The sequence below is a fragment of the Solanum dulcamara genome, chromosome 5 (genome assembly GCF_947179165.1).
Source record: "Solanum dulcamara chromosome 5, daSolDulc1.2, whole genome shotgun sequence".
Lineage (NCBI taxonomy): Eukaryota > Viridiplantae > Streptophyta > Magnoliopsida > Solanales > Solanaceae > Solanum > Solanum dulcamara.
In genome coordinates this window covers 25169103-25241191 of record NC_077241.1, presented here as the reverse complement: position 1 = coordinate 25241191, position 72089 = coordinate 25169103, and the positions used below count along the sequence as shown (strand labels likewise).

Here is a 72089-nt window from a genome sequence, read left to right as displayed (position 1 = left end):
CTTTTAAGGCATAACTTGTGGGTTATGAACCCTATATGAATTATGCGGCATAACGTTTTTCATATTATGATACGAAATATAAATTTTTGTCTTGCGATATTTCTTTTCCAATGTCAGGGATTTTTTTTACCTTTTCTTTTTTATTACTTACAACAACAACATACAAAGTAAAATTCCACAAATGGGGTTTGGGGAGGGTAAGATGTACGCAGACCTTGCCACTACCTCATTGAAATAGAGAGGTTGTTTCCAAAAGACCCTCGGCTCAAAAGTATCAACCCCCAAATAAGAGAGAAAAACAATATATATCATAATGGCTAAAGCAAAATGTGATGCAAATTTTGCAAGACAAGAATAATAACAATAGAAAAATAATTTGATAATTGAAAGGCAATAGCATCACAACTAAAAAGACACACCTAGACCTAAGACCAACCCTAAACCATCAATAGGCAAGACAACATTCTACCCCTACTAGCCTTCTACCCTAATCCGCGACCTCCACTCCTTTCTATATAAAGTCATGTCCTCGATGATATGGAGTTTCACCATATCCTGTCTAATTACCTCTCCCCACTACTTTTTCATACTACCCCTACTCCTCTGCAAAACCCCCCAAATCCAACCACTCATACATCCTAACTGGGGTGTCGACCCACCTCCTTTGCTGTCACAACCCAAACCTAGGGCCTAGACATGACATGGCGAATAAGGAACCCAAAAGTACCTCAAACAAGCCTCTTAGCATTTTTTTAGCCTTTCATAGGTAATGGTGATAAATAAACAAGCAGAAATCATAATAGTAAATCTTCAACTTACATATGTCCAACAATACCTCTAACTTTTAGATTTAACGGGCCTAAGACAAGTCCCTAGCTCACCCTCAATCATAATACAAGAAATGTCATAGTAAAATATCTTAACATATCATAAGCTAGAAAGATAAAGGAGTATTGTTCCCGGAACATGAGAACTCACCAAAAGTAGTCTTCAACGGAATCTCAACTAGCCACGTGAAGGAGAACGAGAAGGAGCACTGGTCCCTGCATGGTGATATCATATAGGTAAAAGAGTATGCGTTAGTACTTTGAATGTACTAAGTATGTAAGAATGCATGTAGATTGAGAAAACATTAAAAATTTTATGTAATATGGAACATAATGTAATGCATTCATAATAAATCGTATAGATATCCTTTAAAACATTCATTTTGTGGGAAAATAACCATAACCGACATTTAAGACCATGCGAGCTATTACATGGAATCCAACATAACCCCCTATGTTAGCCGGGGAGATTACTTGCCAGGTAGAACTCCGTCAACTTCATTCATTTCTTTAACTTTAACTTTAAGGGCTATTTATGGATCCATTAGCCTAAACCTATAAAGGCTCCTATGTTGGCACATAGTTAATGAGACAAGGAGCTGCTACTAGGATTTCCTTACTGAATCTCACCTTAATGCCCCATTCAGTGCTAAGTCAATCCCACGGAATAGTTTAATACTTCAAAATATTCATAGCATATAACTTGAGAATTCAAATATCATATTCGGTAGAATAGCTCATTAAAACATTTGGTAATTTAAATATGCGAGAATTATCCTTATTGCATAAAGAATCCATCATTCATATCATTTCATCATTCTTTCATTTCATAAGACTCTCTTTTGATCATAGATATTGCTTTTATAAACATTTATTTGGAGTCAAAGCTTTCAAGGCAAACTTTATTGAAAATATAGTAAAACTAGGTGGGTTCAAATCACTTCAACTTGCAAAAATGTATGTAAATAAATATACATAAATACTTTGAAATCCATTAATTAAAAATCATGTTTTAAACAATCCACCATGAATTTCAAGAACCTTTAAAGCGATAAATAGAGAAATTACTTGTAAACCATCAATTCATACATATGAAATTATGTTGCATCAAAATAGACCAATAATAATTAGTTTAACCATGATTCATGCTATTAAGTAAAATAAGAATTACCTATAAGAAAATATTACTTGAAATCAAGAGACTTAATTGAAAGAGTTTTTGGACTACATGGGTGGAAGAACCCATGGATAAACACCACATAACTTAGAGTAAAGTTAAAGAAAATAAACATAATTTATCATATAATCAAAATAATTTAGACATGAGAGTGGAAGGAATACTCTCATTGAAGCCTTACATACCTGGAATTCGAAGCTTTAGTCGGAACCGAAGGACTTAATGAACACTCTTGAGTCCTAGATTTTCTTCTCGCCGGAATGTTTTGTGTACTACCCGGAGTATATGAATCACCGGAATAGTATTTCTTCACTATTAAGAACTAAAACTATATTTGAGAATGAGTAAAGAAGTGTATAGAGAGAAGAGTTGCTTGAGAAAGTTTGATGAATAAAATAAGGAAATAAGATGGGTATTTATAGAAGTAGAAGAGGGACCTAACAATAAATAAAAATAATTACAAAGGATGATCTTGAAAATTTAATTAAGGATTTTGATGTCATGGATGATGTCAAAGGGTTCTAGATCTTTCCATGGTAGGTGAGATGAGTTCTTTTTAACAGAATACTTTTTTTTGGAGCTACGTTTGAATAAGATAAATTCCTTATTAGAATTTTGTTCTTCATAAGAATTGTAGATATGGAAGTCTAGTTTCATGTCGTTCAAGAATCAACTAATTTGGAGCATCTTACAGTGAGATATGATTTTTCTTCTATAAACACTCCATTCCGTCATAGCATCCTGTCTTACAACAATTAATTTATTTGACCTACTTAACCTCTGAAACTTAAAATATAATCTTTACAAAAGTTGTAGGTAATGATATTGTAGTTACTCAGAAATTTGAATCACTTAATTTAGACTAACTTTTGAAAAGTTATGCCCAAAATACAGAGGTTGTATCATTTTTTGACGAGATTTAAAACATCGTATACAACGTTTTTAGGGGATGTTATATTATCTGCCCCTTGGGAACATTCGTTCTAGAATGAGAAAAGATTTAGCTTGAGTAGAGTAGAGTTTAAACCAACAACCCATTATTAATACAATAGTGTAATTTAAAATATCGTTTAAAACATATTTCATAATTTTGCAAGCATATGACAAGAAAAGTTGAGATAGAAAGATTACAAGTAATTGAGCAAGGACAACTTAATACCTTAGGTTTGGGTAGAGGGAAAAAGATAAGGTTATCGCTTAATCATATCCGCTTCCGCTTCCCATATTGCATTTTCTATTTGTTGATTCCTCCAAAAGACTTTAACAAATACAACTTCTTTGTTCCTCAATCTCTTAACTTGACGGTCCAAAATTTTGACAGGAACTTCTTCATAGTTCAAGTTTTCTTCAATATTTACTACTCTCATAGGTACAATGGAACTAGGATCACCCACACTTTTTTTCAACATAGACACATGAAACACCGGATGAACCATGGTCATTTCCAATGGTAATTCCAACTCATATGCACCCTTGCCAACACATCTCACAATTCTATAAGGCCCTACATACCTAGGGCTTAATTTCCCCTTTTTACCAAATTGAACCACACCCTTCATGGGTGAAACCTTCAGATACACCCAATCATCCACATTAAACTCAAGATCCCTTCTTCTAGTGTCGAAATAGGACTTTTGATGACTTTGAGCCATCTTCAACCTTTCTCTAATGATCTTCACCTTCTCTAAAGCATCAAATATCAAATCAGGGCCCAACAAGGTCATCTCACCTACTTCAAACCAACCAACCGGTGATCTACATCATCTCCCATACAAAGCCTCAAACGGCGCCATCTCAATACTTGAGTGGTAACTATTATTATAGGCAAACTCGATGAACGGTAGATGATCATCCCAATTTTCTTTAAACTCCAACACACAAGCCCTTAACATAACCTCTAGTGTTTGAATCATCCTTTCGGCTTGACCATCCGTTTGAGGATGGAATGTTGTGCTCAACTTTACCTTAGTACCGAGGCCTTTCTGAAACAATCTCCAGAAGTGAGAAGTGAATTGGGTACCACGATCCAAAATAATGGATAACAGCACACCATGCAACCTCACCAACTCCCGAATATATAACTTGGCATAGTCTTTGGCACTATAGGAAGTCTTAACCGGTAGTAAGTGAGCTGACTTAGTCATTCTATCAATAATTACCCAAATTGAGTCATGATGCTTCCAGGTATGAGGTAAACCCACTACAAAATCCATATTCACATCTTTCCACTTCCAAGTAGGGATTTTAATGTCTTGGGCTAGGCCACCCGGCCTTTGATGTTCGTCCTTCACTTGTTGCCAATTCGTACATTTGGATACAAACCTTGCTATGTCCTTTTGCATGCCACCCCACCAATATAACTCCTTTAAGTCTCGGTACATTTTTGTTGAACCAAAATGAATGGAGTATGTAGAATTATGAGCCTCTATCAAGATCAAACTCCTTAGGCCATCAACATCTCGAACACATATCCGACCTTGGTAGTATAGCACCCCATCTCCCCCTTGGGAAAAGACCTCTATCTTCTTTTCCTTTACCAACTTCTTTAACTCGATAAACTTCGGGTCAAGATCTTGCTTTGATTTAACATCCACTACCAAAGAGGATTCAGACCTATTTTGAACAACCATACCACCATCATTAGTACCACACAACTTCACCCCTAATCTAGCCAACCGGTGAACATCTTTCACCAACTCCCTCTTCCTTTCATCCACATGGGCCACACTCCCCATAGACACTCTATTGAGTGCATCAGCAACCACATTGGCTTTACCTAGATGATAGTGCACACTCATGTCATAGTCCTTAAGGAGTTCTAGCCACCTCATTTGCCTTAGATTAAGGTCCTTTTGAGTGAACACATATTGAAGACTTTTATGATCAGTATACACATCCACATGTACCCCATAAAGATAATGCCTCCACATCTTCAGAGCAAAAACAACGGCCACCAATTTAAGGTCATGGGTAGGGTAGTTACGCTCATGCACCTTTAATTGCCTAGAAGCACAGGTTATGACCTTGCCGTTTTGTATTAAGACACAATCTAAACTAATCTTTGAAGCATCACAATAAACTACAAACCCTTTTAATCTTTTTGGGAGAGTCAAAATAGGAGCAGAGGTAAGTCGATCTTTCAAGGTCTGGAAACTCTTTTCACGCTCATCCGTCCATATGAATTTGACTTTCTTTTGGGTCAATTTTGTCATAGGAGATAAGATGGAAGAAAAACCTTTGACGAACCTTCTATAGTATCCGGCTAGACCCAACAAGCTCCTAATATCTGAAGGAGACAACGATCTAGGCCAATTCTTGACTGCCTCTGTTTTCTTAGGATCAACCTTGATTCAATCACCGGACACTACGTGACCAAGAAATGCCACCTCTTTTAACCAAAATTCACACTTACTAAATTTTGCAAATAATTGTCTATCCCTCAATGTTTGAAGCACAACTCTCAAGTGATTTTTATGTTCTTCCTCACCCTAAAAGTAAATCAAAATATCATCAATAAAGACCACCATAAAAGTATCAAGGTAAGGTTTGAATACCCTATTTATCAAGTCCATGAATATCGTCGGTGCATTCTTCAACCCAAAACTCATCACCACAAACTCAAAGTGACCATACCTTGTTTGGAAGGCCGTTTTGGAAATGTCATACTCCCTCACCCGTAGTTGGTGATAGCCGGACCGAAGGTCGATCTTGGAGAAGTGACTTTCCCCTTGCAATTGATCAAATAAGTCATTTATTCTAGGGAGTGGGTACTTGTTCTTAATGGTCATCTTATTTAATTACCGGTAGTCTATACACATTCGAAGTGACCCATCCTTCTTTCTTACAAATAGAACGGGAGCACCTCATGGCGAAATACTTGGTCTTATGAACCCCTTCTCTAACAAGTCCTTTAATTGTTCCTTCAATTCTTTCAATTCTGCTGGGGCCATACGGTAAGGAGAAATAGAGATAGGTTGGGTATCGAGGAGGAGATCGATACCAAAATCAACTTCTCTTTCAGGAAGGACACCAAGAAGGTCATCGGGAAAGACATTGGGGAATTCATTGACTATAGGAACTGACTCAAGAGAAGGACTTTTGGAGTCGACATCCCTAACCCTCACAATGTGGTAAATACAACCCTTAGAAATAATTTTTCGAGCCTTAAGATAAGAAATGAACTTACCCTTTACCATTGAATCACGACCCTACCATTCAATAACAAACTCATTTAGAAATTGGAACTTGACTCGACGAGTCCTACAATCTATGGAAGCATAAGATGCATGTAACCAATCCATCCCAAGAATGACATCGAAATCTATCATGTCAAGCTCAATGAGATCACAAGGACTAACTTTATGCAATATGGACACAAGGCAACCCCTATAGACCTTTCTAGCAATAATCGACTCACCAATGGGGGTAGACATAAAATAGGGCTCTAATAACATTCTAGGTAAAACATCAAATCTATTAGCAAGGAATGGAGTAACAAAAGATAAATTTGCATCCGGATCTAATAGTGCATACACATCAAAAGAAAAGACCTCTAATATACCGTTAATGACATTGGGTGCATCCTCAACCTCTCGTCTCCCATGTAAGGCGTAAAAGAAGTTGGTGCGTTGGACACCTCCTTAGACTTGACCATGAGCAATTTGGACTTGAGGGCTACCACCACCATCTCTACAATCCTTAGCATGGTGGCCCAGCTTTCCACACTTAAAGCATGCATTGGAGTCGGCTAAGCATTCCCCTTTGTGAGTCCTTCCACACTTCTTACAAGCGGGGAAAGTTTGAGTAGAAACATTCTTTCTTGGAACTATTGGTTTACCACTCTTGTCCTTGTTGAACCTTAGAGGAGGATTATAGGTGGAACCTTGTCCCACAAATCATTGGACACATTGTCCTTTGCCATTGTTACCATAATCGGACCTTTGAGGGTTAAACCCTTCACCATCCACTTGAGCCTTTTTGAACCCCCTTGATCTCTCTCTAAGCTTCTCTTCTTCAATTTGTTCTGCGTAAGTTATTAATCGAGAGATGTCTATATCCTTGACCAACATGTCCATTTGTACTCCTTGGACACCAAACTTGAGATACCGGAAATAAACTTGTTCATCCTAACTCTTGGGTCAGAGATCATGAAGGGAGCATACTTTGACAACTTAGTGAATTTGTGAGCATACTTCCTCACGCTCATACTCCCTTGACGGAGGTTGATGAACTCTTGGATTTTGGCCTCCCTTATCTCCAATGGGAAGAAGCGGTCTAGGAAGGCACCTTTGAACTCTTCCCATCCTATCGACCCTATTTCTTCATCCTTCTCAATAACCCATTGTTCGTACCACACTCGAGCCACACCTTTGAGTTGATAGGCCACTAGCTCGACCTTCTCTTTTGGTGGCACACCCATGATAGCCACAATCTGGTACACCTCATTAATGAACTTCATATGGTCCTTATCTAGTTTAGAACCATCAAACTCGGGCGGATTCATCCTTTGGAAATCTCGAATCCTAGAGGCTAGATTTTGCATTTGGGGAGGAGGAACACCTAGATGCCCTTGGTTGTCTATGAATTAAGCTAACAAAGTAATAACACTGCAAAACTCGGCATGGGTTACCCTGTCTTCATAATGTGAGGCATTAGGAACCGGAGGAGTTTAGTCCTCATCATCAACCCTTGATCTTCGAGGTTCTCTTCCATGAGTTATTATCTAGAGAATATGAAATGGGTCATTAGTTAAAGAAAACCTTAGGACACTCTAAGGAACGACATTAATTTGAAAGAAGTGAAAATTTTCCTAAACACCTCATAGTCTCCTATTCATAATTGTGGCGCGCTTCACAACTATGAACAAGACCCGATTCGATGCGGTATGTTGGACTCCAAGGACTATTCAAAACCTCAGGCTCTGATACCAAGCTTGTCATGACCCAAGCTTAGGGCCTAGACGTGACATGGCGAATGAGGAACCCAAAAGTACCTCAAACAAGCCTCTTAGCATTCTTTTTAGCCTTTCATAGGTAATGATGATAAATAAACAAGCGGAAATCATAATAGTAAACCATCAACTTACATATGTCCAACAATACCTCTAACTTTTAGATTTAATCGGCCTAAGATAAGTTTCTAGCTCACCCTCAATCATAATAGAAGAAATGCCATAGTAAAATATCTCAACATATCATAAGCTGGAAAGATAAAGGAGTATTGTTCCCGGAACATGAGAACTCACCAAAAGTAGTCTTCAACGGAATCTCAACTAGCCACGTGAAGGGGAACGAGAAGGAGCATTGGTCCCTACATGGTGATATCATGTAGGCAAAAGAGTATGTGTTAGTACTTTGAATATACTAAGTATGTAAGGATGCATGTACATTGAGGAAACATTAAAATATTTATGTAATATGGAACATAATGTAATGCATGCATAATAAATCATATAGATATCCTTTAAAACATTCATTTTGTGGGAAAATAACCATAACCGGCATTTAAGACCATGCGAGCTATTACATGGAATCTAACATAACCCCCTATGTTGGCCGGGGAGACTACTTGCCAGGTAGAACTCCGTCAACTTCATTCATTTCTTTAACTTTAACTTTAAGGGCTATTTATGGATCCATTAGCCTAAACCTATAAAGGCTCCTATGTTGGCACATAGTTAATGAGACAAGGGGCTGCTACTAGGATTTCCTTACTGAATCTCACCTCAATGCCCCATTCAATGCTAAGTCAATCCCACGGAATAGTTTAATACTTCAAAATATTCATAGCATATAACTTGAGAATTCAAATATCATATTCGGTAGAATAGCTCATTAAAATATTTGGTAATTCAAATATGCAAGAATTATTCTTATTGCATAAATAATCCATCATTTATATCATTTCATCATTCTTTCATTTCATAAGACTCCATTTTGATCATAGATATTACTTTTATAAATATTTATTTGGAGTCAAAGCTTTCAAGGCAAACTTTATTGAAAATATAATAAAACTAGGTGGGTTCAAATCACTTCAACTTGCAAAAATGTATGTAAATAAATATACATAAATACTTTGAAATCCATTAATTAAAAATCATGTTTTAAACAACCCACCATGAATTTCAAGAACCTTTAAAGCGATAAATAGAGAAATTACTTGTAAATCATCAATTCATACATATGAAATTATGTTGCATCAAAATAGACCAATAATAATTAGTTTAACCATGATTCATGCTATTAAGTAAAAATAAGAATTACCTATAAGAAAATATTACTTGAAATCAAGAGACTTAATTGAAAGAGTTTTTGGACTACATGGGTGGAAGAACCCATGGATAAACACCACATAACTTAGAGTAAAGTTTAAAGAAAATAAACATAATTTATCATATAATCAAAATAATTTAGACATGAGAGTGGAAGGAATACTCTCATTGAAGCCTTACATACCTGGAATTCGAAGCTTTAGTCGGAACCGAAGGACTTAATGAACACTCTTGAGTCCTAGATTTTCTCCTCGCCAGAATGTTTTGTGTACTACCCGTATTTCTTCACTATTAAGAACTTAAACTATATTTGAGAATGAGTAAAGAAGTGTATAGAGAGAAGAATTGCTTGAGAAAGTTTGATGAATAAAATAAAGAAACAAGGTGGGTATTTATAGGAGTAGAAGAGGGACCTAACAATAAATAAAAATAATTACAAAGAATGATCTTGAAAATTCAATTGAGGATTTTGATGTCATGGATGATGTCAAAGGGTTCTAGATCTTTCCATGGTAGGTGAGATGAGTTCTTTCTAACAGAATACTCTTTTTCGGAGTTGCGTTTGAACAAGATAAATTCCTTATTAGAATTTTGTGTCTTCATAAGAATTGTAGATATGGAAGTCTAGTTTCATGTAGTTTAAGAAATAAATTCCTTATTAGAATTTTGTGTCTTCATAAGAATTGTAGCTATGGAAGTCTAGTTTCATGTAGTTTAAGAAACAACTAATTTGGAGCATCCTACAGTGAGATATATTTTTTCTTCTATAAATACTCTATTCCATCACAACATCCTGTCTTACAATAATTAATTTATTTGACCTACTTAACCTCCGAAACTTAAAATATAATTTTCACAAAAGTTGTAGGTAATGATATTGTGGTTACTTAAAAATTTGAATCACCTGACTATCTTATGAAAAGTTATGCCCAAAATACAGAGGCTGTATTATTATTTTGGCGAGAATTGAAATATCGTATACAATGTTTTTAGGGGATGTTACATTTGCACATGCCCAAAACATCTCAGTCTCGCTTCTCTCATCGTGGCTGCCATAGAGGCCACTCCCACCTTCTCCCAAATAACCTCATTTCTAATCTTATCATTCCTAGTATGTCCACACATTCATATCAGCATCCTCATCTCCGCAACATGCATCTTCTGAACATGAGAGTTTTTCACTGGTCAACACTCCACTCCATACAATAATGATGGTCTAAGCACCATTCTGTAGAACTTACATTTAAGTTTATCTTGTATTGTTTTATCACATAGGACTAGAGGCAAGCCTCAATTTTATCGATGATACCCCAATGCGATGTATGACATTATCATCGATATCCCCACTACTCTAGATGACGAATCCAAGGTATTTAAAGCTTCCTTTCTTAGTAATAGATTGAGTGGAAAGCCTCTCTTACGTGCCCTCTTCATCCCTTGCAACACTGAATTCGCACTCCAAGCATTCTATTTTGGTCCTTCTCAATTTAAACCCTTTGGACTCCAGAGTTGTCTCCTAACCTCCAACCTATCATTAACTCTGTCCCGAATCTCATCAATCAAAACTATGTCATCTACAAATAGCATACACAATGGAACCTCCTCCTGCATAGACTGTGTCAGCTTATTCATCACTAAGGCAAAAAGAAAAGGACTCAGCACCGATCCCTGATGTAGTCCCATCTCAACATGAAAATGCTCTGAATCATCTCCCACCGTCCTAACCCGAGTCTTGGCTCCAGCATACATATTCTTTGTTGCCCTAATATACACCATCGGGACACCTTTAGCCTCCAGACACTTCCAGAGAACATCCCTCAAAATTTTGTCATAAGACTTTTCAAGATCAATGAACACCATATGAAGATCCCTCTTTCTTTCTCTAAATTTCTCTACTAGTCTCTGCATAAGATGAATTGCTCAGTAGTCGACTGCCCCAACATAAATCCGAACTAATTCTCTGAAATTGACACTCCTCTCCTCACCCCCATCTCCATCACTCTCTTCCATATCTTCATAATGTGGCTTAGCAATTTGATACCCCTGTAATTATTACAGTTTTGAATATTACCCTTGTTCTTGGACAATGGAACCATAGTACTCCACCTTCATTCATCGGGCATCTCAGTTGTCTTCAAAATAACATTAAACAACCTAGTCAACCACTCCAAACCTGCCTTGTCAGTGCTCTTCCAAAAGTCCATCGGAATCTCATCGGGCCCGATCGCTCTCCCCCTCTTCATCCTTCTAATAGCACATTTAACCTCCTCAATCCTAAAACACTTGCAGTACCCAAAGTCCAGAAGACTATGAGAGTGCGCCAAACCATCCAGTACAATATCTCTATCACCTTTTTCATTTAAGAGTCTGTGGAAGTAAAAGTTAAATATTGAAAACCACCAATGTCTCTGTCATCAGATCTTCTTTTTTATTACTTAAAGTGCTAAAAGTTAAATATTGAAAACCACCAATTTAAAAAACATAATTAAAAACCACCTAAAAGTAAAAATATTTGTGCGGATGATATTCCCGTTTTCTGATCTCAGTTGATGACTATACACTCTTAATTCCAAATAGAGGAAATTGGTATGTTTCTAATTGTTTGGCTGTAGCATGAAATTGACATTAAACCTTATAACTTTTTTGATGGTTGTTACACGTCGTTTCATGACATATCATACTGTATTAAATTATTTTAATGAATACAATATGTGAATAGATCGTATTATTTCATGTTGTTATATAATATCACACATGATCAATTTAAACAAATAAATTTACAAAATTATATAAAGAAAAAGTACATGGCATATAAGATAGGGATGTGCAAAAATCGATTTGATCGATAATCGAACTAAAAAAAAATACTATTGATTTATCGGCGTTGGGTTATCGGGTTAATAATTTTAAACTATTTTTTTTATTGAGTTATTTTTCCGGTTTCATTTTTATAATTTTGGCTAATGGTTAAACCAACAAACCAATAAGATTATAATTAAATTATTATTTTGCTCCTAATTATATAACGACGACTTTAATATTTACCAACCCTATTTTCTAAATTTCAATATTACTCTCGATCATAGGCAGCACAAATTAGCGTCTCTGCCTCCCTATTGCGATACATTCTCTCTTCTCGATTTTAGATTTGATTGTGACAAAGACAGACAATTAATATTGTTTCCACAATTTATTGCATGAATCTTTAGAAGAAATTCGAATAATTTTATCTAAAATAAAAATCATCAATGTAGAAATTTGTGATGCACTTCTATTCTTGCTACTACTTCTATTTTATGAACATCGTGTATATATGATAATATGAACATTTTTTTATCGGTTAAAACGAAAATCGAACTGTTAAAAATCAAAAATCGATAATAAAATATCTTATTGATTTAGTTATAGATTTAGCAAATTCATAAATCAAAAATCGACAACCGAACCAATCGATACGCGCCATTAATATAAGGTAGAATTATTATTTAAGAAAAGAAAGATAAAGAATAAACTATGATTATTAAGAAAGAAAGAAAAAAAAGTAGTGTAAAAGGAAGAATTATTATTAAAAAAATATATGATAAATAATAAAATATGATTATTAAATAAAAGCAAAAGTAAAATGTAAACTGAAAAATAAAAAACAACACCATGACCTCATCAAATTAGTCATCTCATTAAATGAGATTTTTATCGTTACATAACGATGAATTTAATGATAAGATACAATTAAATTTAACAATCAAAACAAACATGACAACACGTGAATTTACCTTGGGCCAATGGGTATCACATGACACTGCTTCCCCATACGTTTTTATTAAATATGTATACATAATTGATAAAAAGAAGCAAAATAAAGAATAAATAAAGTAAAGCGACATCACTTGACACTAAGAAGCAACACACTTCATTTTTAGTAAAAAATTTCTCGCCCTCATATACAAATACAAAAAATGAATATGGACAAGTTGTCAAGATTCGAACAGTGGACCTCTTAGAGAGTTACAAAATTGTGAACCACTTAGTCCAAAATACCTTGTTTATTGTTTTGCGATCAATCAGATAATATTAGACTGCTTAAAAAGGATGTTTTTGCTCTCCTAGTAGTCGCGTGCTATGTTTTCTTTCCTTTCACCTTCTCTTTCGTAAATAGAATTAATTAAGATTGATTTATGAAATCAAATAAATGAATAGTTTTTTAGTGATTGTTTGGTGCCTTACATATAAAAGAAAATAATTTACTATAATTTCTGATGAGAATATTTTGAATACAATTCAAAAATAAAAATTCATCATGGAGAATTATAGTAACATATTTGAATTATGCTTTATTTATACATATATGTTTTAATATGACATTGTAATATTTTATTTATTTATTTTCATTTTAAAATGTGATATCATTTACGAAAAATTATATGTTCGCTAGTGGACACAATATAATAAATAACCACCCTCCAAACAAGCAGTAATATTTTATTTATTTATTTTCATTTTAAAATGTGATATCATTTACGAAAAATTATGTGTTCCCTAGTGGACACAATATAATAAATAACCACCCTCCAAACAAGCAGTTAAAGTTGAAAAGGATAAAACGAATTGCGTAACCCAGCACTGAATTTTCTTGGGCGGGGACCAAAAGCAAATAATCCACTATTTTCTCCATCTCAATTTGTTGGTCTGATTAACTTAATACGGAATTTAGAAAAAACTTTATAATTTTAAATTAAAAATATATAAAACATATCAAAATATTGTTTAATCTTGTAATCTTAAATAAGTGAGATGAAAGTTGAAATTAAAAAAAATAATTATATATATATTACCTTCTTTTTAAATGGATTAAAAAAAAATTGAAACAAAAGAAGTCGTACATACGTCACAGTCACATGGGGCAAACCAGCACATTATACTTGTTTTCCTATAACTGATTGAAAATGAACTAATTTGGAAGGTACATTAAATGTTCCTTTGGGCACATGGTATGAAGTGTCTCACCCAATCACCTCTTTCTTTGATATGCTTACCAAAAACAACGCAGATAGAGGTGCACCCAATCGAGAGATGCAATTAAAACGTTTATGTTGTACAAGGAAATAGTAATGACAAACTAATGCACGCAACTTGCTACCAATGCTATGTTATGAGCCATATATTCAGCAACCCTTGTACGATGAGAGTCCGGGGGCAGACTACGAGGTGCCAAGGGTTCATCCGAACCCCCTCGATAAAAAATTACACGGTATATATAGGATATTTTGAACCATCTAAATCAAAAAGGAGATATAGCCTAATGGTACTAGACTCCCAAACTAAGGCTGCGAATATTATCCCCAATTTGCAGATTCGATTCTTGCTAGGTGCACAGACTGCCTAATTTTTTAAAATTGAATTATTTGCTGGTGTATAACTAATACTTTAAGAAAACGGTAGAATAACTTAAAACATTTTCCTTTTGACGTTTGTATATGCACTCTAGTTCACACATCCTGGTAGAGCCAAGCAGGCTAATACATGCACAGAGTTGGAACAACAGAGAGACTTCTAACTTTGTCATCCTGCGGGCTTGGATTCATACAGCTGCTAGGAAAAGCTTGTATTCACTATTCATCATCAATCCATCCTAAATGTTAACTATATTCCCTCTCACAACATGGCAATACATGGAAACATTGATGTCTTTTGTACTGCAAAGTTGGCTACTGCAAAAAACTCACTCCGTTGAAAGATATCTGTAACTGTTACTTCTCCAGATTCCTGGAGTATTGAGAAGTCCAGAATGCAGGAATGAAATGCTGTGAGTGATTGCAGAAAGACAATACCCTTGATTGAAAGTTGAACTACAGCTCAATTGATTAGTGCCACAATTTCCATTTAAAGTCACACATCTCCATCAAGTGAACAAGAGTCGTATAAAACATGTTGAAATCCAAAAGGCCCTGAGCTCTCCACGGCTCGTTTAATGCTAGGAAACCGATCAGCCCATAATGAATATGCTACACCAAATTTAAACACAAGTAGAATAAGCAACTGCTTCTCAACTTTTTCAAAGTTAGGAAAAAAGAGAATATAAAACATTGAAATATTATACCTTACTTTTTTTTTATACTAAAATTAAGACATTTGAACACTAAGATGTGCATTAAGATTTAGATATTTGAATCTTAATACTCCTCTGATTTTTAAGATATATTACGATTTGAATATTAATAATTAAGATGATTTTTTCAACATTAAAGCATATAAAACTTGTCTTTATTTTAAAATTAATAAATATAAAATTTAATAAAATACTAAATTAATCTAATATTAGCTATATTAACAAAATATTTTTTAAAACCTATATGGCGGTTGATGATGACGATGGCCCGTGGGTGTCAATTGAGGATGCTGGTGGTCGTGGCTCGTAGCTAGTGGTGATAGTGGCTAGCATTAGTGGTTAACAACGGTGGTTACCAGTTGGTGGCGATTGATAATTGTGGTGGATAATAGTAAAAGTTAATGGTGGTGGTGAATGGCGAAGGTGGTTGAAGATATATAGTGATAGTTAATAGTAGCGATAGGGGTGGATCTATGTGCAAGAGAGGGGGTGCCACGCCAACCAATGCCTCGATTGAAAAATTGTATATGAGTATATTTATAAGAAATACAATATATATTAACATTGCCACCCAAAGTAATAAAAGGCTTCAGTGTGCCATCGACAAATAACTGAACATTCCACCCAAGATACGCGGGTTTGAAAGTATGTGCAGCCAATATTTTACCCACTTTTTGCTTGTAGCGGCTTCAACTCCTCCTTTTTTCAAAATCTTTTTCTTTATTTAATTCTTTACTTATATTCTTTATTAATTCAAATTGACTTTTGATTCTCTCACAATATTATATGCAACAAAACATAAATGCAATGCAATATAAATATATTGAGGTAACAGTTTTAGATGATTTATACAAGTTCAGATTTTTAATGTGATTTTTTTTTCTTTATCAAATTTTTAGTGAATAAGACCTCTTATTCCTAAAAAAAAATGGACTTCTAATTAGATATCTTGAACCTTAGAATATATAAAAGAAAACATTACTTAATATGCATATTCGATTGATTTGTCTATAAAAAGCGGAAAAAAAAAATCTGAATCATAACACATAATTGAAGAAACCGATCCGTTTATTCTTTTTGAAAAATGTGGCATTCAAAACCTCCAAATCTTGAATCCGCCTCTGGCTAGTGATATATGCATGCGGTAATGGTGGTAGTGGCGATGATTGTAAATAATAGCTAGTTGTGGTGACGATTGACTATGGGTGATTGACTATGGGTGATTGCCTTGTGATGGTAAACAGAGGCGTATCCAAAATTTTTAGAGGATGACTGCACTTAACACTATCATTTGGTTCGATTCCATAAAATTTTGTCTCGACAACAACTTGATGAGCAAAAATAATTAGCACTATTATCACAAAAAAAGTATCATTCAATTTATAATTGGTCTTAACAAATTTTCATATTTTAACGCAATTATTAATAGCATTTTTTTATCCAAAAGCATTCACTTCACAACTTAAGAAAAAAATACCGAAGTAAAAGATAAAAAGAAAGAAATGATAAGAAACTAAGAAAAGTGTGATCATTATTCGTAAAATTGTTGTTTAAAACACAAGTGGAAAGAAAATCCGTCTTTCTTGGGATAAGGCATAAGTAGCCACTAAAGTATGACTTAAATCCTAGCGACACACCTTAACTTAACTAAAGTCTTATTACCCCCTAAATTATTTTAAAATAAAATAAATACACCTTAAATGCTGACGTGACATAAAGAGTATGCACTCTCTTGAAGGCAAGTTATGAGCGAAAAAATTGAAAACATGTCCTTTTTTAATTGGACATTTTACATTGATATTCAAACTTATATGTATTTATTTTTCTCATTTTTTTCTTTGTAAAATATCTATTTCCCTCCTCACTTTAAACTTTTTATTTTTTTCTCTTTCATTAATTTCTTGTCTTTTTAAAAAATTACGTGTTTTTTTAAAAAAAATAATAATTTAAGGTGTACTTTAATTTTAATGTTTTAATTATTTTTTATATTTTATTTGATTTTCTTCACTTATTTTGATATTCATCCGAAATTTATTGATTTTAAATACAAGACAATTGGATTAAATTTGAAATCAAATCAAATCAAAAGGAACGATAAAGAAAATAAAAAGAATAAATAAAAATCAATTGAAGATAAAAAAAATTGATTTTTTTAAATACAAGGCAAAAACAAATTAAAAAATTGTGTTTATTAACTTAACTTAAATAAAAGATAAGGAAAATAGAATATTTAAAAAAGAAATTATCTTTAAAAAAGTTTAATTTTTTTTAAAAAAAAAATTGTTTTTACACATGCGGTGGTGCGTGTAGTACAAACGCAATTAACTTAACTGGTTGAAAGTGTAATGTTAGCATAAAAAGTGCATGAAAATACAAAAAAAATGAGTTCGGAAGGGAGGGGAGTAATAGGACCATAATAAGGTGTGCTGCTGGAATTTCGGTCTCATGCCCCTCTGTGAAAATCCACCCCTGATTGTGGATGAGGATGGTGGTTGTGGGTGGTGATAATTGATAGTGGTGAGCGGCTGTAACAACGACATTAGCGATGAAAGTGGATGGAGTGGTGGTGAATTGACATCTTAGTAGAATCGTTGCATAGACAGGATTTTACCCAAAAAACAATCCGACTTGATGACCGAGATTTGATTTATCAACATTAAGACCTTCATGAAGTAAAGCAAATGAGACCTTATATTTTTAATATAAGAGAACTACGAACCTGAGGTAATTATCTGAAAAAGATCTACTTCAGCTTTAGCATCATTGGATATCAAGTCCTGGATTCAGCCAGAACAATAATTTGTCAACTGGAGTAACCAAAATCACAGCTAACAGATCATTTCTTTGGCATGTTTATTTTCTCATGTCCATTTTAAATGGGAAGGGGAGCATGGGGAAGATCGGATGCTGAGATTGCCTGTGAGTAATCCCAAACTATGAAAAAGCTATTGATGTACAGTCAATTAGGCAATAACAGAACAGTTGAAGCATAAGCAAGTGAATTACCTGACCACACATTACAAAGCTTCGTCTAATGAGCTTTGACAGATTACCAATATCACCGCTAGTGAAGTCTGGATTATTTAAAAGAGCTTCCTCTGATGTCAAATCAAGTATAAGTGAACAGATGCTTGCTGCCATCATGATAACAGATGCATCATCCATACCCTCTGGAATGCAAATATATAAATTTAAGAAACCTTTGGAAAGCAACCAAAAACCAACTAAGTGAGAGATGGTTGAGACAGTATGTCTCAAGAGACAGAAACCAAGCATCTACCACCTCTAGTGCAATTTGTTAGGATCAGTAATTTATAGATACATAAATGTACTATATTCTTGGTGGTCACAAATAACGGAAAATTTAGTGATGACATGGAGGAAGAACAATTTGTTACTCAAGCACGGGTCTTCATTTGTTTTAACATAAATATATTTCAGATTGACATCAACATGCTCTAGTTTTATTTGTAAATAAAGTCAGAAACCCACCCAGGGGATTATGAAGTCAGAATTTCGTTAAGGTTTCTCTGACATCCCAACAAAATAATTCATTATCACTGTTTATTTCTTAAAGTGTCAATTCTCTTTATCACACTAACAGGGGCTGGGGTAAATAACATCATTATTATTAGCTCTTTACTTTTTAAATTGAAGGATATGCTAATAGGTATTATTTTTGTTGAGTTGCTTATTTAGATATTTTATCTTGTTTGTGCATCATTTTGATGTTCTTTTAAAAATTTTGCCCTTCGCTTCTCGCTTTAAGCAAACTATGCCTTTATTTCTTTTTTCCGCTTCGTGTTCTCAAAAACACTTAGGCCAACTCTTACTCACTCAAGGGATCCTCCAAGCTCAAAGATATAGTCCCACTGAGCAACTCATACCCCTCGTCCTCTTTCCCCTACCAAACCCCACATTCTGGTCCCTTGACTCAATCCCCGTCATCGTCGTCCTGTTACTCTACATATCTAGAATCCCTCCCTCTACGCAGATTTAGAATCTACAAATCCTCCCAGTAACGTTGAACACATGCATCACACGGAAACAAGAAAAATGGAAGATAAATTTCAACAAGCTCTCCCTCCCTTGCCTTTGATATTTACTTAATTGTACTCACGTGCAATCGACAAAAAGGATCTTCACAATCTCATATATTGGAGGGACAGACGGATAGCTGAGATTTAAGACTTCTAGGTGGTGCACTTCGAAGCATCAGAAGTTCCTTTGATGGAGCAGCAATGAACCACCGCTAAACAGAAACCTTTTCCTAGTTTGAGGAAGTAGGATGTTAGGAGTAAGGAACGTTGATGTCCTACAGGCCTCCTTGATACTTTTATTTTCAGATACAACTGTCATTAGGTCCAGAGTCATCTATAGCTGTTAGATGGCAGAAGGAGCAGAAAAGGTCTGCTTCCGGAGAGATCATGGTTCAACTTTTCTGCTCTAGCTCTTAAGACGTTACATTCTCTTATAAAAGCTAATTTAAGAATTTCTGTTTCCTATTTAAGACCTCCCCGTGTCATCATTGTTTATTTTTGAATTGAATAATTACTGGTTGACACTTTCTTGGTCTGGTTATGAGGGATACTGTACTTTTGTTTTTGTTAAGATTTTGACAGCAAAAGAAATATAACTGACTTGAAAGATCACTCTTTTATTGATCATAATGAATTGATTATATACATCATAGCTTAACTAAATTACAGTAGAGTATTGCTAAAAATCTGCTAAACAGATTTTACTGCTTTGCTGAAAATAAGCAACTGAACTAAAAAATAGCTAACAGACTTCTAAACAAACTAGGAAAGAGACAAACAGCTAAAAACCAGCAACTTATTCTGTTGTGCACCTCCTCAGCTTTTTCAGTCCTACGTTATCTATTCTACCTTGAATTTAGGTCTTGTAGACACTTGTGCACTGCAGCTAAACATTTGAAATTAACCTGCAGTTCTAGAGACAAACTGCAACACTCCTCCTGGCTCAAGAACTGCATACTCCAAGCTTCATTCTGAGAAATTCAAATCTATTAACATGAAATGGCTTAGTAAATTCATCAGCAATTTGATCTTCTGACTTGCAATAAACCAATTTCACCTCTTCTCCTTCTTGCATTTCCCTGACAAAGTACAATCTGATATTAAAATGTTTTGTTTCCCCATGAAAAACTGGATTATGAGAAATTGCTATGGTCGCCTGATTATCCACAAACACTTTTGTGCTTCCTTGTTGCTCTAGATCAAGATCTAACAAGATCTTCCTTAGCCAGCTTGATTAACTGTTGCTGTAGCAGCTATAAATTCAGCTTCTGCAGTTGACTGCCACGATATCTTGCTTCTTTGAGCACCATGAAAAACATCCCGAACCAAGGCTAAAACAATAACCTGAAGTGCTTTTCATATCATCAACTGACCCTGCCCAATCACTATCAGAATAACCTTGTAAATTGAAATTCTGACTTCAACAGAACTTAACACCATAGTCCAAAGTTCCCTTGACATACCTTATCACTCTTTTGGCTACTTTCATGTGAATTTCACTTGCACAATTCAGAAATCTGGACAAAAACTTACTGCTTGCAGAATGTCAGGTCTCGTGGCAGTGAGATACGTAAGACATCCAACCATACTTCTATAACTTGCCTCATCAACCTTGTCACTGCCATCATCTTTAATCCGCTTGTCTTTCTGATTCATTGGAGTGTTCATAGGCTTGCAATCTTCCATTTTGAACTTCTCCATTATCTCTCTTGCATACTTCTTATGACAAATGAACACTTCATTTTGAGTTTGATGAATCTGCATTCCAAGAAAGTAAGACATTTCTCCCAAGTCTGTCATTTCGAACACTTTCTTCATCTCCGCCTTGAATTCGTCTATCATTTCAAGGTTGTTGCCTGTTACAAGAAGATCATCAACATAAAGTGATATAATCACAACATCAGAAGCTCTTTTTTTAATAAAAAGAGTTGATTCACTTAGGCTTTTCTTAAAACCTAAGCATTGCAAGTGCTCATCAATTCGACTGTACCAAGCCCTTAGAGCTTGTTTTAAACCATAAAGGGCTTTCTTCAACAAATAAACTTTATCTTCATGTCCCTTTACAGAGAAACCTTGAGGCTGCTCCACATAAATTTGCTCCTCCAGAAAACCATTTTAAAAAGCTGACTTGACATCTAACTGAAAGATTTTCCAATCTTTTTGAGCAGCAATAGCTAGTAACAACCTTATAGTATCAAGTCTAGCAACTGGGGCAAAAGTTTCTGAATAATCAACTCCAAAAATCTGTGAGTAACCTTTCACAACAAGTCTTGCCTTGAGCTTGTTAACAGAACCATCAGCATTCAATTTCGTGCGACAAACCCACTTCACACCAATGATCTTCCTATGTTGAGGCTTTTCTACAAGCTGCCATGTCTCGCTTTTCTTAATCATTGCAAGCTCCTCCTCCATTGCGGCTTGCCACTTGGGATCTGAAATGGCTTCCTTGAATCCAGAAGGCTCTAAAATCGCCACATTGCATCTCTGGTATATATAAGAGAGCAACCTTGTTCCTCTCACAGGTTGATGATCAATGTTCTCATTAGAATCCAGCAGATTGCTTGTAATCTGCTTTTGCTTACCTTCATCCCAATCCCATTTCTCATTCTCCATAAAAAAACACATCTCTGCTTATCACAATTTTTCCTGTTTGAGCTTGCAAAATTCTGTAAGCTTTAGAGATTGTGCTTATAGCCGATAAACACTCCGGGTTCAGCCTTCTTGTCTAACTTGTCTCTCTTAACCTATGGAATATAAGAGAAACACAAACAACCAAATATCTTTTAAGTTTTTCAAGGAAGGCTTATACCCATGCCATGCCTCAAAAGGTGTCTTTCCCTCCAATGCTTTTGTAGGCAACCTATTCAGCAAAAACACAACAGTGCTAGCTGCTTCTGCCCATAAATTCTTTGGTAGGCCCTTCTCATATAACAAGCACCTCGACATCTCCCTTACAGTCCTATTCTTCCTTTCACTTACCCCATTTTGTTGCGGAGTATATGGGGCAGTGAGTTGATGCTCGATTCCTGCATTTTCACAAAACTTTTCAAATCGATCAGATGTGTACTCAGTACCGTTATCTGATCTCAGCATTTGCATCCTACAACCACTTTAATTTTCTACCAACGCTTTGAACTTCCAGAACACATCAGGTACTTCAGACTTGAACCTGAGGAAATAAATCCAACACATTCTTGTCATATCATCAATGAATGCTATAAAATATTTACTTCCTTGAAGAGAAGCAGCCTTATGTGGTCCACACAAATCGGTATGGACTAATTGAAACTTCACCGATGCTCTCCAGGTTGCCTTGGGAAAAGGCATCCTGCTTTGCTTTCCCAATTGACATGTGTTGCAACTTGAGTGTTCCTCCTCCATAGGTGGTAGTCCTTGAACCATATCGTTTGTCGACATGTACAAGAGTGCCTTGTGATGGAAATGTCCGAGTCTTTTGTGCCATACATCTGCTGTCATCTCTTGGCTTGGATAGGCAGCCTGCTTTTCCTCCATTGGATCAAAGGAAAAACTTCTTCCTCTCATTTTAACTTGACAGATTTCTTGACCTTTTAGATCAAAGATCACAAACTTCTTGTCAGCAAAAATAAGCTTGAAATTATTCTCCAAAAACTGCCCTACGCTCAACAAATTTTGATCAATTTCAGGAACATAGAGTACATCCGAAATTAACTTTGTACCTGAATAGCTTTCAATAGCTACTGTGCCTTTCCCTTTAGCAGGAAGATAATCACCATTACCAATTCTGACTTTAGAGGTTACATATTTGTCTAACACTCTGAAAATCTCCTCATCATGAATCATATGATTTGTACAACCGCTATCAATTAACCAGCTTTCACTTGAAGTACCTTTACTTACAAAACAAGTAGCCACAAACAATTGCTCTTCTTCTTGTTGGTCTGCAATTTGTGCTTCATTTAATTGTTGTGGTCCTTTCTCTTTGCAAATAATCTCAGCATAACCGAATTTATGACACTTTCTGCATCTCATATCAGGTTTTCTCCAACACTTGAAGTGTGGATGATTTTCCTTCCCACAATGCTGGCAAGCTGGATACTTTCCACCTTTGTTGTTGCTGCTGGAATTGCCATTTGTAGCAGCAACTTTTGTTGACATAGCATAATTCTTCTTTTCCTTCTGCTTCTTGCCTTTGCCTCCGTAGTTGAATTGTTGCCTTGCTTGCAAGGCTCCTTCAACAGCTTCCTCGTTCCTCATCAATCTTCTTTGTTCCTGTGCTTGCAAAGAGTTCAAAAGTTCTGCCAAAGTAATGTTTGACAGATCTTTTGTATTTTCCAGTGAAGCAATTGTTGCTTCAAACTTTTCAGGCATAGTAACAAGGATTTTCTGCACAATCCTTGTATCAGAAAGTTCGGCACCAAGTAACTTTACTTTATTAGTCAGATTGATAAGTCTATCTGAGTACTCTTTAATTGTCTCAGATTCCTTCATTTTTTGCATTTCAAATTCCCTTACCAGGTTTAAGACCTTCATGCCTCGAATTCTTTCATCTCCGTGATATTCTTTTTTCAGAAAATCTCAAATTTCCTTAGCTGATCTAAGAGTCATGATTCTGTAAAAAATAGTAGGAGATACTGCAGCATAGAGACATGCCTTCGCCTTCGACTTCCTGGTCTTCTTCTCCTTGTGAGTTTTGATCTGAGCCATTGTAGGATTGCCTGGTAAAGGAGGAACTTCATAATCCTCCTCTACTGCCTCCCAGAGATCACATGCATCCATGTAGGCTTCCATCCTGACAGCCCAAACCTGATAGTTTTCTCCATCAAAAACGGGTGGAGCAATTGATGAGAAAACACACTCACCTTCCATAACTTAGTAAACTGATTTTATGGATGGTCTGGTTAAGTGTTTGGGTTTCACTCAGTCAAAAACCCTCTAGCTCTCACAAGTCCCTTTAAGAACAAAAGATTCTGATGCCAATGTTAAGATTTTGAAAGCAAAAGAAATATAAGTGTCTTGAAAGATCACTCTTTTATGATCATAACGAATTGATTATATACATCATAGCTTAACTAAATTACAGTAGAGTATTGCTAAAAATCTGCTAAACAGATTTTACTGCTTGCTGAAAATAAGCAACTGAACTAAAAAATAGCTAACAGACTTCTAAACAAACTAGGAAAGAGAGAAACAGCTAAAAAAAACAAACTTATTCTGCTGTGCACCTCCTCAGCTTTTTCAGTCCTATGTTATCGATTCTACCTTGAATTTAGGTCTTGTAGACACCTGTGCACTGCAGCTAAACATTTGAAATTAACCTGCAGTTCTAGAGACAAACTGCAACAGTTTTGAAGTCCATTCAAACATTAGTGCTTTAGATAGTAGATATTTCATTGGTTTTGTTAAAAACTGATGAATTTGTGACATCTACCTGTTGAAACGAATTAGGATCCCCTAGTGATTAATTTGCTTCTTGGCAGTTGGCACACACTTTATCTTTTTCTGGACGAGAAGAACGCCAATTAATTGTAAATCCAGCTTTCTAGCTGACTACAAAGCATAATCATTATATACCTGAGTAAGGCTTTTCAGTTTTCATTACTTGGTCATGACTGATAAAGAAATGAATATTGGGCCTAACTCAACCCTAAAAGCTAGCTCATGATGGAAGAGTTGTCCAAGACCATATAAGGAGACCAAGAACCCTAATGCCCACCAATGTGGGACTCAATAATCTCCCGCGAGCTCAGGACTGGACATCTAGAGCACGGACAATATAAGATGGAGGCTCAACCTCGAATGAAATAATGAATAATCTTTCTACACGACTACACCTGAGTAAGGCTTTTCATTACTTGGTCAGGACTTATGTCCCAAAACCATGGCCAACAACAACACAACAACAACAAACCCAGTATAGTCCCACCATGTGGAGTCTGGAGAGGGTAGAGTGTACGCAGATCTAACCCCCACCTTGAAAGATAGGGCGGCTGTTTCCGAAAGACCCTCGGCTTAAGAGAGAAGAACAAGGGAGGAGAAACAAGGGAAACAAGAAAAACAAGACATAGGTCAGTAGAGCCAAGCATATAGAAAACAATATAAGAATATGAATAATGAGAGCGATAAAGTCAGGGTAGGAAAGATCGAGGATAAAGGAGCATTAACTACTATAAATAAAATAGGATACCCAAAGTAAACTGGGCCAACAAATATAAACAGTAATCCCATGCAAAAATCAAGTGTTAATAAACAAATGAGCGCAACTACGACTATTATGGAGAGAGGATAGGCCACCTAGCCTACTATCTTAGTCTGGGTCCTCCACAGCCTCCTATCTAAGGTCATGTCCTCGGTGAGCTGCAACTATGTCATATCATGTCTAATCACCTCTTCCCAATACTTCTTCGGCCTCCCTTTGCCCCTCCTGAAACCGTTCATAACCAACCTCTCGCACCTCCGCACTGGAGCATCTGTGTCTCTCCTCTTCACATGCCCAAACCATCTCAGTCTCGCTTCCCGCATCTTATCCTCCACTGATGTCACTCCCACCTTGTCTCGGATATCTTCATTCCTAATTCTATCCATCCTAGTGTGCCCACACATCCACCGCAGCATTCGCATTTCTGCGACTTTCATCTTCTGCACATGAAGGTTCTTGATTGGCCAACACTCCGCCCCGTACAATAGAGTCGGTCTAACCACCACTTTGTAGAACTTGCCTTTGAGTTTTGGTGGCACTTTCTTGTCACACAGCACTCCGGAGGCGAGCCTCCATTTCATCCACCCTGCACCGATACGGTGTGAAACATCATCGTCGATATCCCCATCTTCCTGTATAATAGACCCAAGGTACTTGAAGCTTCTTTTCTTTTGAATGGCCTGGGTACCAAGCCTCACTTCCCCGTCAGCCTCACGCGGCAGGCCACTGAAACTGCACTCCAAGTATTCTGTCTTGGTCCTACTCAATTTAAATCCTTTAGACTCTAACGTCTGTCTCCAACCCTCCAGCTTGTCTTTAACTCCGTTGTGAGTCTCGTCAATCAGGACTATGTCATCCGCAAACAACATACACCAAGGCACCTCACCTTGTATTTGTCTTGTCAATTGATCCATCACCAGGGCGAATAGGAACGGGGTAAGAGTCGATCCCTGGTGCAACCCCATCGTAACAGGAAAGTGCTCTGAGTCCCCTCCTACCGTCCTTACCCTGGTCTTAGCTCCATCATACATGTCTTTAATGGCTCTAATGTACGCCACAGGTATACATTTCGCCTCCAAGCATCTCCATAGGACCTCTCTTGAAACTTTGTCATAGGCCTTTTCTAGATCAATGAATATCATGTGTAAGTCCCTTTTTCGCTCCCTATACTGCTCCACCAATCTCCTTACAATATGAATGGCTTCTGTAGTCGAGCGCCCCGGCATGAATCCAAACTGGTTCTCTGAAATAGACACACTACTCCTCACCCTCATTTCCATCACCCTTTCCCACACTTTCATAGTGTGGCTTAGCAGCTTGATACCTCTATAGTTGGTGCAGCTTTGAATGTCTCCCTTGTTCTTGTACACGAGAATGATTGTACTCCACCTCCATTCTTCCGGCATCTTCGATGTCCTGAAAATGACATTAAACAGCGCAGTCAGCCACTCCAATCCTACCCTACCTGCATTCTTCCAAAATTCCCCAGGGATCTCGTCAGGTCCGGTCGCTTTTCCCCTGCTCATCCTACGAACAGCTCCCTTAACCTCCTCAACCTTTATTCTCCTACAATACCCAAAGTCGAGACGCCTATCCAAGTGCTCCAAGTCTCCCAACACAAAGTCTCTGTCCCCTCCTTCATTCAAGAGTTCGTGAAAGTATGACTGCTGAATTAGATTAAAATGGCTATTTAGCTTACTATGTTACTTTTAAGGGAAAAGGCTCAAATATGTCATTGAACTTTCATAAAAGACTCATTTATGTCATCGTTAATAGTTTGGCTCATTTATGACATTGCCGTTTGAGAAAATGCTCATCTATGCCATTATTTTTTTACCCCAGTTTTGTAAAACTACCCAAACATCTTTTAACGCTTTTCAATTGGAGTTTTGGATCAAATGTACACTTTTTGCTCCTTCTTCTTCAAGAACACCAAGAACACATGAACAACACCAAGAACTCCAAATTTTCAACTTCTGCGGACAACATTGTAGAGAAATCTGAGAGTAGGTTAGCCCAGTCCAGTGGGAGGGCTTTCTCGTTCTTAAGGACTTTCTGGCCGGTAGGCTTTATAGCGGACCTGCCTTGCTGACAGTGGAAGGCACAATACTTATCACTAGGGGGAAGGGTCACACTAATAAACTCAATGTTGGATTCTTTACCCACCCATGTGATGTCTTTATTCCCTATTCCTGCCAATGTGATGAAAAAGCTGAACAGGTTGAGGAGAGATATTTTGTGGTAAGGAAATAAGGAAGGGGGGATACAAGCTGGTGAAATGGGAGGTTGCACAATTAAGTAAACGCCAGGGAGGGTTGGTAATCAGGAATCTGGAGATCCAAAATTGTTGCTTTCTGACGAAATGGCTATGGAGATTCAGTGAAGATAAAGTATCTCTCTGGAAGGAAGCAATCATCCACAAGTTTGGCCAAATTAGTCCATGGTGTTCCAATAAGGTGAACTGTAGGTATGGTATGGGTGTCTGCAGAGAAATCACAGCTCTATGGCCAAAGCTGCAGGAGAACTCCAGAATCAAGGTAATGGCATCAAAAGCAGGTTCTGGATAGGTCAAACACCTTGGAAGAGATATACCCTGACCTCATGGTGCTGCGTAGCAACCCTGAAGTAACTATCTCTGAATGTTGGTCAAATCAAGGGTGGAATCTCAACTTCAGAAGAAATCTCAATGATTAGGAAGTGGAAAGGGTGGCCAGTTTACTAAACGAAGTGGAAAGTTTTTCTGGCACCACATTGGAACCTATACACTAAGATGGAGACATACAATGGATGGAAGATTCTTAGTGAACAATATATAAGATAGAGAATAGTGTTATGCAGGAGGAAGGCTTAAGTATATGGAGGAATGAATTGAAAAACATAGCACCTACTAAGATGAAATGTTTCACCTGTCTAGTAGTAAAGAGGGCATGTCTTTCTCATGAAGTTCTACAAAAGAAGGGGAGAATAGTGGTGACTAGATGCTTTCTGTGCAATGAAACTGGAGAGACAAATAATCACCTATTTCTACATTGCAAATTCACTGCTTAATTGGGGAACCTGTTCTTCATTCTCACAAAGACTAAATGGACAATGCCTGAGCATGCAGCTGATCTGACGAGCTGCTGGATTAGAAGAGGAGGAAGCAAGAGTCGGAAAAAATGGTGGAGGACAATAGCTTCATGCATATGGTGGACAATCTGGAAGGAGAGGAATGTAAGATGCTTTGAAGACCAGATCAAGTCCATTCCTGATGTGAAATGGAACTGTTTAATGACTTTAGTTTTTTGGTGTAAAAAGAATTGTTTGGAGGAAGTAGAGGAGTTGGTTGATTTCTTAGGTGCACTGTAAAGCTAGAGTCTAATCCAAATATAACATACTTGCAACTTTGTGTTCTGTCAAAGAGACCCTTTTCGCGCTTTTAACAAATTCAACATGGAAGTACATTAGTTTCAAATGATATTAAGCAGCAACAAGTCATTAACTGCCTTCAAGCAGCATGTTAACATTACCAATTTTGACAGGCTTTGAGCACTCTTTTACCTAATCTATAATTTGCGCAGAATGTACTGCAGCTAGGGACAGGGCCATTAAAGGTTAACACCTCTTCGCTAAAAGCTGATGGGTATCAATTGCTCATCTTTTTGGATGATGCTACAGATAGGAAATATGAATGCATAGAAAACTAAGAAATTTCAACAGTTGAAATACGGAGATCAGGTTCGGCAAGTGCAAAAATCTGAGTTAAAGATATTACCTGCCCAATGTGACAATGCTACTAAAAGTTTAATAAAACTGGGATCATCTGACGGAAATTTAATTTGCTCCCGCTGTTCATGAGAAGGCATGATTGTCAATAATATCATACAAATATAACTAATTCCTCAATTAAGGTACTGCAGCAAAGCATGAAAACTACCTTCAGAAGAAGATTCAAAATTGTATCGCAAGCCAAGAATATAGAACCATTATCCTCAGACGTAAAATTGTTTTGGTCAATCAAAGCAATGAGGCAACCAACAACCTGCAAATTAAGTACATTCCCTCGGAAGATCAAGAGACAAAGAGGGGACACATTAATGGCTCGCCAGCTATCATAAAAAATATTGGTTCATAGAGACTGAGAATATACTTGTATTGATTTCAGAAATTAGAACGGAAGTGAGACTCACTTCTCTAAATGCACCTGAGGAAGCTAAAATTTTACATCCTCCAGTCTTGAGAGTTATTTGACACAGCATTGGAAGCAAAAAACAGATGGAATAAAAAGGACTGCAATTTGGGAACCATGTCAAAATATCCATGTCAGCTGCATGTTCAAGAGATTGAGAGAAATGTATGCTAATAGAAAAAAAGTAACAGAAATACCAAACCTCAATTCATCCTCCCCTTCAATTGAAAGCATATAACCTAGGAGTTCTGTGACCTTATCTTTACATACATCTGGTGCTTCTGCAAGATAACTGAAAGAACAAAAGACATTCACTACTTATAAAAAATTTCCCTATGGAATCAAATCTATTAGAATAGGAATAGGAATCGGAATCTATAATATTTTTTGATGATTCTTTTGTTATGAAGGACGGCAGTACGGGACAGAAGGTTGGCATGGGATTTGAATGACAAGGCCCCTACTACTTTATCTGTACTAATTCCTCCACAACATGTCCAGTTACAGATCCTCCATATCCTCCGGACTCAATTCACAACAGTTTGGGAAATCTGAGTTAAAGTTACAGAAGATGGTGTCTAGTTTGTCTAGTCTATCCACATTAGATTGTGATTCTAGTCAACTTGGGAAACACACTCGCACTACCTTGCCATGTAGTGTTGCGAGTCGTGCGAAGTCTATTTTTTTCATTAGTTCATTCTGATATTTGAGGTCCTAGTAGAGTCAATTCAACTTTAGAATTTCATTATCAGAAAAGGGTCAAATATATCCATGTACAATAAAAAATAGTTCAAATATACCCCTCGTCATACTTTCGGTCTAAATATACCCTTTCTGTTACACTTTCGGTCCAACTATGTCCCTCCCATTATATATTGGCACAAATTTAACCTTAATTTTAACGGAGAACATGTTATGTCAGAATCAAAGGACCTACCCCCAATTTTAAATACCCGATTTCTTTAGAAATTCACCCCTTTAACCCGACCCATTTTTTTCATCTTCTTCTTCTTCTCTTTTATGGCGGGAAAAATGGTATATCCAGCGATCCTCCATCTTCTTTCTTAAATGCCAGCCATGATACACCAAAAAGTGTAGTTTGAATGAGATCTTGTTGCCAATGAAGTGAAAAGTCAGGATATTGTTTCGATTTCTGAAATCCCAGCTGTGAAACACTTGCTGTGATGAACCAAAACAGTGCCACTGCTAATAACTATGGGTTTAATCATCTGTTCGGCTCAGTGTCTTACATATATATTAGCATCTCATAGTTTTAGATTTTTATTTGCTACTAGTTCATAGTGCAGTAGTGGGAAAATTGCAGATGTCAACTTATCTTTTTTGCTACAATTCCCAATTATTCTCTTTTGGAGTTGATGCTGGATCAAGTTTCAGCAACTTGACAGACATGTATTGGATATTTTCAAGTTGATATTATGAGCTAGTTTACTATTTCAAAGAACAAAGAATCTCTCTACTACTTGTTGCTTAACCAACCCAGAATGAGGCACTATAATGCCTACCAAAAAATAAAAAAGGGGCAGCCCGGTGCACTAAGCTCCCGCTATGCGCAGGGTTCGGGGAAGGGCCCGACCACAAGGGTCTATTATACACAGCTTTACCTTACATTTCTGTCAAAGGCTGTTTTCAAGGCTTGAACTGTGACCTCCTGGTCACATGGCAACAACTTTACCAGTTACTCCAAGGCTCCCCTTCAAAAAATGGAGATGCGGAGTATCGATCCCCGTACCTCTCGCATACTAAGCGAGCGGTCTACCATCTGAGCTACTACCAAAAAATCACAATCAACAATGAATAACGATAAATAGGCATTCTTGAAGAAAAATTAGTTAACAATTTTCAAATGAAAGTAGTATTTGAAAAATGGCACACACAAAAGTAACTTCAGCAGTAACAAGCTTGCTTGCTAATTTTTCTGATGGTTATCGTCGGACAACCATTTTTTTGGCTACAAAAGAGAAGAAGATGAAAGAAAAAGAAAATGGGTCGGGTCAGATTAAATGGATGTGTTTCTAAATGTTAGAATAGGAGTAGGAACAAGTATAATATATGGAATCCTACATGGAATGGATTGTAATGTAGTATCCTAATTGGAAAAGGAGTCTAATGTAGTGTCTATAAATAGAACCTCAATGTAATAATGTATATAGACAATTCAATAATATTCTTCTCCAATATTTTTCATTTGGTATCAGAGCTTCTACTAAATGCAAAAGTTTTAGCAAAAGTTGGGGCAATACTATATGCTTGAAAAATAATCATGCTGAGGAGGACTGATTTGAGAAGCATCCATGTCAAAGAAAGTAGTCATTGTGCTGCTTTTTGGTGGCTTCCTAGACCTGATTTGTGTAGTCCTATACATCTTTCAGGTGACTACTTTCTCAAATCTGATTTTGCGTAGCACCGTGGATCTTTCCAATGACTACTTCCTCATATTTGATTTGTGTAGCACTATGCATCTTTTTGGTGACTACTATATCATATTTGAGTTGCGTAGCACCATGTGTCTTTTCGGTGACTCCTCATATTTAAATTGTGTAGTTCCATGCGTCTTTTCGGTGACTCCTCAGATGTGACTTACATAGTTTCACTTTTCACTAGTGTTGTGTGAAAACCAAACCACCAAAAGGTATAGTGTCTCCCTACGACCAAACCACAACCAACGCCGTTGTGAATTGACAGCCCACGTGCCTCTATGCGCCGCCCAAGAGATCATCACCTTCGACAAGATCTGACCATGCGCCGGTGCGTGAGCCTGTTCCAGCTAGTTTTTCAACGGCTTACTCATCTCTTAATTTCAAGATGACTCATATATTTTATACCAATTTTCGACTATTTTTCAGTTTGTTTCTTTTCAACTAAGGTCGCTGCCCCGACGTCCAAAGCAGTTTTTACCAAATTTTCTTGCAGACATCTTCACCAAGTCCCTCACTAGTCCTCGTATTAATTGCATTTGTAACAAGCTCGGTACATTTGACCCGTATGCACCAGCTTGAGGGGGAGTGTTCGAATAGGAGTAGGAACAAAAATAGTATATAGATTCCTACTTGGAAAAGCATTATAACGTAGTGTCCTAGTTGCAAAAGGAGTCTAATGTAGTGTCTATAAATAGTCTCAAATGTAATAATGTAAATGGACAATTTAATAATATTCTTTTTCAATATTTCTCACACTAAAGAATCAGATATTCAAAATTGGGGGTGGGTAATTGATTCCGAGCTTGACACATATCCCTCCGTCAAAATTAAAGGTAAATTTGTACTAACATATAGCGGGAGGGGTATATTTGGACCAAAAGTATAATGAAAGGGGTACATTTAGATCGAAAGTATAACGAAAAAACTATTTATGATAGTACAGGGGTATATTTGACCCTTTACCGTTTCATTATTTTGTTAGTTTCATTGAGGATGATTTTAGCGTGTTTTGCCTATTTTACCCCTTCCTGCAGCTTATTATGATATTTGTTGTCTACAATGGTGGGTGGCTTGGTTTTCAAGGTGTTTGGACGGGATTTGGATGGATTTTTTATCTTGGAAAGTTGAATGGTTGACCAAAGTCAACATTTGAAGAAGATGAACTCGGAACGAAATTCCTGCATTTGCGTTAGTTCTGAAGGATGAATTTTGAGCTAGTAGGATCTTTGATTCAAAACCCAACGCATCCAGGTGAGTTCGGATCATTGGATGGAAGCTTGAAAATTTAGAAGTTGAGACTTGACCTCGATCAACATTCGGTCAACATGACCTTGAATCGGTGTCTTGATGGTTCAATTAGGTTCGAAATGTTGTATCCAATCTAGTAGCATATTTGATTTGTCTTCAGGAGGTTCCGAACGAATCTAGAGGGTTCGTTCGGGAATTTAAAAATTGATGCAATTGTTGGTTTTTAGTTTTGTTGGTACAGGTATTTTCTTGTTCAATTTTGCAAAGAAGGAGCTATATAGGGCCGGGGGGGGATCGCAAAGGGTAAGTTGGGTCCGAGTTGTTTTTCACATTCGCAAAGTTGGCCTTGTGACTGCAATGGGTCGAGCAGGGTCAGCCTCATGTTCGCGAGGAACCCATCGCGATCTCAAAAGGGAAAATTACTTAAACAGAATTAAATGTCCATTTTCGGACATTGTCTTCATAACTCAATTTTGGGAGCTTGGAATCACATTTTTGGGGCGATTCAAAAGGGGATTTTCAAGGTTTCTTCGTTACGTATGTTCTAAACCTTTATTTACGCATTCCACAATACTTTTATAGATGATTTCACCTTTAGATCACTATTTTAAATTGGGGAAATTGGGGTTTTTGGGGATAAAGTTATGAAATTGTATTTTGATGATTTGAAGGTCGATTTGAACTCCGCTTTTGATGAAATTTCAAATCTAAGTTCCTTACTTAATGGGTAACATGATTTTCAAAGAAAATTTCAATATCACACTTGTACGCTCGAGTTTGACTTTTTGGACCCAAAATAGAAGTATAGCAATATTGGTGTCTATGGATTCGTTGTCTATGTAGATTATGTATTTGAATAGATTGGACTCTTTCGAAGGCTTTGAGGAAGGGTAATGCCATAATTTGAGTTGTCGGGCTACGATTAAGGAAAGTTGAGACTTTTTTCAACTTTTTTTTGAAGTGTTAGGGGTCGTTTGGTAGTGTATTAGAAGAAATAATGCATGCATTAGCTTTGTGTATTAGTAGTACCTTGTTTGGTACATTTGTTTAGCTTGCATTAGTTATACACTCTCTTGAGTATTACTAATAGATGGGCATCCATGGTATTAGTAATGCAAGGGGTTTTAATACATGCATTAGTATGATTAAAGACTCAATTGCCCCTCAAAATCTCTTTTACATCTTTTTCACTATATTTGTAGGGGATATCTTAGTAAATAAAAAAAATTAAAAAATTATGCAATGCATGCAATTTTTAATACACCAAACCAAACAATGTATTAGAAATAATCTCTACATAATTAATGCAAGCATTAATACACTTTATTTAGCATTATTCTTATTAACCCTACCAAACAACTCCTTAGAGTATTGATTGACAATATTAATGAAAAATGGGTAATAGGGGTATCGTATAAGTGAGATGACGAGCACTTATGTGGGTACTAGTGCCATGTAATAGGTAGAAATTGGATATTGATTGTCTACCTAATTTATGATTTTTATGTATGCCGGGAGCATGGTAAATGATTTGGCTATTTGTTGCCCGATGATATGATTTGATTGGTAGGCATGATACAGGATTTCTACATACCTTGTGATCACTTTGTGACTAAAAGGCACTCTTATATTCATTCATAACATCTTATCTTCTGTTTTATGAGCATTTTATTATATTTCATATGAGTTCACATGCATACTATTTGTTGAATCATATGGTTCTTCTTCGATGGTCTACGGGTAGGATCCGGAGGTAATGTGATATAGTTATGAGATATAGTGCCTTCCTTAGAATACTCTCTGATGGCCTATGGGCAGGATCCGAATTGAGCAGTGATACGATATCCTCCAATAGCCTACAAACAGGATACAGAGAAGGTATGGACCTCACGAGTCCATGACGTGGGTGTGGATGGGGGTGCGGGATCTGTTGTCAACCAATTTTGGGTATTTTGACCAAATTCGAGGGAGAAATTATGAACAGATTCAATAATTTCTGAAATCAAAACAAAAATTAAGGTGAAATTGAAGAAAAAATGAAATAACCTATATATATAAATTTCTATTGTCACTCCCTTTCCTTTTATCTCCTTTCAAGAATCTCCTCTTGATCAATATTTCTCCTCAAGTTTTTCACATAATATTTTTTTTGATAAAGTTAACTAGCTTTCCACATAATATCTTAGGTTTTATAAATCTATTTTTAGATATTTGAATTATTTTTAGTTGAATCACCGCACCCATATCCATACATGGATCCGTATCCCCGAATCTTAAAATTTAGATCATAGTGGATCCGACCTCTAGATTTGAACCCGTATCGGACACCCGCACCCGCGTCCAAGCAAATTAGGTAGCGGATATATACATGTTTTTGACCAATTGAGAGACATGCATTCATTGCATCATTGCTATTTGATTTGTAATGTTATGGTGTGGAAAGTGATTGAATTGACTGTGGTTTGAGATATCTGGACTTGACTTGTTTATGTTGTCGTTGGCATTAGTTGCTAGTCTGTGTCTGTTGTAGTTGAACTGAGAAGTAATTGTGATAAGTATTAGAGCAAAGCAGTTAGGACCGACCCTCGCCATCACTTTGAATTTGGGTCAGTCGACGATGTTGTGAGTTCATGTGGATTCGTACCCACGCTCGTCTTCAATCTGAACCTTGTTGTGTAGGTTCTAAGCCAAGTACTTCAGGCCAGTGATTTGGTAGCTGTCCGGAGCATATTATTGAGATCCCAAGGTAGATTCTTGGTTGATCCGCAATCTTCCTATGTCTCCTCTATCTTTTCATTTTATGTCATTTTTCCTCTTTTCGGATGCTTTAGAGCTTTATAGAGTTGTTTACGGATTCTTAAAGGCTTGTACTAGTGACGCCAGGTTTTGGGAAGAGTTTCTATGGATTTTTCGCCCTTGTTATGAGTTTTTATAAAAAAAAGATCATGTTATGACTTATATTGGTTTTAAATATTACGTTCGCATGTTTGATTCTTTGTTTTGTGAATGTGACTAGGTTGGCTTGCCTATGGATGGGGTTGAGATAGGTGTCATCACTTCCCCGATTTTTGGATCGTGACAAATTCAATCTCAATTGCATTAATATGGCACCAGGCCTTTATTGGAACCAATTAAACTTCATCTTCCTCACAAATTTCAAGATGGCAGTAAATATCTACAACTCTCCAGGTAGCAGATGAAACTAGGACTTGTAGAGTTCAAGTCATCCACAATGTACAAATATGCAATTGCATCCATTTACAACAAGAAGTTGAATTAGAAGTAAAAGAATTTCCTACTTGAATGAACAACAAAAAGGGAAAAAAGCTTGTCAACAAATATAGTTATGACCTTGTTAGAATAGGAATAGGTATATACATTCCTACTTAGAATAGGAATAGGAATAGGAATAGTAATCAGAATAGAAATAGTAAATAGTATCCTACTTGGTAAAGGATTGTATTTTGTAGTGTCTATAAATAGGGTCTCTGTGTAGTAATGTAAAACACAATTCAATAATATTTTTCTCCTATATTTCTCACATGGTATCAGAGCTTCTACAATCTTGGTAGAAAATCGAAAAAAGCTTCCACTGCCGGCGGGTGGCTATGACCCATATATACCGCCCGTCTGGCCATTGGTTATGTTAACAAAAGTAGGGCCAACGATATATGCATGAATCCCAAATTTAGGGAAAGAAAACTTAGTCAAAAAGGTCACTATGCCCGGCGACTTTCTAGGGTTGTTTTGTGTCAACCTCGTATCTGTCAGTGTTTGTGTATCATCTTGCATCATACAAGTGACTACTTTCTCATATCTCATTTATGTAGCATCATGCATCATTCCGCTGACTACTTTCTCATATCTTATTTGTGTTGCACCATGCCATCTTTTTTGTAACTACTTTCTCATACACGATTTGTGTAGTATCAAGTCATCTTTCCGGTAACAACTTTTTCATCCAATCTACGTAGCACTGTGCGATCTTTCCGGTGACTACTTTCTTATTTGTGTAGGGTCGTGCCATCATTCCAACCCTACCCATATAATTTCTCTTTTTCAGTAGGGTCCTGCCATCAATTCGACCCTACCTATATAATTTCTATTTTTCAGTAGGGTCGTGCCATCACTCCGACCTTACCCATAACAACTCTCTTTCTCAGTAGGGTCGTGCCATCATTCTGACCCTACCCATATAATTTTATTGCTCAGATGTGACCACTTTCAGCCATCAAATCTAATAATTCGGCGCATGAGCATTAACCGACCAGTTTTTTGGTGACTTTCTTATTTAAGATCTACTCACCTTTTGATTCGAGACGATCCATATATTTTATACCAAATTTCGAGAACTTTCCAACAACCATTGCATTGTTTGGACAGATCTAAGTTTTTTTGTAGTGTTCTCTTTCTGTTTCAGATTACTTTTGCCCAAAAAAAAGGATATGCTCAGATATTTGGGCTGGATTAGAGTGATGTTTTCTCTTCCATGGCTAGAATAACATGTCGCTTTTTCTATCTATGGTTGTCATTCTCCATTGTCCTTTTAATCAGTTGGACATTAAGATTGTTTTTCTCCACGATGATCTCGAGGAAGAAGCCTATATGGAAAAACCACTTGATTTTGTTGCTCAGGGGGAGCCTGGTAGCCTTGTATGTTGATTGTATAAGTCACTCTATGATCTAAAACAGTTTTCTCAAGCTTGATTTGGAAAGTTCAACACTGCAATTCAAGAATTTATCACTCTGCGCTTTATCGACATTATGCATCAAATACAGTATTTGATGAGAAGACCAAGCACATTGAGATTGACTAGCATTATGCATCAAATCCAGTATTTCATGAGAAGACTAAGACGTTGAGATTGACTGTCAATTTTGTGAAATCGAGTGATCAACTTGCAATATATCTCACCAAGCCCATCATCGGTCCTCGTGTTAATTATATTTGTAAAAATCTAGGTACATATGACTTGTATGCACTAGCTTGAGGGAGAGTGTTAGAATAGGAATAGGTATATACATTCCTACTTAGAATGGGAATGGGAATAGGAATAGGATTAGGAATAGTAATAAGAATAGAAATAGTAAATAGTATCCTACTTAGTAAAGGATTGTATTTGGTAGTGTATAAATAGGGTCTCTGCGTAATAATATAAATACACAATTCAATAATATTTTTCTCCTATATTTCTCACAGACCCAATACATCCTAAGAAAAGAGAAACAAGTAAATGCAAGTACATAGTAGAAAAGCATTGAAGGGAACAAGAACAAGAAAGTCGTCAAACACAAGCAGAAGCAACAATTGATCCCAATTTAAAGAACGTAAAACTAGAAAGCTATATAGCATGGATTTTGCTAAATCAGTTCATTGGAAGGCTTAATTTTTCTCAAAGAATATCACCTATAAGGACAGGTATGGTTGATATAAATTACAGTGCTAAAACCAACAGTTTTCTCAGGGATTATTTTTTATGCAGCCGGAGTTTTTCTATATTTCTTTTCAACATCCACACAGAAGGAAAGGTTTGGGATTCATACCTTCCGATTACTCGCACGGCCGCTAGAAGATCATTCCCTTTCATCTGTCCATGCTCCTGCGAAGAATCATTATTGCATGAGCAGACTTGGTATAATTATTCTCCTATGTACTGATGGACAAAGTACCTTAGCATCTCGTAGATAGTCCAAAACAACACCAATAGTCTCATTGAGCCCAGAAATGATTTTTGAGAAAGTGCTCTCACTGATAACAGCTTTGGCAGTTGACTCTGCAAATGATATAATCAGCTCATAAGTCACCTCCCAGCATCTCTCTACTGATCAAGATATAACAGCAAAGCATAACATGCAAAAATAGCTTTCCATGTTAATCTTTTCAGTAATATTTTTCTGAAAAGTATCAGAAAATATAAGAAATATTTTTGTACCACAAATATTGTCACATACCTTCTCCACCAAAACTAGAAATAAGTTTAATTATTTTTTCAACCAATGAGAAGGCTACACCAAGATTCCTCTGCTTCAAAAGAATGCTCTCTCTATTTGAGGACCCATTGGCGGCTTCATACTTTAAGTATGCCATGTCATTTAGAAGAACAGCAATTTCAACCCTTGATGACTCCAAAACAAGCAGAATGCACCTGAAGAGATGCAGACACTTATGCTTTCCACGTCCCAACTCAAAGAAAAGCCAGGGAGGAGGCATGTTAAAGCAAGAGGAAGACAAATTGAACACCATGAATTTCTGCTTTACCTGTCAGCAGGCAGGAAAACCTGAGAACCAGTTAAGTACATCTCCCCAGTAAGCCATCGTTCACCAACAATTGATATGGCACACTCAGCCAGAACAAGAGCCTGAAGTTTATGTGAAGGTGCTGCATAGAAATGAGGAGAAAGGAGAATTACAAAAAAAATTAAAAAGAGCACAAAACACAGAAGGACCTCAAAGCAACTTAATATTGACCAAAACCATGCACAATTTCACTAAACTGGGAAAATGCCCGACTTAGGAAGCATGGGATAGTCAATATTAATGCAATTAAGCTCATGCCATTGAGGAGCCGAATGGAGAGTTTGACGCAACAGTTAATGAACAAGAATATAACTGATATGCTCCCCAGCTACAACAATTCAATAACTATTTTTTCTCTAAAAATATAGAGCAACGTCAAATGGAAGGGACAACGAAACAGGTGAAAATGAAACTTAACCTTCTGACAGTAAGGCCTATTCATAAAGCACATTCGACCCTAAACATTGAGGGATGGTTTATTAGTCCACTTAATCCCAAAATACAATTCTGCATAACTAATACAACAGTTGGTTCATAACATAAACTCTGCGTTACTGACACAACTGCTAAATAAATAATACAACGTTACTTCCGATAATATCTACATTGCTTATTAGTCCACTTAATCCCAAAATACAATTCTGCATAACTAATTGGTCTTGGTTTGACATGGTTTACGCGTTACTGGTTCCCGGAAGAGTTAATATCTCCATTAGCTAAACCCTTTCTTACCCTGCCTTTGGATTCGTATTTTGTTCGTACACAATCAACGGAGGCCTTCCCGACATATGTTGCAACGTCTCCAATAGCATGCTCTTACTTCGTCTTTCCCTTAATAAGTCATCAAATTTAGTGCTTTTTGATCCCCAGTTGCTATGGGGAACAAAGGACGAAATACAATCGATTCCTCCATTTACAACAGTTGGTTCATAACATAAACTCTGCGTTACTGACACAACTGCTAAATAAATAATACAACGTTACTTCCGATAATATCTACATTGCTTATATATAATTTCAACAACTTCTGTAATAGTTGAGTCAATTGGAAACTTTTTAAAACCAAAATAAATAAAATCTTATTTAACATCATCTCAAGAAAAATTACACGAATTGGTTATCATGTCGATAAGAAAAAGAAATTGATTATAAATATATGATCAACTACTTCATTTTGCATTTTAAGAATCTATATGAATAAACTTCAAATAAAATATCTAAGAAAATTATTAAATAAATTTAAAGCCTATCCAAAATTTTGGTTTTAGTGCCTGTTTAGCTCATCTTATTTAAAGCAACCTATAAGCTTCCCAAAAAAAATAAGTTGGGGTAGCCCAACTTATTTTTTTTGCTCCAACTTATTTTTTTTGGCTTATAAGATGCTTTCAGCCTATAGGTTGCTTTAGATAAGTTAAGCCAAACAGACCCAATTATTTTTTTGAACTTATTTTAAGCACAAAATGGCTTTAAGTTGGCCAGTCAAACACTCAAAAAAGCTAAAAAACTGAAAACAGCTCATCAGCAACTTATAAGCCAATCCAAACGGTCTCTTAGACCATCTATTCTATTGAGTCATACTTGCTTCTACTGAGCAGACTAAAATCAAATCCTTTCTTTTGGTGGATTTAATTTAGTCATAATCAATAAAGAGAGGATCTATACACTTTAATCAAAGAATGGCTAGTTTCGATCCAAAAACAAAGCAAGAAAGCCATTTAAAAGTAGTTCAGGTGACTTTAGAAATGCCCTCAATCATGAAGCAAAAAGAAGTTGCATTCCGCTAATCTAACTTTGTTCGAGTGGCTTGGTCCCTTAATGAAGTAATAGCACTTGAGATAGATAAAGTGTGCTATCCAGTAAGTGACTTTTAAATGTGTCTATGATAGCATCTGAATAAAGCTAAATATTTGTCGACAACAGCAACAACAACAACATACCCAGTGAAATCCCACTAAGTGAGGTTTGGGGAGGGTAGAGTGTACGCAAACGTTACCACTACCTCGTGGAGGTAGAGAGGCTGTTTCCAAAAGACCCTTGGCTCAAGAAGTCTACATAGAGCAACTATCTAGTTTTGTTGGTTAGGAGTCTGGTAGCCTTGTATGTTGATTGTATAAGTCACTCTATGATCTAAAACAGTCTTCTCGAGCTTGGTTTGGAAAGTTCAACACTGCAATTTAAGAATTTATCACTATGCGCTTTATCGACAGTATGCATCAAATCCAGTATTTCATGAGAAGACCAAGCACATTGAGATTGACTGGCATTATGCATCAAATGCACTATTTCATGGAAAGGCTAAGCACATTAAGATTGACTGTCAATTTTGTAAAGTGGAGTGATCAACTTGCAATATATCTCACCAAGCCCATCATCGGTCCTCGTATTAATTACATTTGTAACAAGCTAGGTACATATGACTTGTATGCACTAGCTTGAGAGGGAGTGTTAGAATAGAAATAGGTATACACAATCCTACTTAGAATAGGAATAGGAATATGAATAGTAATAGGAATAGAAATAGTAAATAGTATCCTACTTGGTAAAGGATTGTATTGTAGTATCTATAAATAGGGTCTCTGTGTAATAATGTAGAGACACAATTCATTAATATTCTTCTCCAATATTTCTCACAAGTACAACAACATTTCTACGACACTCATCTTATAGATATGTTTGGCCTCTACATTCACTCACATATTCTCTTAAAGTAACAAAAATCATTTTCGCGTGGAAAAATGAAAAAATGGTGCTTTATTTAAAGTTGACGAATTTATGCAAAAAAGGATTAAGAAATATATTTATACATAAATGCTAACATACCAACTCGATTTTGCAAGATAGCCACAATACCAATCCGCAAGTTTGTTGACCAAACGTCATTTTCCATTAAGCGAAGCACATCATATAAAGGTGCCTGTACATTGTGTGTAAAAGGTCAGTCAGATTTCAAACAATAAAAACATGAAAAAGGAGCATATATGGGGTTCAAGAAAAACGCGGAACTTATGACTGAATGCAAGATAAAATGTATCAAGCCTTCTTCAAATGGTCAACTGTATATTGTAAAAGATCACTAAGAGCATATCCCGATAAGTGGGACTGTGCAACATCAATCAGTTTATCTATCAATTTTCACTCTATATACAACCATAGATTTTGATTGGTTTTCTTGACTGTATTCTTTTACAATTCTATTCCCAAGGATACACAAACATTTCTAAGACATTCATTTCAAAAGCTTTTTTAATATGTATGACAAAATCCAAATATTATGAATATCTCTAGACATAATAAAGAACAAAGCTAGACAAGTTGCCCGATGGAGAAGGGACCGCTAGCAAATATGGTACTGATCACGACAAATGAATCAGCCTATTGGCTATCCAAAACAAGGATAATTATAAAACAGAAGATTTTGAAAAAATTATTATAGTTGCTAGTGTGTCAGTAAGGATTCCAGACCAGACTAGACCAGAAGTACAGATACGTGTACTTAATATAAAGTAATTAACATACAGAATATCTGTTGGACAGGAGAGTTGATAGGAAGTGAAGCGCTTCAAATTTCAGTGCATTCTGCAGTACAGCAAACTGCTTTGCCACTGCGCACACCTACCACAAACAAATAGAACATACAAATTTAGTGCATAAAAATTTGTGTAGACAGAGATACATGAAAACGCACAGTACGCTGTAAATTAAGCATCCACCAACTGCACCAAAAGACTTCATCAGAGGAACTCAGTTCTGGTAGACTCACCACCATTGACAGGTCAGTTGGATGCTCAGAATAAAGATTTTCTGAGGGTAACTTAATGAAAATGATTTGCACAAGTCTCAGAGCAAGTTCAATCACATGAGAACCTGAAAATAATTTAAAATAAAGAAGAGTCAAATTCCGAAACAAAATCAGGTTGAATCTATGTAGAGACAATGGGAAGCTTGTAGCAATAAGGTGCCACTGTGATCCATAGAAAAGTAACATGTTTCCGATGATCAAACTAAATACCACTGGGTAGAATCATCATTTGCGAAGCTAGCACATTCAAGCCACCAGATTTGTACAAGGTTTTAGCCCCTTCTTCACTGGTCGTTGAGACCAAAAACAAATATTCATAGCAGTCATCAATGATAGGTGATCCTACTCTGGGAGAGTAAACAAAATGCTACATGTTAAACATTTCGAAGGAGAATGGAGAAGTCAAATGTACTTGTAATTAAGCAAATGCACCACACAGAAACATCTCACTGGATCACAGAGCTCTCCGGCACAGTAAAAAAACTACTTCAGATTTGACAGAAACCAACTGTGCATTTACTAAAAGAATCTCTCACCAATTAATAACAGCAACATAAACTACAGAACTGAAATTGCCAACGAAATGATTCACCAGAAAACATACTCGTTGGACATTGTCTCTACAATGAGAGGAATCTTATTAATCATATCTTCAGAAGCTGCAATCTGGGGAACTCTACAAAATGCTGCAAGAACTGTGATTGACAATTGCAAGTAGGCATCACGATCATCTCCCCCGACATCACTTCCTTTCCCGGTTCCTATAAAGATCCAATTTCAGATTAAAATTCCAACCAATCAATAAATTACAACTCAATCCCAAACTAAATGAAGGCCGTAACTTGAACCTTCTAATTGGGGCGGCCATTTCATCACACACTGGCAAATCAGGACAACGAACCCTAAATACAAATTTGAGGATCGAGTGGAAGCAAGCTTGCATTCTATTCTAAAAGCAGAAGCTTGCCAGCTTTGCCCCAAAAGGAAATAAGAAAGACACTTGACTACAATTTTTTACTTGCATATAGTTTACAGGGAGTAGTGAAAACCCAATGGAAAGTGAGACCACTGAAAATGAAATTGTGATCTCTTGGCCACTGGATTATCAATTAACTACCAATTGATATGCAAATAATTCGCTGAACAAAAAGACCCTTTACCAGTTCGAAGAAGCCGGTGGAGGAATTGAGGTCCTACGGCATCGTAAACCTTGCGAATGGCGGTGTGGTCATCTTTATTGCAAAACTTGGTAACTAGAAGTAGACCCGCTAACCTCTGTTCATCCCTCTCTCCTCTCAGTAGCTTCAAACAATCATCTAATGAAGGGTGTAGTTGAGGTTGCGGTTGGGATGATGATGATGCCCCACTACAACTACTTGAAGCTTGTTTTTCCTGTAAGGGATTAAACAAAATGTGTCAACCAAATAGAGATGGCTTCGCAAAATTAAGGATAAAAATAAAAGATATCATGGAGGATTTTAGCAACCATTGAAGTGGCTGGAGAAGAAGTTGCAGGGTTTGGAAGGAAGATAATTATCGAAATTTCGGGGAAGTTGAATTCTTGAGCTCATATAGGGAATGTTTTACTTCGAACCGCCCACTTTAAGTTGTTGTTTTATGGTTTTAAGTCATAAAGTTATTATAGTAGTCAAAAATAAAAAGTTAGTATTTCTAACTTTTTTTTTTAATTCATTTTGTTTGATCATGAAAATTATTTTTATATCTCTTATATTTTAACTAATTTCTCAAACTATCATTTTTATTCTTTTAATCCTAAAATTCAAACACTTATTTTCAATATAAGCACTTTTATCCAAACACTCAACTGTTTATTTATAAAAATAACTTTCAGCACTTCAAAGTTCTAAAAGCACTTCATATATAAAAGTTACTTTTTTTAAGTCTATTCAAACGGGCTCGAAGATGCTTCTTGAATTTTCAGAATGATTGAAGAGGGGAAAACAAGGAAACTTATTAAATACACCATATTCAAAAAATATTTATCATTTATATCATATAATTTTAGGGATTGTTTGGTATGATGGATAAGAGGGTTTAATTTTGGGATAATGGGATAAGTTATTTCTTAGGGAGAGTGGATTAGTAATTCCAGGATAACTTATTCTGAAATAAAGTATGTAAAATAACAAAAATACCCCTTTACATTTATGTATATTTATATAATTTTTAATATATTTATAATAACATTCATAACTTTAATTAATTGTTGTTTTTATTATAATATATTTTTTTATTAAAAAATTATATTTTATAAATACAATTTCTATTTATGAATATATTATAAGTTGAATTTATTTGTCTAATTCTTATGTTTATTTATATTTTGATTTCTCTTAAACTATTCATTCCACTACTAAATTATATATTTTTAATTAAATAGCTTATTACTAACTTAAAAATTATATTTTTATATGTCAATTAAAATGTAGATAATTTTAATAACAAATTTTCTTTTTCTTGAATAAACTTAAAATGAAAGTTTTATTTTTAAGTCAAACAAGATGAAAGTTTTATTTTTAAGTTAAATAAGAGGAAAGTTTTATATTTAAGTTAAATAAGAGGAAAGTTTTATATTTAAGTTAAATAAGATGAAAATTTTATTTAAAGCTAAATAAGATGAATGTTTTATTTTTAAGTTAAATAAGATGAAAGCTTGATTTTAAACACATGGCACAATCATGGAAATGCATAAATAAAAATATTTACATTAAATAAGATAAAAATTTTATTTTTAGAAATGAATAACTAAAACTTGCAAAGAAAACATAAAAAAAGTTAAATAAGATGGAAGGTATTTTCGTAAACAAACAAACTTATTCTTAAAAATTATGCAATTAATATAACTTTGAATATAACCAATCAAACAAGCAATAAAAACTATTCCCAGCATAACTAATCATATCATAACTTATCCTAACATAACTTATCACAGTATAACTTGTATCCAAACCAAACGATCCCTAAATTTCTTATTTCGTTGCAAAGGATGGTATAACTTATCCAGGATTGACAATTAGTACTGGATAAGTTATTCCTCAGGGAGGGTGGATTAGTAATCCCAGGATAACTTATTCTGGATAAAGTATGTAAAATAACAAAAATATCCCCTTAAACTCTCTTTTATACACCATTTTTCTATAATTCATGTATATTAACATAATTTTTAACAACATTTATAATAACATTCACAACTTTAATTAATCGTTGTTTTTATGATAATATATTTTTGTATTAAAAAATTACATTTTATAGATACAATTTTTATTTATTAATATATTATAAGTTGGATTTTTTTGTCTAATTCTTATGTTTATTTATATTTTGATTTCTCTTAAAATGTTCACTTCATTACTAAATTGCATATTTTTAATTAAATAGTTTATTACTCACTTAAAAATTATATTTTATATATCAATTAAAATGTAGATAACTTTAAAATATAGATAATTTTAATAATAAAATTTATTTTACTTTAATAAACTTAAAATGAAAGTTTTATTTTTAAGTTAAATGAGATGGAAGTTTTATTTTTAAGCTAAATAAGATTGAAGTTTTATTTTTGAGCTAAAAAAGATTAAAGTTTTATTTTTAAGTTAAATAAGATGGAAATTTTATTTAAAGCTAAATAAGATGGAAGTTTTATTTTTAAGTTAAATAAGATGAAAGTTTAATTTTAAAAACACATGGTACAATCATGAAAATACATACACAACGGTATTTAAGTTAAATAAGATGAAAATTTTATTTTAAAGAAGAATTATTTAAGTTTGCAAAGAAAATATAAGAAAAATAAACTAAATAAGGTGGGGGGTATTTTTGTAAATAAATAACTTATTCTTAGAAATTATGCAATGAATATAATTCTGAATATGACAAAGCAAACAAGCAACAAAAACTATTTTCAGTATAATTAATCACAGTATAACTTATCTCAGCATAAGTTATCCAACATAACTTATCCCATTATAACTTGTATCCAAACCAAATGACTTCTTAAGATATACCAAAAGCGTTAAAATGGGTTTGGCCCATGAGGCCGATCTAACTCAACCTTTGAATTAAGGGTAAATCACCTAAATATACTATATTCAAGAAATATTTATCACATACAGCAACATAATTATTTTAACCATAAGGGTAAATCACCTAAATATACTATATTCAAGAAATATCCTCCCCTGTTTCTCTCCAAATTTGCTACACCATTATTCTCTCCAATCTTCTCACCCGTGATTTTTTCAAAAAATAGGGCAATACTTACATTCCTAGCTTCTCAACCACGATTTTCTACATTATTAATACTCCAATTTTGGAATTCAGTGATGTGTATTTGGTGGTTATTGCAAAAGAATTGCGAAATTTAAGTGAATGCAGATTTGAATCAGTTGAAGAATTGTGATTTCTGAGTAGAGATCTATGATTACTTAAAGGTTTGAATGGTTGGATGTTTAATTGTTTGAAGGTTTGAATTAGATTGCATGCCTAATTCATTAGCAATACACGATTTGTATTCAGTTGTGATTCAACATGAAAGTTTATTTATGTTTCTATGTTTATCACGATCACTTGTTTAACGTGTGTGTAATACATTTTTTGTTCAAGTTTAATTTATTTTTGTGGCATACAGATCACTAAAAGCTGGTTTCATTAGTTACATGTTTCATTCGTGTCTAATTCTCTTCTAATTCAAGTTTAATGCGTGTGTAATACATTTGTTGTTTAAGTTTAATTCATTTTTGTGGCCTACAGATCACTGAAGGCTGATTTTGTTAGCTACATGTTTCATTCGTCTTTAATTCTCTTCGAATTCAAGTGTAATGTGTGTGTAATACATTTGGTGTTCAAGTTTAATTCATTTTTGTGGGCTACATATCTTTGAAGGCTAGTTTTGTTAGCTACGTGTTTCATTCGTCTTTAATTCTCTTCGAATTCAAGTTTAATGGTGTGTAATACATTTGTGGTTCAAGTTTAATTCATTTTTGTGGCCTACAGATCCCTGAAGGATGGTTTTTGTTATATTCCGTATTTTTGCACATCAGACTATTCGTGAGCTAATGGACATAAATTTAAGGACTTTTAATTTCGAATTTTAACATAGTACGATTTGTTTATAAATGACAATTTATATGGATAATATATGTGAAGTTAAATATATGTCACGCCCCGGGAGGGTACCCTAAACGTAACCGGCACTCAGAAACTATTTCTGGCTCCCAAGCGAACCACATAGCCTGATCACACATCCGTTCCTTCATTCATTCAGCGGAAAGTTTAAAAATAAAGAATAATTTAGCGGGAAACTCAAATCACCCATCCAAATCAAAGTATAAAGGTCGTGGGCCAACAAATCAACTAAAATATTTGTCATTAAAAATAGTTTGACCAGAATAACTCAAGGAAAGAAATACTCAGTCGACCCATCACTATCTAGTCTATGAAGCCTCTATCACTACTATCTAATTGGTGCCAATGACATGTTCATGGCTACCTCAAATTAAAATAGAAAGGGCCAACTCGACGCAAGAATACATAAGCGGTGTCCTCCGAATGTAGGGAAAAACTCACTAATACGCTGAGTGTGTATAGATCCTCATTGGTGCTTTTATTGACGATCTCTTAAACCTGTCTCTGCATCATGAAATGATGCAGGTCCAAATGGACGTCAGTACATGAAATGTACGAGTATGTAATATGGCAGAATGAAACATACCTCAAGGAAGAATAACATCGGATCAACTATCTCAAATCAGAAAGGTAGGAGAGACTCACATAAGACATCATAAGTCTAAAGTAAGAATACATTTCTAGACAAAGACCAATCACACATCATACAACCCAATCAACATATCATCTAATCTAATCCAGTCCAATCGTTCACTATCAAATCACAATTCATCTAATCCAATCCGATCAATGCAATTAACTCACAATCAACTCAAAGGGGCTCAACTCAATAAATATGCAAATTAAGTTATTCAAAGTCTTACAATTCAACTCAATCATCTACAATCACATTCAAACCAATCATATCAAGCACAATCCATTCAATTGGGAGTTTCTCTAATCGACAACCATCACCATATGAGCGAGTGATAGTACAACAAGCCGACATTGTTGCCACGTCTGTTCATACCTTGCCAAGGTATAAACGAATCAACCAATCATGGATCCAATCCAACCAAGTCCTATAATGTCAGGACAATAAAATGGGAAACATCCGACTTTAACGGTTCCATCCCCTCCTACGTTTGGCGACATAGTTTATTGGTTCGAGTATGGACTATACTCTTACCCAATTCGGTGCTCGATACTCCTCCCAAGACTCAATATGCTCATATCTATCAAGTGAGTAAAATACTCAAAATACTCATTTAGTCTCATTGGACTCTTTCAAATCAACTCATTTAGTCTCATTGGACTCTTTCAAAACTCAAATCAAATCTGGCCTCATTGGACCTTCTTTCAAATCGACTCATCTCAAATCATCAAACTCTTCTCTTTAAATTGATACCAACTCAACTCAATGGATGTAGAAAATATTATACGCATTTAAAATATAATTCCAACTCCTCAACTCTACCTCAAAATAGACATTTTTATGTAAAAATGTTCAACTCATTTATACTCAAAATACTCATGTTCAAAATAATTAAAAGACTTTTCAAACTCAACTCATTCTTAAACTATTTTTAAATCATAGATGAAACTAATAATTCTTTAGACTCAAAATAGTGTGTAAATAGTTTATGTAAAAAGGTTCACAAATAATTTATTTAAAGTTCCTCCTCAAAAGATCATTTATTTTCAAAATATTCCTAAGACTCCAATCAACTCAAATTATGCACATCACATACCACAAAATCGCATTAGACTCCAATCCACTTCATCACACAACATGCTCATCAACATAACCTTTCCATTCACATCATCGTCAAATACCATTATTCACATCATCATCAAACATATTCATCACATCATCATCATCATCAAACATCATTGTTAAATATCATCATCACATCAATCGTCAAACATCTACTCCAAAATCCTTATTTTAGTCCTATGTTCAATTTATGGAAGTAAAAGGACATTCTTAACTATCCAATTTATTCTTTTCATTCTAATCAATACACATATACACAAAACCATCCATCTCAACTCAAGACAAATTATGACCAAAGAAACCTCATCTTGGGTTCATGTGAATGAAACATGAATCTATACTCTCAACAAAACTCAACTCAAGAATATCATCAACATCTATAAATCTATATACAAGGATATATTTGTAGTTAATAATATGAAAAATAACTATTTAGTAACTCAAGTCATTAAAATCACCAATCAACCATTTGTATCTAAAAACATTCCATAGTTTAGGGAAAACTTTCAAGAAAACCTTTCTAGAAGGTGCAACTCTTTCACAACTCCTAACCAACACATCTATGGGCATATGGAAGAACTCAATCCATATTTTAGGTTAGCCTTACATACCTTGTTTGAAGACTTTGAAGAAAACCTTGATGTTGGGTCTTCAATGGGGAACTCAAATCTTGAAGCTCTTGGAACTCTCCTTGTTGGAAATGGAGAAGAAGAAGGAGAGAGAGAGAGAGAGGAACTCCTAGGGCTTTTTAGAGAGAGAGTGAGGGATTGAAAAATGATCCCAAAATGTGCTAAGGCTGATACATATATAATTTGCGGGAATTCCCAAATTACCCCTTCTCAAAAGTTCTGAAAAATAAGCAAAAATGCTCCTGGCGAGATAGTGGCGCGTCGCGCCATTGCAGCGCCAGGCTGATTACGCCTAAAACCTGCATATCTCGTAGTGGCGCGCCGCGCCAAAGACCAAACTACTAAGGCACATTCTTGGCGCAATAGTGGCGCGTCACGCCCTTAAAGCGCCAAGGCCATTTCCCCAACAGTTGCAACCCAGGCCCAAAAATGAAATTCCTGCCGTGCTAGTTCGTCTTAGAATCGTCATATATTTTGACTCCAAAATGTACATTTTTGGTGGCGTTGGATAGAAGACTCGATGACCTTTAATTCAATAGGTCGTGGGCCACCCAAATCATCATATTTCAAACGATAGGGTCGTTAGAAGTCAACCCCTCATGCGAACTCCTCCTCAAACTTAGCCACGATGAATCTTTTGGATTGATTTGGTCCTAGGGGTCCTTCATGACCCCACATCACCTCTAACGCTGCTAAATTTCTCAACGACTCGTCTTACTCATGCAAATGCTCCACAATACTCGAGTTCGATCCTACCCGAATACAAGAAAGGTCCAAATCTTAGGGAAAAATTTTGAGGGGTGTTACAATATAACTCAAGAAGGACCCTTGTGCCAAATGAAAGTGGAAGCCATCAAAAATGTTTTTTGTTAAGTCACGTATTCGGGTAATTTGACTTCGGGAGGCCATAACCCCTTTAGAATTTGGAAATTTGGGAAAACTCTCAAACTAAAAGTTGTAGAAAAATTTAAATAGCTTTCGAACCTAGGTCATGGGATTATATGTGACATCAGAATAAATAGTTATGGACGTTTTAAGGCAAAAATGTCACGCTGGGTAGTGAGTTTGGCTCAACCAATACCCACACCCTTTAAGTAGAATTTTCATTTTTCTTCCTCATTCTCAAACCAAAAAACATCCAGAACATTTTAGAGAGAGAGGGAGAGAACTCTTAGGTTAAGAAAAGCCAATTCGATCAAAATCCGAGTCTCGAAAACTGAAGCTTGTAAAGAGAAAAGTGTTGTATGTCGCGTTGCCTTCAATTTGAGTTAAAAATAAGCCAAGAAGAAGTGTCAATGTGGTTGATGTATACTTAAGGTAATATTAAAGTCCCTTTTTCATTGTTAACAAGTTTATTTAGAGTTTTAACGGATTAGAACGGAGAAAATAGCGTTATAAACTCATTTGTCATTTTATTGAGATTTATGGATTAAGGGTTTATTTTGGATGGATTAAATTGATGGAATTAGTTGAGTTATGATGTATACTAATTGTTGATATTGTTGATGAGTTGTTATTTTTGAATTTGAAAGAATTAAGTGTATGAAGATATTGTATATACTTTGGAGCTATTTGGTATAATATTTATGGCTGTTTTGCAATGATATTTTAGGGACTGTTTCATGGTTATTACGAACTATTTTGTGGGCTGAAATATTGGAGGATTGGCTGTAGTAGTTGTTGTTGTTATACTATGGGTATATGGAAATAAAGGAGTGAATACAAGCATTAACATCCGAATGTATATTGGGCTATTTTGGAAATAACTAAAGGATGGATTTAATTCTATATTGATATGGAATTGTTGGTATTGTTGTTGTTGATATTTTAATTGGTGTGTGGCTAAATTGGAATTTCGAGGATTATTACGTTTGCAGGGGAAATACTGCCCGAATTTTGTTAAGTTTCATTTGTATTTGGCTTAGTTAGTAAGTGATGTGGATATCTAATTGTGGCCTATGTCATCTTAATTTTAGACCCACAATCTCAAGAAGTAGACGTTGGACATTTAGATAGAGTTCAAGGTATGTACAGCTATCCTTTCTTTCTTTTGGCATGTCTTAGATATAAGTGATATATGATATGAGCTTGGGTAATTCTATTCATAAATTTCGAGTGTAATTCACAATCCTTATTTATTTCTCAATGTGATTGAGCTATTGCCCTCAAGTCCTCTATATATTGGAAGTGTATAAAAGTCCCTATTTTTCTAGGCTTATCATAATTGGCGTCTTTAACTTACAATAGCAGTTCACATTATTTTGTTGCATTACCCACACCTAGGTCTGCGATGCGGACTTGTCGCGGACCAGACTGCCTCGCAGACTAAACTCTAGCTTTAATTTTTGGTTACTGCATGTCCCAGGTCCGCGATGCAGAATTATCGCGGACCATACTGCCTCGTGCTTAAATTCTTGATTTTGCTTGGGTTATTCCTCATGGCCAAGTCCGTGACGCGGACTTGTCGCGGACTACACTGCCTTGGCTAATAAATTCTATACTTTAGGCATTCGAGTGTTACTTATTCTATTGAGTCTCAAATGATGATCTAATTGTATGTGGTTTCTCATGATATTCTACTCGTGCATACTATTATTACCTTTTTCATCGAGTTTCGGATCGGGTATATTGTCATGCACAATTTTACTATATTATTCACCGAGTCCCTTACTAAAGGTCCGAGTACGGTAAATGATGATATGATGTTATGATGATATGGTTATGACACCGAATCCTATAATAGGTTGGGTACGATAAAGTGTACACTACTCTATTCACCGAGTCCCTTGCTAGAGGGCTAGGTATCTTGCTAGAGGACCGGGTATGGTATAAATATATACATATGATGATATAATGATATGATTGTAACACCGAGTCCCATAATAGGACAGGTACGATATATGATGATGATATGTATGATTTCATTTCATAAGACGCAGGTACAATGATTTATTGATTATTATACTTATCTCGTGAATCTTTATTTCATATGTGATCTTCTTTATAGTATTTTATACTTTATATACTCAGTACGTATTTCATACTGACCCCCTCTCTTCGGGGGGCTGCGTTTCATGCCCGCAGATACAGATACTCATTTCGGGAATCCGTCATCTTAGGATTTCCACTCAGCTATTTTAGAGTGCTCCATTGTACCGGAGCCTAGATTTTAGTACTGATCCTTTTGATGTATATATTTATTTATTCAGGGGTACGATGGGGGACCTGCCCCGCCATATGATACTGTTGATACTCTTAGAGGTCTGTAGACATATGTGTGGGTTGTGTATAAGTTTGTTCAGCTGTAACTATACGATGTGCTATGGCTATTGATATGTAATGACAGCTTTATCGTCTTGCGTGTCCTTTCATGATATGATTGGTGGTGACTCCTAGGAGACAAATGATAGGGACGTATTTATATGAAAATGTTATGAACCATTGGAGTTCTTGTGTAAGTTATCATATTGTTCATAGTTCAGCTTGGCTACATCTGATATGTATGTATATGAGTGTCCAGGTCGGGCCCCAATCACGGCCTACAGGATTGGGTCATGACAGTTTTGTTAGCTACATATTTTATTTGTGTCTAATTCTCTTCTAATTCAAGTTTAATATGTGTGTAATACATTTGTTGTTCAAGTTTAATTTATTTTTGTGGCCTACAGATCATTGAAACCTAGTTTTGTTAGTTACATGTTTTATTCGTCTTTAATTCTCTTCTAATTCAAGTTTAATGTGTGTGTAATACATTTGTTGTTCAAGTTTAATTTATTTTTGTGGCCTACAGATCACTGAAGGCTGATTTTATTAGCTATATGTTTTATTCGTGTCTAATTCTCTAATTCTCTTCTAATTCAAAAAAAAATATGCAGGAGAAAACTATGACTAATTTGGATGTGCTGCTTTACTTCAATCCAACTTAGCAGAAGGGGCACCTTCTCCCCCTTACTCAACATAGGGATGGTCGATGAGATTCTAGTAATAAGTATATTAATTACTTGGCAGATGGTGTGTTTATAAATACCAATTCAATATTTGCTGGCCTCGTTTCTGTGATTGCTGCTCAATTGTCAATAGACACATCAACAAGTAAAGTTGAAATTAGATATAAGATTGATGAAAGGTCTCCTTCAATTCAAATTCATAACGATATGGGGGTAAATGTGTATGTTGAAACCAAAAAAGAAAATAGAGATATATCAAAATACCCTTTATGTGTCACAACAGCTGAATTGATCAACTTAGAGAGTGATTCCACCATAATTCCACTATTATGTTTAGACACTTCAGAAGATATGAGGATTACACACAATTCGTACTTTTCTAATGTATTTAGTGGTATCGGTGATGCACTAGAGTTAATTGGCTTTGGATCATGTGAGAAAGTTGATGAGCAAGAAGAAATACAACCAGGCATCATTATTAACCCAATCAATCTTTTTTTGAGAAAGATTAAGCTTACAAAAATAAATATACTCTTACTGGTGCACTAAAAAGATATTCCATTCTTAAACACTTCGAATTCAAGACATTGAGATCAAGCTCAACATGATAAGACTCAAATTCAAGTTAGTTTATATTATTGATTGTATATTAATAAAAAAAATCAATAGCTATTCAATACAATGCCTCGATGAAAACTGTAGCTAGAATTTACGCGCTTCAAGCATGAATAAATCTTAAATGTTTGCTATTAGAGATTTTGAAAGTGAACACACGTGTTTGTTGCTACATAATTCATTATCGAAAAGACAAGCAACCAAGACAGTTGTTGGGAGTATTATTATTGCCAAATGTATTGATTCAGATGCCAACTACACACCAAGAGATATACAAAATGACATGTTACAGGAATATGGTGTGCGACTCACATATATGCAAGCTTGGAGGGCTAAAGAAAAAGCTCTTGAATTAGTCGGAGGTGATCCAGTTCAATCATATGCAAAGTTTCCAAGTTACTTTCACATACTAGAGGCAACTTATCCTGGTTCTTATATAAGATTATACAAATTAGAGGATGACCATTTTCTAAATGCATTTGTAGCTCTGTTTACATCGATAAAAGGATGGGAGTATTGTAGACTAATTGTAGTTGTTGATGGAACTTTTCTAAAAGGAGCATACAAAGGGACAATGCTAACAACTAACACCTTAGATGCAATAGGTGAGACTTTTCGAATACAATACTAGTGCTTTTATAAATGAAATTTTAATTTGTATTAAAAATCTGCACTATGTATTAAAAGTGTATTATGCATGAAATAAAAGTGTATTAAAACTGTATTAAATATTATACCTGATGCAGGGAGTACACTGCCGCTTGCTTATGTCATTGTTGATTTAGAGAATGATGCATCTTGGAGGTGGTTTTTTGAACAATTCAGAGAGGCATTTCGTCAACAATCAGAGATGTGTATCGTTTCGGATAGGCATGCAAACATTATTAAGGCAACTTCAATAGTCTATGATGAAATACCTTATTTTGCGTGTATATGATACTTGTTGCAAAATATAATGAAAAACTTCAGAAAGAGTCAACAAAAGGTAACCGAATTATTCTACTCTATGGCAAAAACATACACCATGGTAGAGTTTAATCAACATATGGCAATTGTTGAGAAGATAGACAAGAGGATTAAAGACTACTTGCTGAACATTGGATACAACAAATGATCACATGTTCATGCTCAGGTAAATAGGACTTGGATGATGACATCCAACATTGTAGAATTAGTCAATTCAAGAACAAGACATGCCAAAGTTCTTACAAGCTTGAATCTCCTAGAATTCATGAGACAACTTCTTCAAAAATGGAATAACAATAATAAGTCAAAGGCAACATTTTCAGAATTTTACCTTGAAAAAAAGTGTGAAAAATTCTGCAACATAACAAAACTACATCGGAGAAATTAAGTGTTACACCCCGCACTCTTGAGCTCGGAACGTCTTCTTAAGTTCCTTAGACACTATCATGTGAGACGGATAAGCTACGACACTATCAAACAACTCTAAGGAAAGAAGATTGTGATACCTCGCGAGAAGGGAGGTTGGAGATAGAGTCATAAGAATCCGGAAAGAGTTGGAGGCTAAGAAATGAGTCGTAGGACTCGATTTACCTACGTAAGGCACTAAGTTAAGAGTCTTATACACTTAAGTTGCTTAAGGATATATCAAGCTTACGTAGTACGGATTATATAGGCTCTTAAAGTGAGACGAAATTACGAACCCGCGAGGAAGGGAAAAAGACGACGCGTGGCAGCCAATGAAGGAGCGACACGTGGCAGAACCTCAAGCAAGCAGGTGATGCACCTACTTAGGGTCAAGTAGGTGATGCAGCTACTTGGGAGAGGTGGACCCCGCTGCCACGTGGCAGCCCCTAATTGGCAGCATGACACGGTGGCCAATCATGGCTTGACACGTGTCATCCTTAGGGGCTGACACGTGTCACCCCTTGGGACCACATATATGTATGTATATTATGGATATACTTCAGTTTTGGTCTTCAAACTGCAGCAAAAAAACAGAAAACGAACCCTAGAACAAGAGAGAAAATTGCGACGGCTAGGAGGAAAAAAATAGGTACGTTCCGATTTTGTTCTGTAAATTAATTATTCAGCATATACCACGATGATATGGAGGTATTAGAAGTATAAAATCACGGCTTGGTGCAGGCAAAACGGACAGCAACCAGTCCACAGAGTTTCAGCGCGCTAAAGAGGTTTCCGAGGCGCGATTTTGGCTAGTTTTGGCCAATTTCGGGTAAGGTAAGGTTTCTCATTTAAATTAGGACTTTATGAGGTTGTTATGGAGTGTATTATGTACCTTTTATACTGCTGTAAGTATGGAAAAAATCGTGGGGATGCTCAGCGAAAGAAATAATCTAAATTGAAGTCGCCGTAGTTAAATTGTAGTCGAAGTGAGGCGTGGTGTGTTTGGAGGCTGCTGCTGGTTGTGTGGTGTGTGTTGCAGGGTATAATTGTGTTCTAAAATAGGTTTGGGATCTTCTGTTTGCAGCCACACGATTCCACGCTTCGTACGGTTAAAGGTTTCGCAAAATAGAAACTAGAAACCCTCTTTTGATATCGTAACTTCGGACGAGCCGTTTGGAGTTTATATTATGTAATTTTGGTCGTAATATGTATATGTATGGGCTGCTGTTTGCATTGTTGGTTGGCTGCAGGTTCTAAGGGCATGGTTGGGATTTCGGATAGGGCACATTATAGGGGAGGTGCTGTCCGATTTTCGTTAACGCCTTAACTAGTTAAGGAACTAGTCGAGAAGGCAAGCGAAGGGATGAATGTTATGAATACTCATGGGTAGTCTAAGTGGCTGAAAAGTCCAAGGTTTTTAATACTTGCATTACTTCCATGTTAAATAGGTTTCGAGGACAACGATGTGGACGTGATTAAGAGAAGTTCATACAAGGTATGTGAAGCTTTTCTTTGGCGTGTTTTTGGAATAGATATGTAGAGCTATTCTTCTTTTCTTTTGGCATGTCTTAGATATAAGTTATGAATGATATGTACATGATATTTGGGATTCAATCCATTCGTAAAGCTCTGAGTATGAGTCGAGACTCTTGTTTACTTCTGGATATTAGAACTTCTGCAATAGCTGAGTTATTGCCTTTAAGTCTTCTATGTAATTAAAATTAGTACATGTAAGGCCCATTTCTCCTTTCCTTTGGAATGGCTTAATTTTGAGTTAAATGGTATATGATATAGGTTTAAAGGTAATTCCATTTATGAGCTCTGATTGTAACTCGTGACTTGTAGTCACTCCTGAACATTAAGAGTCTGAAAGTAGTCAAACTACTATTCTCGAGCCTGCTATATAATGAATAGTAAGTAGAGGTACTAGCTCCTCTTTTTAGAGGCTCTGAAATGATAAATGACGTTGATTGCATGAGTTGAGTCTTTGACTAGATAAATTGTGTTTCTGATTGCATACACTATATTTCTGATTGCATAAACTGTGTGGCATTATTCTGATGCATGTTTGTGATCCCTGAAGCCCCAACTGATATAAGCCCTAATGACATCTAAAGGGATACCTCGGATAATTACTCCCCCAGTTTTCAGGTGACGGTTCACCTGACTGTTTTATTGAGTCTTAGATAATGGCTTAGTTGCATATGGTTTCTCACTACTCTACTCGTGCATACTGTAACCTATCCTTCCTCGAGTCCCACGATGGGCCGGGATATGTTATCGTGCACAGTGTTACTACTTCTTTCACCATGTCCCGGGCCGGAGGTGTATAGTTCCACGCAAGAGGAAACGATGTCGTACGTGAGGTGTGATATATGTTATATGTTATGACGATACGATTATTCACCGAGTCCCGGGCCGGCAGTAATATGATAGTATATGTGGTGAAATAAGGAAGGAACACCGAGTCCCTCCTTAGAGGGCTGGGTACATATGTATATTATGATGGTACGCTATAGACGTAAACCACTCCATTCACCGAGTCCCTCACTAAAGGGCCGGATACTTTATGTAGGCATGTATATGAGATTAAAGCAATACATTGTGACCCTGAGCCCCGCAGTGAACCAGGTGTGATACGATGATATACATGATAAGATGATACCGTATACGATGGTATGATACCGTATACGATGATATGATGAAATGAAATGCATTATGATACGATGATATGTGATTATGAAGTAATAATGATGACACCGAGTTCACTAGAGGGTCGGGCACAGTATATGATGGCGTATAGGATTACGTGTCCTAAGGTACAGGTATAGTAATTTGTTAATAGTTATGCTTATCCCCTGCATTCTTATTTCAGTTATGATCTCAGTTACGATGTGTTATACTTTACATACTCAGTACATATATCGTACTGACCCCCCTTTTCTCGGGGGGGCTGCGTTTTATGCCCGCAGGTACAGATGTTTATTCTGGAGATCCATCAGCATAGGAGTTCCTCTCAGCTGTGTCGGAAGTGCTTCACTGTTTTGGAGCCTAAATTTTGATGCTGGTCACTTAATGTATATATTTGTACATTCAGGGGTACGGCGGGGGCCTTGTTCCGCCATATGTTGTTGTTACTATTCTTAGAGGTCTGTAGACATATGTATATGTGGGTTATTTGTGAGTTAGTTTCGATGTTGCCTATTCGATATGTTGTGAATGTTTTTGTTATAGCAGCCTTGTCGACTCGCGTGCCCTTTCATGATATGATACAAATGAAAGAGGCTACATGTACATGAAAAAGTTTTAAACTATTGTGGGTTTTTGTATATAGTATCACATCACACACGGTTCAACACTACATAGTTCAATATGACTACAACTGATAGGTAGGTATACGGGGGTCCAGATCGGACCCCAATCGCGGCCTACAGGGTTAGGTCGTGACATTAAGAGTATGGTATTTGTAAATTTCTTTTTGCTAATATTTTTTCTTCTGATTCACATCTAACATCTCTCTTCCTTATATTTCTTTTTATTTTTCATAGGTTAGGGAGACAAATAAATATGTGTATACAGTACTTGATGGTATAACACGATTCACAGTATTTATTCAACAACGTACATGCAGATGTGAGAGATTTCAATTGGATGAGCTGTCATGTCCACATGCTTTAGTTGTTTTAACAACAAAACACACTGGTTATGAAAAATATTACTTTGATTACTACACAAGAGAGAATTTATTGTTGACATACCAATTTCACTTGAATCCCCTCCCAGATGAAAGCACCTGAAATATACCAACACACGTTCTTGAAGAGGTTGCACTTTCTACACTTGGAAAGAGATCTCCCAGGAGGCCAAAATATAAAAGACACACGCAATTGAGAGAAGATGGATTCAAAAAATCAAAAATAACATGCACCAATTGTGGACAACAAAGTCACAACAGGAAGACTTTCACGAATGTTAGGCCTTCAGATTAAAAATAAAGAATGACATTTCAAATAAAGAATAAACTCTGTTTGTTTTAGGTCATTAGTTTGCTACTAGAATTTATTTTTTAGTTCAAGTTTAATTCATTTTTGTGGTCTATAGATCACTGAAGTTTTTTTCATTAGCTACAATTTTCATTAATTAGTGTCTAATGCTCTTCTAATTCAATTTTAGTGTGAACGTAATTCATTTTTAGTTCAAGTTTAATTCATTTTTGTGTTTCTATAGATCACTGAAGACTTTTTCATTAGCTACAATTTTTATTCGTGTTTAATTCTTTTCTAATTCAACTTTAGTGTGTATGTAACTCATTTTTAGTTCAAGTCTAATTCATTTTTGTGTTCTATAAATTACTGAAGGTTTTTTCAATAGCACACTTTTCATTCGTATCTAATTCTATTCTAACTCAAGTTTAATGTGTATATAATAATTTTAGTTCAAGTCTAATTCATTTTTGTGCTTTATAGATTACTGAAGGCCTTTTCCTTAGCTACACTTTTTATTCATGTCTAATTCTTTTCTAATTCAACTTTAATGTCTATATAATACATTTTAGTTCAAATTTAATTTATTATTGTACTCTATAAATTACCGAAGATTTTTTCATTAGCTACACTTTTTATTCATGTATAATTCTCTTCTAGTTCAACTTTAATGTGTATGTGATTTTTCATTCAAGTTTAATTTATTTTTACTTCAAGTTTTATTTTTGTGGTTTATAGAACACTGAAAGCGTTTTCAACACAACATTAATTCATAATGCAAATTTCAATTTGATAACTCTATTGCAACACTTTAACGTTAACATAGCTATGTATTACATTATAAAAAAATAAGATATATTTTACATAAACAAAAAACTATATTAAAAGTGTATTTACATGAACAAAAATCACCTTAAAAAAGATAGCATAAAACAATCTTCAAAACCTAACTAATACACCAGCTATAAACTGTTTTTAGACAATATAGTTTTCATTGACATATTAACTAATATAACTACATTTCTTCATTTATGTGGTCTTTCGTCTTTACTTTGAAAGTTACTCTTTTGCTTCTTCATTGCATATTTCCATAGTAGAGCCCAAACCTCTTTCGGAGACTGTGTGCATTTAGTTATTGATTTGCAATATCCTGTCCATTGCTCTGTAACTCAGAAAATACAGCCACAAAAACTCCACAGTCCTTAAAAAATTTAAAATATAAAATTATTATAAAAATACTATAGAGTTTAATAAGACCAATACAAACGATAATATCTATTTGATAAACAATTAAATTTACAGTGAATCTTCTTGTTGTCTAGGAATCCCTTCAGTTATGAACTTAGATTCAATGACCTCAAACTAATTTTTTCCATTGTGTTTAGGTGATGTCTTCAATTCAGGATGCTTATCATAGAATTTGACCACACTCAAGTAGTATGGTATAATCGATGAAATCCTGCCAACTGTGTTTTGAGACAGATAATTCGCCCCTCCCCAGCCAGAAATGAATCATACACCTTCAAAGACCTTTCAACAATATCAAACACAACAAAAATTCAATGATAACCCTCTTTAAATTTTACTAGAAAGAAAACATAATCCACTTTGTCCCATGGGGTGCTTGCCAACAAACGGCGTCCACATATATACTCAACAATAGCATCAGAAGCTTTGATTCCAAATTTCTTCTTATTTTCATGAGCTTCATAAAGTTGAAAATAAGATTGATCCATCTTTGTCTTGAATAGACAATCAGTAGTTGTAAATCGAACATTATTATTGGTTTCATACTTCCCTTTCTTTCTAATATAGTAAAAAATGACGTCAAGATGCTGTAAACGATTAAAAAATGACGTCAAATGTTAGATAATACTTCAATTCTGTAGCAAGTATTGTTTTAGTAAGCTCATTAAAGCTCACCTACTTTTATGACTTTTAACTCTCTATTTCTTTGACAGGTTTTGGAGGAAAACTCTGTTTTATTTCATACTTACTAAAAGCCTCCATAGTAAGTAGCCATAATCGCCATGGATATGAATTGTGAAAAAAAAAAGGGAGAAGAAGTTGATTCAGAAAAATAAGGGTGTTCAACTGGAGTTTACATAACTAACTTCATCACTCCATGCTTGTCCACAATGTGCCAATTTAAAAAACCATCATTTTGCTTGTACATTGCAAACACCTAATTCAAATGCTGGCTTGAGGACATCAACAACATCTGAGTAAGGTTTCTTTCTCCTTTAAAACATAAAAGAAATGAAGTTTTCAATTAGTTAACTCATTTAAACTAAAGAAAATTTTTGACATATAAAATACCAAACATAAATAAAGTACCTTTTTTGTACCCGCATAAAGACACGAAGTGAATGAATCTATCAAATCAAATTCATCATCTACCCTGATTACAAGTGAAAAAGAATATTTTGTCTCAAATATTTGACGTGTTACACACAAAGTCCTCCCAGATTCAAAATGCTGTATATAAGGAGATTTAATTGACTTTCCTGGATTTTTTTTCTTCCGCTCTTCTTCGATGTTGTTTTCTTTTTATTTTCATCAACAGTGGATTCCTTTTCCTTTTTGTTTTCCTCTAAAGTGGCTTTCTTTTTCCTTTTGTTTTCCTCAACAATGGCTTTCTTGTTTAGATATGATGCTTCTGCCTTACGAATCTGGGAAAGATCTTCAGCACATAACATGAAGTCATCAAGCGTTTGAGGAGTTTTTTGACAACTCTTTGCCGCATCGACATCAGTAGATGCACCACAATCTAATTCACATTTATTAGTTGCACTACTATTAGGTTGTGCTTCAACTGCATTAAGATCAACAACCTTTTCACCTATATACAAAATAAATATTTTAGTAATATAGTAATGGAGGATCAGGTAGAGTAATTAGAGATTACATGGAAAAGAAGTTTATTTGACCTTTCAAGAGAAAACTAATACCATTTATATCAGCAACAACCTCAGATAAAACTTGTTCAATAACAATTTCTGCAATATCTTCATCTATACATAACATGAACACTTTAAAAAAAAGTTGAATGAAAGTATATGAAATGTGTATTAAACCCTTCATTATCAATTTTGTTTTTAGAATTTCCAACAGCAAAAAATATAACTGAAGCTTTAAATACTTGTGATTTTTCATGTTGATTTGATTTCACAACTTGAGCGACATACCCTCTGGATACATATATTGATGCATCGACACAAAGAGCAAATGTTGTGTGTGTAATTAAAATATATTACAAGAAAAACATGTGAATAAAAAATTAAACTTAAACTACAACTTAGATAAGTAAAAAATCTAAACAGTAAATAAACTACTAGTTAACTCCTTGCCAGCAAGCAAAACAAGATATTATAGATGTACTAAAAACATAAAAGAACCTCCATTGAAGTCTAATCCATCCGAAAATGTCTCGCCAGCCTCTTTGTTAGATGATTCCCTAACTTTTTAAGTAAAAGAATTGTTGACGTCTCTCTTAGCAAACAACAAAGAAATATCCTTAAATAACTGTTTGCCGGAATTCATCACAATTCTTTCATTTGAATAGATTGTAAGTCTATCTTCTCTTCAAGAGCTTTGTGACTTTCATTCCCTAGTATATAATCAAATATAACACAAATATTAGAATAACAGTTTTGAAAAAGATAAGCTTAAAGCCAAGTTAGCTTATACCTTTACAAGTTCTTTTCTCAACTCTATAACCTCCATGTTCAACATATCTAGACTATGCTTTGATCCTTTCGACTCCAATTTCAAGATTTCAGAATGATAATGACGAGGTTCAGGAAGCCTGAATTTAGATACCTCATCTTTACTTGCCACTATATTCTCAAACTGAAATTAAAATACAGAAACAAATAGATGTATTAACTTGAGTTGAACTAATATATATATTTATATGTCATAAATTGTATTAACTTTGTATAGATACCTTATGTTTCATAGGCATAAATATGTCATTTTCAATATGCTTTTACCAAGGACTTTCAGTAACTGTTTTCCACCTCAAAATTCTTGGAATAGAATCAGAAATCCGAATAGCTAAATCTTCATCAACACTAGAACAACGCTCAAAAATCCAAATTTGAAGGGCAAGAGACAATCCACCTAATCTATAGAACTGATTGGTTGAATTAAGCTTGTGCCTCACATTATCAAGCAACTTCTTGTAGACATCTAAACTCTACGGGTAAGAATTAAACTGTCCACTTTCCACAAGGTAGAAATAGCTATTACTAATTTGGTATTCACTATTCTCATATAAGAACAAAAAATCATTAATAAAGAACAAAACAATTAGTGAAACAAAGGAATCATCATCTATAAATTCTTTTGCTAAAAACAACTTCCATAGATGATTCTTTTGAACATTGATTTGTTCAGGGAAATAATTGCTTAACAACCAACAAGGAGAATCTGAAATATTAACAGAGCAGCCATCACTAACATAATTTAAGCTTGTAATTAACCCAAATTTCCTAAGCTGAAAAAACAACCTCTTCTCATTTAATTCAAAAGCAAACACATTATCTAATGTGTGTTTTAACTCCTTTTTCATAAGGTAATGAATAAGTTGGAGTTGTGTGGTCACTTTCGGAAGGTCAAGAAAGTAACCAAAACAAGTATTCCTAAACAACTCAAGCTGTTTTTCAAATAAAGAAAATTTTATTTTCTCAATCACGTCGTGATTAGTATATGACAACCACCTATTTGAAAAATACAAAACATCTGGATGTCTCCAGAATTTACGATCCTGCATATAAATAATATCAATTTATCACTATAGATAATTATAGGACACCAAAGTAGACATGAAAAGAGCTCAAACTAAGCAATTGGTCACATATTTCAAGAAAAACTACGATCCAATACTCAACTTTAATGTGTATGTAATACACATTTTAGTTCAAAATTTAATTCATTTTTGTACTGTACAAATCACTGAAGACTTTTTTCATTAGCTACCGATTTCATTCGTCTCTAATTCTCTTCTAATTCAACTTTAATGTGTGTATAATTCATTTTAGTTCAAAGTTTAATTTATTTTTGTGGTGTACAAATCACTAAAGACTTTTCAATTAACTACAGATTTCATTCGTCTCTAATTCTCTTCTAATTCAACTTTAATGTATGTGTAATACATTTTAGTTCAAAATTTAATTCATTTATATTTATTTATTTTAAAAAGAAATAAATTACAACTACAAATGTAATTATTAATTTGGTTGTTGCAATATATCTTTAATACAAGAACATAGAAGCTAAGAGAATTGTAGAGTAGAAAGAAATTATAATTACCTTTCTCTGAGAAACAAGAAATGGAGAGAATGAGAATTCCAAAAATGAGAATATACCTCTTACTACGTGGCACAGTTAAATCAGTAGTAAAAACTTTATCATGCATCTCTCTACTTGTCAAATTTGATAAGAAGTTTTGACAAATATTTTTGTTGCACCCTTACATATTGCCACCAACATTTCTCTCATTTTCGCTTCATTCTTTGGATTTGTCAAATCAGAAAAGATTTCATTATAGGTGTTGATATTCAATGTTTTGTCAAGATAAACAATAACAGCAGTACTCACAAATACTTGTACACAATTACCTATCAGAGTATCACAACTTTCAGGAACAGAATAATCAAAACTCGAACCCTGTTTAACAGAATAAAATGCCAATATCAAATTCCTGGCAAAACTCTCAACAATCACTGATATAATAAACTTGAGCAAATAAATTTAGACTATAATAAAAATATCAAATACACAAATTTTTTCTTTAACATCTAGCACACAAGTTCAAAACAACAACAAACTAAGAAAATACACATAAACAATTGAAAATGCTATCAGTTAAATAATGTGTTGATAGAATAACATACCTGATATAGACTCTCCGGCAAAATCATATTTTTGCACAATCAATTTTCAGTTTTTGGATTTTTCTCTTGAGCAACTTTAGGTCTCACTTTCTTTGACTGAAATTGAGGAGATAAATCCTCAAAATCATCATCACTGTCAACAACTTTCTTAGATGTCGATGCAACATCAACTCGTTTTCTTTTTGATTTAGATTTAAAACTCAACTTAGTGATTTTTTTCCTTACTTTTACCGCCATTTTTCTTCACATGCATTGCTTGAAAATTTTGATTAACCTCACCACCAGCTTCTTCTGGAGATTGATTTGCAGAAATTTTCAAACTAAAAGTAGGATTGACATTCACTTCACCGCCGCCGGTTGAATCAACAATTCAAATTCGTGGGCCTCTTTTAGGAGATTTCTAACCTTCCATTACAATTGTGCACCTAAAACCTACGAGTTCCATTTGAAACAAACAAAAAGATGAAGGAATAAGGGAAAAATAAAGAAGCCCTAAGAGAAGAGAAAGAGAGAGAGCCAGAAAAATGAAAAAAAAAACTAAGAGAAAGAGAGAGATAATGACGCCCTTTTCCTTTTCCCTAAATAAAAATGTGTATATAATATTTTATTTAATTAAAGTACCGATAGTAATTATTAAAAATGGTAATAAAATAAAACTATGTTTAAAAATGATAACTATTTGTTAAAACACATTCAATTAAGTAATTTTTTCTTGAATTAAATGGGGTTGAGCTAAATTTTTTTTTGCTCATTTAGGAACGAGGCTTTTTAACCCAGCCTCATTTGGCCCGCCAGCCTCATAGGCTCAACCCGCGAGCTTCAGAGGTCGGCCCATGGATCATGAATTTTAAAAATATTTATTATATATATATATATATATTAAGTAGTGTTTTATTTTGTCAAATTTTCAGCAACTAGGCAATTAAAGTTATTATAAATATGAATCTTTGACCTCTTTTGCTTTTGTGTTTATGTCTAATTTCTCGTTTATCATTTCTTGTCTAGTTTATGAAAAAATGATCATGTAATGTTTGTTGTTATGATGAATCTTATGATTGATGACTGTTGTATTCTACATGTTCTATTATTTTGTAAGTATTCCACTAAAGTGTGTGAAATTCATGGACATGTAAATTTTTGATGTATTGGTGTTGTGTTGATCTATGTTAGATAGTCTTTCTAAGAGGCCAATATTGTTTATCTTTTGATTGAAAGGTCAACCCGTACCAACACGTAGCCTGCTTAGGGCTGGATTGAGCTGCTATTTTATTGGCCCTTTAGTTAAAAGGGTCAGCCCGTCCTAACCCATTTAACTCGCTAGTCTTTTAGGGTTGGATTGGGCCAGTCCATTTTAACAATTCTAGGTATATCCCTTAGGTTTGTCATTTAGATATACCCTCATTATGAAAGTGACTTATATATATGTCTATTGTTACACAAATGACTCACATATGCCTTTTCTTCTAATAGAAGTGAAAAAAACAATTTAAAATTAATTTTTTAAAATTTTTAATTAAAAAAATGCATATAGAGGCATATTTGATCCTTCTCACACTTAATTTATTTTTTTAATTTTTCTGATACAACAACTAATTTGAATTTATTATTTTAATGGTCAAATTTATTCTTCACACTACTTTTATTGTAAAATTTATTATACATGCCCCAATTTATTTTTATAGATACAAAAACGAAATTACAATATTGCAGCAAAAAAAATAGTTTTAAATTGCAATATAGTTGGAAAAAAATATTTTTAATTTTTTTTCTCTTTTTTTCATTCACACTTTTTTTATTTCTCTTATATTTACACCAAAAAAAAATAAATTAAGAATTAGAAACTTAAATAATGATAATAAAAAAAGTCAAAAAATAATTCATGCGTAAAAAAGATTATATATACCCCTAAACTTTGCTTTAAAAATCACATGTATGGGTATATATATATATTTTATTTTTTTTACTTTCTAAAAAAAATATATATACCCCTTACATGAACTTTTAAAAAAAAATTAAAAATCAAAAAATTATTTTTTTCACTTCCTTAAAATGAAAAAGGTATATGTAAACTATTTTTGTAACGGTGGAAGGTATATATGAGCAACTTGTGTAACAATGGGGATATATACGAACCATTTGTGTAACGGTAGGAGTATATATAAGTCACTTTCATAATGGGGATATATCAGCTCTAAATGACAATGTTGAAAGGTATATCAGGACCTTTTCCCTAATTTTAATGCATTTTTTTTACCAAAACAAAACTAATACACACTTATAATATATCTATATTACATGAACATTTATACATAGTACTAGATTGAGGTTGCCCGTGCGGGCCCAATATATATGACCGATAATAGTTAGGAATACATGTAATGCGGCAATTGGAAAATCAGCTCAAAGCAATTGAAGTTCATTTCATAGAAAGATGGTTAATATATGTACACACATTGTATATACATCATGTTCATGATTGCACCTTCCATGCCAGGGTTATGAAAAGCGAGCGCCTTATTGCCTTTGGCCAGGCGCAAGGCAAGGTGAGGCCTCATCACAACCTTGCCTTGTCACCTATTTCTTTGCGTGGCGAGGCGAGATCAAAAAGGCGAGAGGCGACAAAGGCATCACCTTTTATTTTTTGTTTTAAAAAGAATTGATTTAATAATTAGAAGGCAATATTAGAATTTATTTGGTGTTTTGGTGAACCTACAACTCTCTTCTCTCCTTCACGACTCTTCTTCTCTCTTCTTAAGTTCTTCAGCTATTCAATTCAAGACCTCAGCCACTCAGCAGGTACGTTTTCAACTCCTTTTTTCCTTCTTTCTTCTCTTCTTCTTCTGTTCTTTTCTTCTTCTTCTTCTTTCATATGCATTCAACACAACAATGTGCAATCTCCATTTTTTTATGCTCTGAAGCTATTGACTGCAATCTGCCCCTTTTTTTTTAAAAAAAAATTTAATCCTTCAATGTTTATTTCTGTCTTCTCAATTTAGTTTTATGCTAATTTGATAATCTTGAACAAGAATAGACTTTTAGAGTTCTCGTATTGCTTCTCAATTGTCTTATGAATTATTGAGTCATTCAAGTTCTAGACTTTTAGAATTTACTATTAATTTTTGAATTGAAATATTTGCTAATATATGCTATTGCTATTGAGATTATAAATATTTATGTATGCAATTAAAAATTCAAAAAGGCGAGCGCCTCGCCGCGAGGCAAAGTAGACCCTTATCGCCCTTTCGCCGTCCAAAAAACTGATCTATGCATGCATTACATATTTACAGAAGTTTGTATTAGAAAAGACGAAGTGACTGATTACTATGTTGGTGGCAGTCTTGGTTTTCTTTAATTACCGTTGTAATTTTTTAACGGTTGAGGCTTCCTGTTGAAGTAGGGGAAATGTTTTGCTTCTGATATGAAAAGGTAGCAGCCAATTTTTCTGGAAATACAAATGAGAAGAATAAATGATAAGAGAAAAAAAAAATACACAATTTTAAATAAAATATCTCAATATTTGTTGGGAAAAGTAAATAACCTTTCCCAAGAATACATTTTGTATTGATTTAAGATGCAATAATATCTAAAGGTCCTGACCCTACTAAAACAGAACATATTACACGAAGACGGTACTATACATTGGATCACAAGTTTGAATGATCCAAATTGAAAAAGGGCCAAACAAAAAGGTCTGGAACCATATTCTTCGACATGTACCCGAAAAATGTCTATTCCCTTTACAACCTCATATATGATTCACCATTATAAAATATGTATAAACATGAATTATAATTTTAAAAGTTAATAGAAAAGGACGGCACCCCTAACGACTATTTAATCACTTTTTATTTGAAAAAAAAATAACAAAAACAACAATTCTATTGCATTAGCATCTCAGTCGACATAGATCACAATACATCAAGCACAAGATTTATAACTTCTATCAAGAATCTCACAAGCATTATATTTTGCTAAAAATGGTATCTCGCTTATCAAAAGAGGATATAAATATCATTCAATGAAAAGCACCAACTGTTTTATGAGAGCACAAAACAGATATGAATATTCAAAAGAGCTCAACCATTTTTAGGCCAAAAATGTGAACATAACAAAGTTGTACATAATACAACTAACTGCAACCTTTTTCTTTTGAAGACATCCCTCCCATCAGTCGGCTACAAAAAGTCCTAAATGCAGTCAACAGTGTATAAACATTGATGACAAAATTGATGCCTCTTCTCAATATAAAAGTTGTCTGTCTTATCGAAAAAAAACTTTTTACTTCTTTTTTCTACTTTTAATCACTTTATATGTATGTTAATAATTGCATTGTTGGGATGGAGCAAGCTAGCCAATAGAAGATCTTTCGAGTATCACATTATATTAACACTGTGTATAATGACTGAAATAGTAAGACCAGATAAAAGCAACAATAACAACATATTAATTATCCTCGTTTATATCTTCTCTAATTTCTCCTTATCAACTTAATTTCTCATGACGGGAGGACAAAGTAGAAGAAATCTCAATAAACCATGTATTCTCCTCATAGTCCCCTCCTCCTTTCTTTTCATTTTCACTACTTTATTACTAGCTGAAACTGCGAGCATACCTTAACATGAAAAATTTCATCAGGGTAGCCAAATTCGAATATCTGGATCCTCTTTCTAAAATATTTTTTATTGAAAGTTCTGTCTAGCACCTATTTTAGGTTATAATATACACACAAATGAAGTATATAACATCTAAATCTTAAAAATTCTCCAATATTTTTTCATCTACTATCTAGCATATATATCACCACACTAATCCGTAGTAAAACTGAAAGGAAAGCGCAGTTAATTTACATACTTATGGGTTCCTTTATATGTGATATCAATTAGTTTTTTTTCCTGAAAGTGAAACTGATCGCAACTCCTCTCTGTCAAGTCTTGGAGCACATGAAGTTTGAATAATACTTTGTTTTCAGCTGTCGGAAAATTTTAGAAATAAATAACTTTATCAGTCAGTCAGTTTGAATTAATAGGCAATTGTTTAGAAGTATGAATAGGATTTTTATCAAATACGTGATGTCGGGAAAAAGAATCAAGTAGAAAAATTATGTTTAAAAGATGAATCTTCAATAAACTCGATTGAAAAGGTCCACATCTATAAAAGAATCAAATTAGAGAAATGCGTAAATTGATAAATA

General features: G+C 34.9%; 2 protein-coding genes and 1 pseudogene across 3 annotated transcripts; 1 reads left to right on the top strand and 2 right to left on the bottom strand.

Annotated features, from left to right (window-relative positions):
• Positions 1-14713: 14713 nt before the first annotated feature.
• On the bottom strand, positions 14714-45140 carry LOC129889101 (uncharacterized). 2 transcript variants are annotated; one of them, XM_055964244.1, is made up of 18 exons: positions 45039-45140; positions 44713-44944; positions 44157-44313; positions 43763-43899; positions 43514-43617; positions 43270-43365; positions 42574-42667; positions 39715-39835; positions 39408-39601; positions 39126-39277; positions 39000-39055; positions 29972-30061; positions 29771-29870; positions 29518-29622; positions 29356-29428; positions 18390-18553; positions 18103-18160; positions 14714-15279 (listed from the first exon to the last, which is right to left on the bottom strand). In XM_055964244.1, exons 1-18 carry the CDS (start codon positions 45039-45041, stop codon positions 15164-15166), a joined length of 2052 nt encoding a protein of 683 aa, XP_055820219.1. In that variant the 5' UTR covers positions 45042-45140; the 3' UTR covers positions 14714-15163. The 2 variants fall into 2 exon arrangements, with proteins under 2 accessions (XP_055820219.1, XP_055820220.1); XM_055964245.1 differs by having other exon boundaries at positions 39126-39229.
• Positions 45141-55768: 10628 nt separating this feature from the next.
• Positions 55769-56581, top strand: LOC129890514 (uncharacterized). Its single transcript, XM_055966053.1, has 2 exons — positions 55769-56249; positions 56391-56581. The coding sequence occupies exons 1-2, from the start codon at positions 55769-55771 to the stop codon at positions 56579-56581; spliced, it is 672 nt and encodes a 223-aa protein (XP_055822028.1).
• A 5338-nt stretch (positions 56582-61919) lies between these two features.
• LOC129890513 (uncharacterized) lies at positions 61920-65456 on the bottom strand (annotated as a pseudogene).
• Positions 65457-72089: the final 6633 nt, after the last annotated feature.

Coding starts and splice junctions, on each gene's coding strand:
- LOC129889101 (XM_055964244.1), bottom strand. Junction 44,314..44,712: donor CCACCGGCTTCTTCGAACTG/GTAAAGGGTCTT, acceptor GGATCTTTATAG/GAACCGGGAAAGGAAGTGAT. Junction 18,554..29,355: donor AGCATTGTCACATTGGGCAG/GTAATATCTTTA, acceptor TTTGCATTCCAG/AGGGTATGGATGATGCATCT.
- LOC129890514 (XM_055966053.1), top strand. CDS start 55,769: ATGTTTGCTATTAGAGATTTTGAAAGTGAACACACGTGTTTGTTGCTA. Junction 56,250..56,390: donor TAACACCTTAGATGCAATAG/GTGAGACTTTTC, acceptor TACCTGATGCAG/GGAGTACACTGCCGCTTGCT.